Source organism: Trifolium pratense, linkage group LG6, assembly GCF_020283565.1.
Source record: "Trifolium pratense cultivar HEN17-A07 linkage group LG6, ARS_RC_1.1, whole genome shotgun sequence".
NCBI classification, from domain to species: domain Eukaryota; kingdom Viridiplantae; phylum Streptophyta; class Magnoliopsida; order Fabales; family Fabaceae; genus Trifolium; species Trifolium pratense.
Genome location: NC_060064.1, coordinates 17039703 through 17110663, shown reverse-complemented (window position 1 = coordinate 17110663; position 70961 = coordinate 17039703). Strand labels below are relative to the sequence as shown.

The 70961-nt window shown below is 34.5% G+C and overlaps 9 protein-coding genes and 1 pseudogene across 11 annotated transcripts in view; 1 reads left to right on the top strand and 9 right to left on the bottom strand.

Annotated features, from left to right (window-relative positions):
• The window catches only part of LOC123888089 (squamosa promoter-binding-like protein 9), a 3057-nt gene extending 1510 nt beyond the window's left edge, over positions 1 to 1547 (bottom strand). The window contains exon 1 of the mRNA XM_045937052.1: positions 983 to 1547. Within this exon, the coding sequence (XP_045793008.1) occupies positions 983 to 1293 (311 nt within the window). The 5' untranslated portion in view covers positions 1294 to 1547. The remainder of the gene's footprint in view (positions 1 to 982) is intronic.
• Positions 1548 to 14069: 12522 nt separating this feature from the next.
• LOC123892447 lies at positions 14070 to 15811 on the bottom strand. Its single transcript, XM_045942228.1, has 2 exons — positions 15621 to 15811; positions 14070 to 14827 (listed from the first exon to the last, which is right to left on the bottom strand). Exon 2 carries the CDS (start codon positions 14775 to 14777, stop codon positions 14382 to 14384), a length of 396 nt encoding a protein of 131 aa, XP_045798184.1. The 5' UTR covers positions 14778 to 14827; positions 15621 to 15811; the 3' UTR covers positions 14070 to 14381.
• Positions 15812 to 17827: 2016 nt separating this feature from the next.
• Positions 17828 to 19739, bottom strand: LOC123892446. The gene is made up of 2 exons (XM_045942227.1): positions 19456 to 19739; positions 17828 to 18525 (listed from the first exon to the last, which is right to left on the bottom strand). The coding sequence occupies exon 2, from the start codon at positions 18473 to 18475 to the stop codon at positions 18065 to 18067; it is 411 nt and encodes a 136-aa protein (XP_045798183.1). The 5' UTR covers positions 18476 to 18525; positions 19456 to 19739; the 3' UTR covers positions 17828 to 18064.
• An 11422-nt stretch (positions 19740 to 31161) lies between these two features.
• On the bottom strand, positions 31162 to 34010 carry LOC123891547 (transcription termination factor MTEF18, mitochondrial-like). 3 transcript variants are annotated; one of them, XR_006803153.1, is made up of 3 exons: positions 32367 to 34010; positions 31709 to 32013; positions 31162 to 31440 (listed from the first exon to the last, which is right to left on the bottom strand). XR_006803153.1 is itself a non-coding variant. In XM_045941427.1 (2 exons), exons 1-2 carry the CDS (start codon positions 33864 to 33866, stop codon positions 31987 to 31989), a joined length of 1527 nt encoding a protein of 508 aa, XP_045797383.1. In that variant the 5' UTR covers positions 33867 to 34010; the 3' UTR covers positions 31162 to 31986. The 3 variants fall into 3 exon arrangements, 1 of the variants encoding a protein (XP_045797383.1); XR_006803152.1 differs by having other exon boundaries at positions 31709 to 34010; XM_045941427.1 differs by having other exon boundaries at positions 31162 to 32013.
• Positions 34011 to 35820: 1810 nt separating this feature from the next.
• Positions 35821 to 44737, bottom strand: LOC123889995 (annotated as a pseudogene).
• Positions 44738 to 46049: 1312 nt separating this feature from the next.
• LOC123891832 (UBP1-associated protein 2C-like) lies at positions 46050 to 48129 on the bottom strand. The gene is made up of 6 exons (XM_045941715.1): positions 48005 to 48129; positions 47668 to 47788; positions 47406 to 47549; positions 46867 to 47057; positions 46701 to 46779; positions 46050 to 46377 (listed from the first exon to the last, which is right to left on the bottom strand). Exons 1-6 carry the CDS (start codon positions 48127 to 48129, stop codon positions 46180 to 46182), a joined length of 858 nt encoding a protein of 285 aa, XP_045797671.1. The 3' UTR covers positions 46050 to 46179.
• Positions 48130 to 49728: 1599 nt separating this feature from the next.
• Positions 49729 to 51950, bottom strand: LOC123891783. Its single transcript, XM_045941673.1, has 6 exons — positions 51732 to 51950; positions 51453 to 51528; positions 51281 to 51367; positions 50722 to 50912; positions 50557 to 50635; positions 49729 to 50374 (listed from the first exon to the last, which is right to left on the bottom strand). The coding sequence occupies exons 1-6, from the start codon at positions 51854 to 51856 to the stop codon at positions 49994 to 49996; spliced, it is 939 nt and encodes a 312-aa protein (XP_045797629.1). The 5' UTR covers positions 51857 to 51950; the 3' UTR covers positions 49729 to 49993.
• Positions 51951 to 57021: 5071 nt separating this feature from the next.
• Positions 57022 to 57762, top strand: LOC123892662 (transcription factor GTE5, chloroplastic-like). Its single transcript, XM_045942507.1, has one exon. The coding sequence runs from the start codon at positions 57045 to 57047 to the stop codon at positions 57759 to 57761; it is 717 nt and encodes a 238-aa protein (XP_045798463.1). The 5' UTR covers positions 57022 to 57044; the 3' UTR covers position 57762.
• A 659-nt stretch (positions 57763 to 58421) lies between these two features.
• LOC123888632 (TBCC domain-containing protein 1-like) lies at positions 58422 to 65907 on the bottom strand. Its single transcript, XM_045937726.1, has 9 exons — positions 65175 to 65907; positions 64795 to 64935; positions 64118 to 64498; positions 62240 to 62344; positions 60909 to 61049; positions 60026 to 60229; positions 59760 to 59852; positions 59568 to 59679; positions 58422 to 58806 (listed from the first exon to the last, which is right to left on the bottom strand). The coding sequence occupies exons 1-9, from the start codon at positions 65862 to 65864 to the stop codon at positions 58763 to 58765; spliced, it is 1911 nt and encodes a 636-aa protein (XP_045793682.1). The 5' UTR covers positions 65865 to 65907; the 3' UTR covers positions 58422 to 58762.
• An 818-nt stretch (positions 65908 to 66725) lies between these two features.
• LOC123890021 (probable pectinesterase 8) lies at positions 66726 to 68863 on the bottom strand. Its single transcript, XM_045939563.1, has 5 exons — positions 68440 to 68863; positions 68006 to 68177; positions 67696 to 67902; positions 67341 to 67600; positions 66726 to 67171 (listed from the first exon to the last, which is right to left on the bottom strand). The coding sequence occupies exons 1-5, from the start codon at positions 68820 to 68822 to the stop codon at positions 67024 to 67026; spliced, it is 1170 nt and encodes a 389-aa protein (XP_045795519.1). The 5' UTR covers positions 68823 to 68863; the 3' UTR covers positions 66726 to 67023.
• Positions 68864 to 70961: the final 2098 nt, after the last annotated feature.

Genomic DNA, 70961 nt, shown 5'->3' with positions numbered 1-70961 from the left:
ACTTTTCATAAGTTATCTTAGAGAGCTTATGAAAATAAGCTAAAAAGTAAAAAACAACTTATGAACATGGCATAAGTTGTTTCCATAAGTTTTCCCAAACAATCTTACTAGTGTTTATATTATAGTAGATAAACTCAAATAAGTAAATCCAAACAAATTTAAATTACTTTTGGAACAAGCACCAGAAAGCTATTGCAGCTACTCAAAAGTTCATAACATAATCCAAATTGAGAGTTGGGTCTAACGCAACCCCTACTTTATAAACATATATTGAGGTCATCTCGCAACCAATGTGAAACTTCTTAACAATCACAAAATAGCATGATGCAACCACTCTCAAACTCACCATTGTAATAACAATGCAACCGCCTTAAGAGTTAATAACATAAGTCCTCACTCACCATCCTAAACCAGAACATAAACAACACATGTAAAATTTATAGAAAAAAAATTACTCCAAGAATCAATTGAGTTATCTATTTAGTTATCTGTTTCCAAGAATCTCCCAATAAGCTTAAAAAAAAAAAAAAACTTATGATTAGTAAAATAATTATTATTAAATATACACCTAACACACCTGAAGTGCAGGAATCAATTAAATACTATAATCTAACACACCTAAAGTGCAAGAATCAATTCTCAGTTTCAAAAAAACAAATGAAAAGAATCAAATTCACTGTAAAGGAAAACACTGTTGACAAAAGCAAAAATATGATTAAAAGTTCTAAAACAACTCCAATAAGAGCATTATTAATTATTAATAAATTAATAAGCTAAATAAAAGCTACTATATATGAACCGACCAAACAGAATAACATCCATTCAAACCTACACTACTACACCTACAATAAAACTCAGAGACCAAAGGAATAAATAAATATATTAAATAAAAAAAATAGAGAAAAGGAAAAAGAGCCTAATGTCCTTAGCATACAAATTACAGAAAAAAGAAGAAGAAGAGTTAGGTTAGAAAGGTAAAGACCTGCTACACTGTTGACAAAACCTTTGTTGAAGACCAGAAACAGTGACAGTAGGAGATTTAGAATGCATGGAACAAACTTTATGTCTAGAATAATAAGCTTTAGCATCAGTCAGATCTAGCTTACATCCTTGAACTTGACACATAGGAGGTTGAGAATGTTGAACTGACACACTTCTTACTTTCTTTGAACTTGTTGAACCAGAAGAAGAAGAAGAAGCATTTGCAAGAGCCGTGTCTTCAAAATAGATTCTTTGGCCAAATTTTAAGCCATTTAGAGAAGACTCTTCTGAAGAAGAGTTGCCTGAGTCCATTGGTGATGTTTAGTGGTAGCTAGATTCTGTTCATTGTAGTTTTGATAAGAGAAGAAGTGTTGTGTGAGAAGTCATTGAGAGCTCGTTAAGCAACTTAAATAATAGTAGTAAGTTTTTCTGAAAGTCTTATAAAAATCTGTGAAGTATATTTTTGAAAATTGAAATGTTTCATTTTATAAATAAATAATTTATATATTATATGGAATGCTTAAAAATGTCTCGAAAGCACTCGCAAGATCCTTAGAAAAATGATACTCCTCGTCCCAAATTATAAGGGAAAATAAAAAAATCACACTTATTAAGAAAAAGTAAAACATGAGAATTTGAATTATGTTTTTGTGGGTTTTTCTTGGAATAAGTTGTATAGGAAGTTGTAAAAACAATTTTTATTGGTTGTTGTTTATTGAGAAAATGAAAGAGAGAAGAAATTAAATGCAATTTGCATTTAATTTTATGAAAATAAGAAAAAAAACATTCTTGAAAATGATTTTTTCTCTTATAATTTGGGACAAAAAAAAAGAGTTTTTTCCCTTATAATTTGGGACGGAGTATACTTTGTCTATAATATAGTGTGTCATTATTATAAGAAAAAAAATGTTTTTTTTAGGTTTATTGAAAAATTTAAGTATTTTGAAGTATATTATAATTAGATTAGATATATCAGTTTTCTGATGAATTTTTCTGATGAATCTAACAAAAAAAAATTTGCTTATTATAATGACAAAGTGGCATATATATGATTTTTTTTTTGTTTACAATGTTGTAAATGATGATCGAACCTAGGATCTCGTACATATTATTCAAATCTCTCACCATTAGATCAAACATAGTGATTTGCATATATGATGTTTGATATGTCTCTATCAATATTTTTAAAATATCAACCTCTTCAAAACAAATATTTTTAAAATATCAAAATTTTTATAATTTTAAAAATAAATAACTAAAAATCCTAGTCAAAATTATACATTGACATTCATGAAAAGACTTAACGGCAAATTACTCAAGAGCACTTAGATGAGATGATGTGAATCTTTTTTAACTTAACTATATTATGAGTTCAGTCTTTTTTAACTTAAAATTCATAGGAAGAGTTGTTATCTATTTTAATTTTACAAAGCTGGAGAAATTAATCTCTATAATTATCGATAGGAAATATTCAATTTACGCCAAAATAACAAAAAGGTAAGTTTGCGACAATTATTTAAGATGGGGAGAGTGAAAGACAAAAGAGGAGGTGGAAGCTAGGAACTAGGAAGAGGATGGAAAAGGAGAGACTTGACTGTGCTGGGCCATGTTGGCAGAGAGCAGTGTATGTGGTAGGCTCACTCAAAGAGACTAGTGCGTACGTGGCCTCGAACTGAGCGAGACTTCCATGGTAATATCCATTACCAAAATTTTTAAATGTTTTTAGATGTATAAATGATATTTGGACTTATTTAATATCATATTTTTACATTTATATTTCCAAAACTATATAATAATTGAGGAAATAAAAAGAATTGGAAAATGGAAATTCCATATAGTGTCACTCAGATGATTTTTGATTAATAATGCAAATAATTGAATAAAGCACCAGCAAAGAGAGAGAGACTATCTTTATATGTTGTTTGCTTTTGTTGAGGCAGCTTTCATTTGTCGTTACTAAGATGGTAGAGTATCTGAGTATCATAATCTCACATTCATTAACCATTACAGGACCAAACAAAAGTTTAACTCATGTTGTTGTGCCAACTTTTGGACCCCTACCCCAAGGTTAGAAAGAAAAGAAAAAAAAAAGGTAATTTTTGCAGGTTTGTTTTGGATCTAGTTTTATATCTCATAATTTTTTTTAATTAGGAAGGACAACTTTTTAGTCTAATTTAATTTATTTGATGTTATCATTTCGGAGAGTACATGAATAACGTTTTGGGATTTAAGAAATCAAGGAGAGAGTACATGAAAAGTGTATCTCATCATCCTTCCTCTTATACTGAAAAATAATAATTACATTGATTAGTTGTAGCCATTAGGAGTCCGATACCTGTAGCCATTAGGGTTCCTCCACTCCACCAACCAATAGTCAAAGCATCTGCATTTTGCTAATCTCATTTTCACAAAACCCAGTCAGTAAATACCAAAAGACCCAAGAGAAGAAGCCATACATTTCTTTGAGATTATGTAAGTCAGTAAATATTTCATCAATGGGTCCAATTAAGAAATTGTGGCTTAAATTCCTGCAACACAAGATAAAAAGTATGATTGCACTTGCATAGCCACTAGTAAAGAGACAAAATAATATTAACAATGTTTTATTTTCAATTGATAAAGACATTATCGAATCATTAGATGCAGTAGTTAATCCTACTAGTGAAAGAACCGATTTGGTTGTTTTATGTTGTATGTAATGGTCCCGATTATCATCTCTATCAAGCTTGGTCTAACATCAACATGTTAAGAAGTCTCACATCGGTTGTGAGGTGACCTTAACAAGTGTTTATAAGCAAGTGGCAATCCTCACCTTACAAGCCGGTTTTGTAAGGATGAGTTAGGCCTAATATCCATTTCTAAGATGGTATCAGAGTCTCTCACTGATCTGTTGGGCCACCTGTTATCAGGTTTCCGCTATCGAGTCACCCACCGTTTATATCCACGCACCAAGCCCAATAGTGCTGAGCGTGAGGGGGTGTGTTAAGAAGTCTCACATCGGAGTCTCTCCTTTATCCGTTGGGCCACCTGTTATCAGGTTTCCGCTATCGGGTCACCCACTCTTTATATCTACGCACCAATCCCAATAGTGTTGGGCGTTGACAAGATTTTATAAGCAAGTGGCAATCCTCACCTTACAAGCCGAGTTTGTAAGGATGAGTTAGGCCCAATATTCATTTCTAAGACAACACGAACATAACTAATTAACTTGTAAAGATGAGTTAGGCTCAATATCCATTTCTAAGACAACACGAACATAACTAATTAACCGGTATTATGGTCCTTAGAATTTTGTGTATAACTGTTAGGATATATAGAATATAGAGAATTAGTTGGTTGTTTGTTTAGTTAGAGGGGTATCATTTGAATATTGCAAAGTTTGTGAATAGAGTAGCAACTGTATTGTGAAGGGGAAACCCTTGGAGGAGAGAATTTCAAGCAAGGACTGAATTTATAGGTATAACATGAAATGAGTTTAAATAATTTATAGACCAAATCATGTATCTAAATTAAATCAAGGACTGAATTTCAAGTAATTTTACATTACATCTCCAAAGAATTAAGTTTGCATGTGGGATATTTTTGCTCAAGTAGTTGCAAGAAAGCAAGCTTTTTTTCTGCAATCAAATAATCACAAGAACAGAAGAATAGAAGAATAGTTGCCTTACATATGAGTGACATTGGGGGGTAAATCAAATGGTAATTTGCCCACTATGCTATTAGAACTGACATCACTACAAAAAAACAGAATATGGAAGCAAGTTATTTAATAGCATATATTAAAATTCAAATGTCCTGATACTAATGTCATACAAAATTACAAACACTCACAGCAGCTTCAAATTTCGTAGATTATAAAGCTTGCACAGACTCCCAGTGAGGTTTAAACCCTGGAATTTTTCTGCATTTTGACATAGAACATGGCTAACAATTATCAAATTCATTATGTTCTAAAAGTCTGTTTGGATTGACTAATTTGAGGATTTCTACGTGTATAATAAGCACATTTGAAACTGTTTGGCAGACCTTATGAAAACAGTTTATGACATGTTCATAAGCTATTTTCAGCTTATTTATAAGCTCTTCAGGAAACATATAACATACGAAAACAGTTTGAGTATATTTTAACTTCTATAATATAAATAATTTATACATAAACACTTATATGATAAACACTTATGCTATAATTTGGTTAAAAAAAAAAACACTTATGCTATAATAAATGCTTAATTAAGTTGATTATCTAAACAACATCGAAGTAGGAAATATGATCACTAGGTTGTACATTACAGTTGAATAACCGATGATCCACGTAACTGAGTCTGTTATGTGTGACTCAACTAACAGTTTGGTTAGTTTTGGCGCGAAACAACAACCTATTATTGTTGCTGAAACTTGTTTGGGCTTTTTTTATCAGCTTTGCGGGCCCATTTATCGAGGGTTGGGTTACTTTGTTCATATAGTATTTTAGAAAATTGATTGTTTAAAATTGACTTAGATGTTTTCTCTCCTCACCCCCCGTGATTCTTTTATACCCCCTGAATTTCCAATTTTACCCTTGCAAAAAACTTCGGTTTATAGAAACCGAAGTTTTTTTTGCCTTGAAAACCGAAATTTACTTTGAATTTGTACTAGAAAAAATTCGGTTTCTACGAACCGAAGTTTTTTGCAAGGGCAAAATCGGAATATTGGGGGGTATAAAAGAATCACGGGGGGTGGGGAGAGAAAACATCATTGACTTAATTGCTCCGTAAAAAAAAATGACTTAAATGCACTTTTTTTTACTAAAATAACGATATTCATTCATTCCAATAATCAATAGAGTACATCTGATACAAATACAAATTCAACATAGCTAAAAACAAAAAGGAAGAATCTGCGAACAAACTCACAACATCCAAGTTAATAGCATACAACGACAAAATGCCTACAAATAACATGATAAAATTAAAGTCACCGGAATGTCGATGCTTCCGGATCTGCAACGTTGAGGCACAAATCATTGATTGAATCTGCAATTGATTGAAGATGATCTTTCGATATGAACTAAACGAACACCACAACAAAGACATTAAAATCAAACACGCCGTACCAAGACGACGGCCAACACAAACACCGCACTCGTCAATCTATGTAAAAATCAATTATTTAGATTAAAAAAGCAAGAAAAAAATATGCAAAGGGGTGATTTTAGGCCAAAAATGACCTAAAACCACTCCCTTACCAGTAGAGGAAGATGAGAACTCAAAGGGAAAAAATTTAGGGTTGGCTGCTTGTTAACACGAGAGAGAGGACTTAATTGCAATTTTAATCTTCTATTTTCACCGTTTTGTAAATTGACTTAATTGCACTTTTGAACTTCTAGTTTGATGTGATATATTTGAAATGACATTGTATATATTTTTATGATGATTTTAAAATAGGAGGACCAATTTCACAAAATGATAAAAATATAAGGACTAAAAATGTAATTAAATCTTTAAAATTTACGATAATGATCCATTTATTTTATTTTATACTACTCTTGTCTGATATGGGAAAAAGCAAAATGTAACTAATTTGAATGTATTTTAATGCTATAATCTCAAAATACTCTTCTCTTTCGATAAAGCAAATTTTCATATAAAATAAAAGGCTTAAATGCAGTTTTACCCCCCTGTTTTGAAAAATGCGGAATTTTACCCCCTATTTAAAATGCGGAATTTTACCCCCTGTTTTATAATTTGTTGGATTTTGCCTCCCACCAAAATTTTGCACAAAATCTGCTTCTGAGTTCAAAGCTTCGCACAGAAGTCAATTTGGATCAATAATTCACCAAACTAGTACCGAAACGACTGCAATCGAGTTAGTTTTCCACAGAATCAAACTCCACTAAATTTGGAGTTACAGAGAGAGATTAATTACCGTTTTAGTGAAGGTCTGTTCAAATTAATTATCGTATGAAACTACTACTGGTATTTTCGTCATGCCTCTCACCCTATAGCTCATTTTTTAATACTATTTACATGTATGGAAATCTAACGAAATTACCATTGTTGGCATTTCAATTTCGTCGAATTTGGAGTTACGATGCGTTCAGTAGACGATGTTGAATTTAAAGATCACAAGTAGATTTCTGCATAATTAGTAATTGGATAGACCTTCACTAAAACGGTAATTAATCTCTCTCTGTAACTCCAAATTTAGTGGGGTTTGATTCTGTGGAAAGATAACTCGATTACGGTCGTTTCAGTATCCGTTTTGTGAATTATTGATCCAATTGAGTTATGTGTGAAGCTTTGAACTTGAGGCTCAAAAGCAGATTTTGTGCAGAATTTTGTTGGGGGGAAAAAATTCAACAAATTATAAAATAGGGGGGGTAAAATTCTGCATTTTAAAATAGGGGGAGTAAAATTCTGTATTTTTCAAAACATGGGGGGTAAAAGTAAAACTGCATTTAAGCCAAAATAAAATGAAAAGAAATACTAGTTTATTGTGAACAATATTACACTTCACTATAAATAATAATTTATAGTGTTTACCAAAAAAAAAAAATAATAATAATAATTTATAGTTGATCTAACAGAGAAAAAAAAAGAACACATCAAAAGGTAAATATGAAATTGTAGGGTATGATGAATGAGTGTTATGTGTGGAGATATACATACACCTATAAATTTTAATGTTACAACTCACAAACTCCGGTCCACACGCTCTTGTATAGGGTCTACTTCAAGTGTTTTGTTTGTTTGAGGGGTCTACTCCAGATTTAAACAACATAGTATAAGGGATTTGTAACACCAAACCAACTTAGAACAAATAACCTAATCTATAGCATATAAGGGATTTAAACAACATAGTATAAGGGATTTAAACAACATAGTATAAGGGATTTAAACACCATAAACTTGTGAGGAAAAAAGCGTTATCAAACCACTCTATTTTGATTACATGAATTTAGAGTTTATAATATTTTTTGAGATGTAGCATTTGAACTTATAATGCATAGAGATTCACATTTTCTCTCATTTTACCTCAATCATCTTAATTGAAAAAATTTAAATAATAATTAAAAAAATATTTTTATGTTATTTTTTTTATCAGTTAAGTCGACCGTTAATTTTATCAAGCGCTTCAAATTCAATATGTAGACTTATTAACTATCACATATAAGTAACAAAATGAATTTGGTTTATAGGATTTGATATTCGATTGAATTTGGTTTGTAGTGCTCAGAGGTGTTAGTGTTGGCATATGGTGCAATGAATTTTGTGTGCCTTCGGGGCCGCCATTTTGGTTGTGGATTGTTGAGAATAATTCAAAGTTAGTTAAAATTGAGTTAGTTTGGTTGTTGCAAAAGCTGTTACTTGCTTTACAAGTAAAACAGAATTAGTTAGTGTGTAGGTTAGTTAGTTGAGTTAACTGCTATGTTAATAAGTAACCATAGTTGGTTAATGCTAACTCATTGGTTTTGTGTATAAAAACCATACTACACCATTGTAAAGAGAGACCAATTGATCATTAATGAAGTTAACCCCTTTTTCTCATTCTTTCTCACAATTTGTTCATTCACATTCATCCATTCATTGTTCATAAGTTCTAACAAACTGGTATCTAGAGCCTCAAGGTTCGTGGAATTAAAGAATTGGTCAAGATTCACTGCAATTTGATCAATTAACTCAGGAAGAAGATGACAAGCCAACTAGAAACACTCAGCAACAGTTTTGGTGGGAAATTGCCAATTCTTGATGCAAGCAATTGGGATCGATGGAATAAGCAAATGAAAGTGATATTTGGGTTCCAAGAAGTACAAGATGTGGTTGAAACTGCTATCACTGAATTAGCAGCAGATGCAACAGACAATCAGAGGAATGCACATCGTGCATTGAAGAAGAAAGATTTCAAAGCAATGTTCTTCATTCATCAATGTGTTGATTTGGTGAATTTCCAGAAGATTGAGAATGCAACATCAGCTAAGGAATGTTGGGACATTCTTGAGAAAGCACACTCAGGGAATGAGAAGCTGAAGCAGGTTAGATTACAAACTTGGAAAAGGAAATTTGAACTGCTGCAGATGGAAAACAATGAAAGCATTGCAGATTACTTTAACAAGATCACAAACATCACAAATCAGGTGAAGAGTTGTGGTGATACTTGTGACAATCAAACCATTGTTGGTAAGGTTATGAGAACTTTATCTCCTAAGTTTGATTATATCACTGTTGCAATAATGGAAACCAAAGATTTGTCAACATTGACATTGGATGAATTACAATGTACACTGGAGTCTCATGAACAAAGAATCATGGAAAGAACAAAAGATAGGGCCACTGATCAAGCATTGCAAGCTCATGCAGAAAAGAAAGGCAATGACAAATGGAAGGGGAAAGATAAGTCCAAGAAGAATAATAATTCACAAGATAACTCAAAGAAAAACAATGATCAAGCTGAATCTTCATCTCAAGGCACTGCATCAAATCAAGATAAGAAAGGGAAGTTCAATTTGAAGAACATACAGTGCTATAATTGCCAGAAGTTTGGTCACTTTGCAAAAGATTGCAGAGGCAAGAAGGTTCCAATGTATGGAGGAAAGAATAAGGCTGAAGCACATATTGCTCAGGAAGATAGTGACTCAGAGGTTGATCCAACACTGTACATGGCTACCATTACAGATATTGAAGATGATCAAGAACATTGGTATCTTGACACAGGTTGCAGCAATCACATGACAAGTCATAGAGACTGGCTAATCAACTTCAACAGTTCATCAAAAACTAAAATAAGGTTTGCAGACAATAGAACAATTCCAGCTGAAGGAGTAGGTGATGTGTTGATCAAAGGCAAGAAAGGAAATCAAGCCATCATCACTGGTGTTCTATATGTACCAGACATGAAAACAAATTTACTAAGTTTGGGACAGTTACTAGAGAAGGGATTCATTATGCATATGGAGAATAACATCATGGAAGTGTATGATTCTCAGAACAACACTATTCTGAGAGCCCCTCTATCTCAGAATAGAACATTCCAAGTCACCTTGACTGCAAATCAATCCCAATGTCTGGCTACAATAAAGATCAATGACCAAGCTTGGTTATGGCATCTGAGGTATGGTCATCTCAACTTTAAAAGCTTGAGTTATCTGCAAAACAATGAACTGGTCAATGGATTACCTGCAATTAAGATCCCTAGAGATATATGTCAGCATTGCTTGATAGGCAAGCAAACAAGAAAGTCTTTTGTCAAGGATATTGCAATGAGAGCTAAGCAGGTACTCAATGTAGTATATACAGATGTATGTGGTCCATTTGACACACTATCTTTAGGAGGAAACAAGTACTTTGTATCATTCATTGATGAATTCAGCAGAATGATGTGGATTCACTTAATGAAGAGCAAAGATGAAGTGCTTCAGAATTTTAAGGCATTCAAAATGTTAGTTGAAAAGCAATCAGAAAAGAAGATTAAAACTCTAAGAAGTGATGGTGGTGGTGAATACACCTCAAATGAATTCAAGACATTTTGTTCAGAAAATGGAATTCAGCATGAAATAATAGCTCCATACACTCCTCAACACAATGGAATGGCTGAAAGGAGGAATAGAACTATCATGAACATGACCAGATGTATGTTAAGAGAAAAGAATCTACCTCACAGCTTTTGGGGTGAAGCTGTAGTTACAGCCTGCTATGTTCTGAACAGATGTCCTACAAAGCAAATGGATAAGGTACCAGAAGCAATTTGGTCAGGTCACACACCATCAGTGAAGCATCTTAAGGTATTTGGATGTCTTTGTCACAGACACATACCAGATCAAAAGAGGAAGAAACTTGATGATAAAAGTGAAATGATGATCATGATAGGATATCACACTAGAGGTGCCTATAAACTCTACAATCCAATCACAAAAAAGGTAACCAGCAGTAGAGATGTCACTTTTGAAGAAGATAAGAGCTGGGATTGGAATGGAAATACAGCACAAGATAAAATGTATGTTCCATTTCAGTTACTTGATGAAGAAGCAACTGAAGAAAACACTATGCTAACACCTCCAACAACTGCAAATGAGCCAGTTGTACTAAGAAGATCAGAAAGAGGAGGTATTCCAAACAGAAATCTGCAAGGGTATGAAACAATCCCAGATGACATGATCACACCAGATGGTGATATAGTGCATTTTGCATTATATGTAGACACTGAGCCCTTGACATATCAACAAGCAGAAAAATATGAAGAATGGAGGGGAGCAATGGAGGAAGAAATAGCCTCAATTGAAAAGAACAACACATGGAACTTGGTCCATCTGCCTGCAAACAAGAGGCCTATAGCAGTCAAATGGATATACAAATTGAAATACCTACCTGATGGCACTATAGCAAAGTACAAAGCACGATTGGTTGCCAAAGGATTCCTACAGAAACAAGGTATTGACTTTACTGAAATCTTTGCACCTGTGGCAAGGATTGAAACTGTGAGACTAGTAGTTGCTATTGCAAATCACTTTGACTGGGAATTTGTTCAATTGGATGTCAAGTCTGCATTTCTCAATGGCAAACTTGAGGAGGAAGTATATATTGAACAACCTCAGGGTTTCATAGTTAAAGGAAAGGAAGATCATGTGTTGAAGCTGAACAAAGCATTGTATGGCCTAAAACAAGCACCAAGAGCTTGGAACATGAGAATAGATGAGTTTCTCAGCAAAAATGGATACTCAAAATGCACTGTTGAACATGGAATCTATGTCAAAGGTACATCACAGAATAGACTTTGCATAGTGTGCCTATATGTTGATGACTTACTAATAACTGGCAGCAGTAAAGATGAAGTTAAGAAGCTGACAAGTCTGCTAAGCTCAGAATTTGACATGACCAATTTAGGAGGTTTGAAATATTTTCTTGGGCTGGAATTCACTAAGACAAGTAGTGGTATGCTGATACATCAGAGGAAGTATGCTTCAGATATACTAAAGAGATTCAACATGATGGATTGTAATCCAGCTAACACTCCAATGGAAACTGCATCAAATTTGAATGCTGATGATGAAGGCAAATCTGTGAATAGTACTCACTATAAACAGATGGTAGGAAGCCTTAGATATGCTTGCAATTCAAGGCCAGATATATGTCATAGTGAAGGGATTGTCAGCAGATTTATGCAATCACCTAAACTGTCACATATGCAAGCAGTGAAGAGAATCCTAAGATACCTACAGGGCACAATTGACTATGGTGTTTTGTACACCAAAACAGATGAGAACCAAAAGAAGCTTGTTGGTTATTGTGACTCTGACTGGTCAGGTGATAAAGTTGAAAGAAGAAGCACAATGGGATACATCTTCACATTGTTCAATTGTCCAATCTCATGGAGTTCAAAAAAGCAAAGTGTAGTTGCCTTATCCACATGTGAAGCAGAATACATTTCTGCCTGCAATGCTGCTTGCCAAGGAATCTAGTTGCTAGCATTACTGCAGGAAATGAAGATTGATATTGAACAGGAAGTAGAGCTAATGGTTGACAACAAATCAGCCATTAATCTGGCCAAAAACCCTATAGCTCATGGAAGAAGCAAACATATAGAAACAAAGTTTCATTTTTTGAGAGATCAAGTTACAAAGGGGAAGATCAAAATGACTTACTGCAACACAGAAAAGCAAATGGCAGATGTGCTCACTAAGCCATTGAAGATTGATAGATTCAAGGATTTAAGAAGAATGATGAATGTTCAAAGCCTTGAGACTTTGAATTAAAGGGGTGTGTTGAGAATAATTCAAAGTTAGTTAAAATTGAGTTAGTTTGGTTGTTGCAAAAGCTGTTACTTGCTTTACAAGTAAAACAGAATTAGTTAGTGTGTAGGTTAGTTAGTTGAGTTAACTGCTATGTTAATAAGTAACCATAGTTGGTTAATGCTAACTCATTGGTTTTGTGTATAAAAACCATACTACACCATTGTAAAGAGAGACCAATTGATCATTAATGAAGTTAACCCCTTTCTCTCATTCTTTCTCACAATTTGTTCATTCACATTCATCCATTCATTGTTCATAAGTTCTAACATGGATGATGTGACGTGGTTTAATGTCCGAGCAGGATTGATTGTTATTGTCGTGATGGAGATGGAGTTTGAGTTGGATGGGTGGGATTGATGACATTTGGTGTAAGGGCCTGCTATGGGCGTTAGTGAGTTTAGGTGTTGTTTAAGTTTATTTTCTTTCTTATGATGTAATCGTATGTGTTTATTTTACGCACTATGCTCATCATGCGCTCAGTTGCAATATTAATAAAATTTAGCCCTTAAAAAAAAATTGAATGACAGATAAAGGGCAGGGCAGAGAAGCTAAAAACTAGCAACAGTTTTCATACATAAAAGGATCTCAATTCTTTTCAGAGTGGTGCTATTTGTAGTGGACACGAAAATGTCATAAATGATTTGCAATCGTTAGATGTCTAGTTTATTGGAAACATGGGTAGATTGAAAAGAAACATTTTTTCTATCACCTCCGGTATCCGGTCAACTGGACCGTCTAATCTAATTTGGCGGTCAGTTCTAGCATCAAGTGATTCCAGCTCTCACCCAATTGCAGTTGCGGGGGATCGAACTGTGGTCCTCCCTATGGCCAAGTCCAACGTCAATCACCACTAAACCACCTAACGATCGGTAAAAAAAGAGTTCTTTGAAACAAAAAGATTTTCCTTCTTCTCACCACAAAACTTCTATTTTTTTTTATTATTTAACAAAACGTCATAAGGACACATTTTAGCAAAACTCTTCTTTTAAACTATGCTTCTATTCTAGTCAATTACTTGATCCATTCATATATGCCCTTCTTTTATCCCTTTCTTATTTTTTCATCTTCCTCTGTCTCTACCCTCTATGGTATGAATGCATATTGCTAAACATAACCTAATTGGTAAAAATAACACAGAAGCCATATCTAAATTTAGGCAAAAACAGTATGAAACTCTAACACCGTTTTGGAAATGAGACCCGTTACTAAGCTGCAATTGCAAGTTCTAGAGTGATAGCTATATGGATGATTGAGGCTCTATGATGGAAATCTTGAATACAAGTTTGGGGAAGACCTTGAAGGTTTTCATTGACAACAGTGGCAATTTAGGCAAGTTGTGAAAGATAGAGGAAATCAACTTATAAACTCATGATAAAAGAATATCTACAAAAAATTTCAATAGTTTTTTAGCAATAGTATCTCTATAGTAACTTAATCTACTATGAAGCCTCAAAACTAAAGTAAGTAATTTTTAGGAAAAAGCATATGAAAGTTACAATAATAGTAAGAAGCAAAAGCAACCATAAAAGCCTTATATAATCAAATAAACCCTGACTTGTGATAGCAAAGTTCCAGCAATTCCAAGGGCAATGAACAATCACCACAAAACCTTTCTCACCTGCAATCTACACCAGCTTCAGCAGCACGGCGAGGGGTGAGGCTTGCTTTTACGCCTGCTTCCATTTTGTCGGAATCCAGTAGACTTCACTGAATCACCAGAGCTAGACTTTGCTCGGATGCCATTCTCCTCTTTCATTGGTTCTATCTTTTCTTTAACATGTGAAGTCCTCTTCCTTTTCCTTTTATTCACAGTGATAACCTGCGTTTTCATGTCGTTGTTTGAAACATTAGCACTTACATTCTCCTCGTCTTTCTCTATCTTTTCAGTTACTTCAACTTCTTCGTTTTCATCTGTGACCGGCTTTAACGGTCTACCTCTTTTTCTGTGAGCTGGTACTTTATCCTCTTCATCACTTAGAAGATCATCGACACTAGCAGATTGCTTCTTCCCTTTTCCCCGGCCTCTACCCATAGTTAAAGAAGAACCTCGTTGAAAGTGTACTAAATATATCTTAAAGAAATCTGCATAAATAGAAATACAATTATATTTTAAATTCCAAAACATAGATCAAAGACTGAAAAACTAACCACAATGAAAAAATGTTAATCTTAAACCACGAGGTTTAAAAGACGGTTGTTAAAAACTGCACATCGATTTCGTGATATGCTACTTTCCAACCACTTTTCCACACTTCCCTCTCGGATGCAATATCTATAACTTGAATGCAATTACAATTTCTCTTCAGTTTGTTACTATGTTAGGATCAAAAACAAGGACTTCAATATATTGTTAAACATAAAAAGACCTAAACCAAACATCATTCAGAAAAAACATTCAGTTGTCAATGATCGAAAACAACAGGCACGAACACAGTACTTGCATCTTACTACTGCTGAAATCTTGAACAACCAAAGATTCAAGTTATCTCCATTTTATCATGGATCATCTAATCCTAAACAAAACAAATGAAACCCTTTTCACTATTTCTTAGAGATAGATTAAAGAAACCCAAAAATGCAAAAATACTCAATTTCATAGCAAAGAAACCATAGAAGCAGCATACAAAAATATATGTTTTTTATGTTTTTTTCAAAGCGCATGTTCGATCTAGTACTGTGCCAATGTCAGAAAATTTCATCAAATTCAAAGAACCTTAACAGCAACGAAAAAAAGTAACTATAAAAAAACAAAAACAAAAAAAAAAAATTGAATCAGTTACTCTTTTCATTATAAGAAACATGAAATAAACACACAGAAAACAAAAAGCAATAAAATTGAAGAGATAATAACTGAAAGTGGTGAAATAAAACTGACCCTTTTTATGTTGAATCAAATTTCTTGCATCTCAGACACAACCCATTTTAGAAAATGAGATAAAAATTGGTTTTTTATTGTGTGGTGAAGATTTTGATCCGATGATAGAGAGAAAATGATGAAAAATGAAGAACTAGGTTAGAGTTAGAGAGAGAGAGCAGTAATGAAAGAGCTGCTGCATTCATTTGAGCGGAAGGAAGAAGGATGGAAACATATACTTATCTTTCCTATATTAAAAAAATATTATTTTAAATAATTTAGATATACATAGTCTTTTTTTTTTTTTTTTTGTGAATGTAGTTACAATTTTTTACAATCCGATTATTATTACCGCCGATGATAATTATTATTACCACCATCTCTTCATGATGATATTCTTCTTTGCAATTCCCATTAACTTTTTATCTCAAAGCTACCGAATAACAATACTTCATATTTTATCAATCATCCTGATTTTATTTTATTGTGCTAAGTTTATTTGCATCAACAACTTACCTACCAAAGTTTTTACACACCTCAGTTAAATTAAAATTGTTTCCATTTTCACTTTCCACAATTCAAAATTGTCCCAACAAAGTCCCTTGATGTTCCACTTGGTACTCATGGTGCTTACTTTAATATTATTTTGATAGCCCCATGGTGGGTTTTAATTGTTGTGAATTCAAATGAAAAATCACACTAATAATACTTTGATGTGTACGTGAAGCAACAAAGTAGCAACTAAATAATAAAGTAAACAATAAACAAGATAAAGAGAACTATGGTCGGAAGCTTACAACATATCTGAACTATTGGTTGACTTGTGATTCAATCTCCGATGTCCTTCTTACAAGAGAAAAGCAAGTTGTACTTTGCAAGTACGAAGTGAACAATTTTGGATAACAAGTTACGGCTGTTAATTTCTGCCCTTCACAACTACCTTGATGAACAAGCAACAACTTCTTTGATCTAAGCCAAATTTCAGTAATTTCTGGAAAGCGTTGTGAGAACGTTCTTGCGTTTGGATAGTTTTTTGCACATTCTTTGATTACTCATATCCACATGTCTATATAAGTTTGCTTTGAAGATAACGGCCATTTTGTTGATACTGAAAATCAGCTAATTGATATTTGTATTAAAACTTTAGCTGAGGATCGTTTCAATTTTATCAAAAAAATAAATAAATTGAAAATCATCAAAAATCTCAAATAATATTGTGGAGCAAAAATCTCAAATAACGATCACCATCACCACCATCTCCTTTGTCACCCCCAAAATCTCCTAACCATGTCTCTGAAAACCCCATTTCATCTCAAAACCCAAAAAATCAACCTGAAACTCTCTGAATTTAGCTCTGAGAACATGCAAACCCAAAATGTCACTGTTGAAACTCAATCTAAAATATTCTCCGAACCCTCTCAGATTGATCCCATAAATGAACCAATCCAAGCTTTCCATGTTGAACCTACTAGGTCTGAGGATCTTCACTCCTATTCCCACCATAGTTCTTTCATCCATTCTGTTTTTGTTTTATGTTTATGCTCAAGTTTGAAAATTGAGTGTGTCAAAAAAAGAAAAGTTTGAAAATTGGTGTTCGCTAATAATGTCATTTCTTTCCAACACGGTCAATACCTAAGGTTATAAAATGTTCTTGAATCAACAACAATAAGTGACAACCACACTATGAGCATTAACATTTAAATGTCCCCTAACATGGATTATAGAAGTTTTACAAACTCATAAAGAGAAGCTTACAATCCTGTTAAACTACAAGTTTTGTCTAATTCGGCAGGACAATGAGACCATTGATGTAATCAACAATAACCTTAGTATATGAAACAACATAACATGTTGCATTTGTTGATCCTTTGCAAGTTGAAGAGACTAAAATATGTCTGTCTCCTTTTATGCAAGTTGCAACAATGATTGAATTTGAATCCAAAAGTAGCATGCCTTTGTTAGCTCGAATTTAGGCAAGATAATGTGCAGACTAATTTGAACAACTGAATGGACATTCAAGCACCTCATGCATGGTTTTTATCATTCAGATTGTATTTGAAAAAGCAAAGAACTAATTTAACTTTTTTCTACTAACAAAATTAATCCCTCAAGGGAAGGCTTAATTTTAGCAGCATACAATTAGTATGAATCTCAATAAAGGCATCACATACATACACCTGAGGAAATCAATTTGTGAAAACAAGAGGAAATCAACTTATAAACTCATGATAAAAGAATATCAACAAAATTTCAATAATTTGTTTAGCAATAGTATCTCTATAGTAACATAGTCTACAATGAAGCCTCAAAACTAAAGTAAGCAATTTTTGGCAAAAGCATATGAAAGTTACAATAATAATAAGCAAAAGCAACCATAAAAGCCTTATATAATCAATAAACCCTGACTTCTGATAGCAAAGTTCCATAAATTCCAAGGGCATTGAACTATCACCACAAAACCTTTCTCACCTGCAATCTACACCAGCTTCAGCAGCACGGCGAGGCTTGCTTTTACGCCTGCTTCCATTTTGTCGGAATCCAGTAGACTTCACTGAATCACCAGGGCTAGACTTTGCTCGGACGCCATTCTCCTCTTTCATTGGTTCTATCTTTTCTTTAACCTGTGAAGTCCTCTTCCTTTTCCTTTTATTCACAGTGATAACCTGCGTTTTCAAGTCGTTGTTTGAAACATTACCATTTACATTCTCCTCATCTTTCTCTATCTTTTCAGTTACTTCAACTTCTTCGTTTTCATCTGTGACCGGCTTTAACGGTCTTCCTCGTTTTCTGTGAGCTGGTACTTTATCCTCTTCATCACTTACAAGATCATCCACACTAACAGATTGCTTCTTCCCTTTTCCTCGGCCTCTACCCATAGTTAAAGAAGAACCTTGTTGAAGGTGTGCTAAATATATCTTCAAGAAATCTACACAGACAGAAAAACAACCATACTTTAAAGTCCCAAACAAAGATCAAAGACCAAAAAACTTAAGGACAAATGAAACAATGTTAATCTTAAACTACAAGGTTTAATAGACGGTTGTTAAAAACTGCACATCGATTTCGTGATATGCTACTTTACAACTTTTCCACATTTCCTCTCAGATGCAATAACTATAACTTGAAGTATGCAGTTACAATTTCTCTTCAGTTTATTACTATGTTAGGATCAAATAAAGAGAACATTAGTTAAAATTCTGATTAGGGCCAAAAACAAGGACACACATGCTTAATCTCAAAGAGACCTAAAGTCCTAAACTAAACATCATTCAGAAAAAACATTATTAAGTTGTCAATAATCAGAAACAACAGGGCAACAGGCACAAACACAGTACTTGCATCTTACTACTGCTGAAATCCTGAACAACCAATCAAAGGATCAAACTTATCTCCATTTTTTCACACAGTAAAAAGTACATTTCATATCATTCTTCATATCAACAAAAAAACCAAACTTTATCATGGATCATCTAATCCTAAACAAAACAAATGAAACCCTTTTCACCATTTCTTAGAAATAGATTAAAGAAACCCAAAAATGCAAAAATACTCAATTTCATAGTAAAGAAACCATAGAAGCAGCATACAAAAAGATATGTTTTTTATGTTTTTTCAAAGCGCATGTTCGATCTAGTACTATGCCAATGTCAGAAAATTTCATCAAATTCAAACAACCTTAACAGCAACGAAAAAAAAGAAACTATAATTTATAAAAAAAAAATAAAAAATTTGAATCAGTTACTGTTTTCATTATAAGAAACAAAACAGATTATGATAAGCATGAAACAAACACACAGAAAACAAAAAGCAATAAAATTGAAGAGATAATAACTGAAAATGATGAAATAAAACTGACCCTTTTTATGTTGAATCAAATTTCTTGCATCTCAGACACAACCCATTTTAGAAAATGAGATAAAAATTGGTTTTTGATTGTGTGGTGAAGATTTTGATCTGATGATAGAGAGAAAATGATGAAAAATGAAGAACTAGGTTAGAGTTAGAAAGAGAAGAGTAATGAAAGAGCTGGTGCATTCATTGGAGAGGAAGGAAGAAGGATGGAAATGTACAAAATGGAAGATAGCTGGAGTTATTATTCTCTCTTCTTATACACACTCACACACTTTCAACAACTGTTATAAACTTCAACATATACTTATCTTTCATATATTAAAAAAATATTATTTTAAAAAATTTAGATATTCAAAGACATTTTTTTTAAACGTAGTTACAACTTTCGACCGTATAATTTAGCTAAATTAATAGATGAAATAGGTTAATTGGGTAAAACTATAGACGAGATAAGTTAACCGTGTGAAATCGCGTAAAACCGTCTAATTTATTTTTAAAATTTTGTAATCGCGTAAAACCGTGTTACTCCATAAAAAAATTGTGTTACTCGTGACTTATATGATTAGACCTTTTAGAATGGGCGGGACTACCGGACCTGCCTATTGACGATGTATTTTAACATGGTCATGCCTCAAAAAAACATAGAAAAAGACCATAATTTTTTGGGCCAGTCTGGGCTGGCCCGTCGGCCTTACAGGTTGACCCACTACAAAACTAAAAAAAAAAAATATAGAAAAATAGATTGCATCATAAGTGGTTCTAAATGGCAAATTCAAAATTTTCCTAATTTTTAAGGATACAATTGGTTTTTCGTATGGGATAACCCCTTTTTCACTATTATTCCTTGTTGAAAGAACCATAACTTTCATCAAAGCTTTGTATCTCAAGCAGTCAAGGTTCAATGTCAGATGATTTTGATCAAACTTTAAAAGTTATTGACAAAGAGTCGGAGGATGCCGATGATGATTGAATAATGTTAGAATTTCCTCTAGTTGCTAATGCGGAAAATGTTAATGATGGAGACCTTGGTGAAAAAAATACTAAGAAAGAAAGAATAAATACACATGTTATGAAATCATGACACTCACTTATTTGATGAATAATAATTTATGTGATATGCAGTTCTATTGTTCATTTGCTTCATTTGTTTAAAATAAAAAATAATAATATCAAAAGTAGTCAGACCGACACATCGAGCCACATAGCCCATTACTAATTGGGCCAACTCAGTTTAACGTGCCATGAAGCAAACATGTTGACCCACTAAAGCCATTTTTATATGTGTTGGTCCATTGAACCGAGGTGGACTGGACCATACCGACCTACTTAACAGCTCTCTATATGATTATTTCTCTTATCATTTACTACCCTAGATAATCTTGTTCAATGATTTAATATTCGACATATTTGTTATAGTTTTTTTTACAACATATCATAGGTTAAGAGCAAACCACTAAATTGACCTATGATTTTGACAAATTTTATTCATATTAGTCCTTGTAAAATTATGCTAGGGACTAAATTAATAGTAAGTGAATAAAGTTAGTGACCAAATTGACAATAAGTTATTAAAATATAAAGATTTGATTGATAGTAAATGACTAAATATAAAAACTAACATGACAGATTAATAAAATTATAGGCCTTTTTAAAATATTTACAAAAGTCAATGACCTATTTAACAATATCTTAAAAAGTCGAGCTAAATTGATGGTTCATTCGAAAGTTTATATTGTAGTAACCGGTAAATATATATTGAGTCTTGCTAATGTAAGTTCAAGTGTTAAGGAATTAAAAAGAAGAACTATTGCATTGAAAAACACAATCATTTATATAAGAATATTTATTTTAATTGTTGATGGGTTACTTTTGTATTCTACAAATATATCATTTTAAACGAGGTAAATATTAACACTTGGTGTCTTGCTAAAAAGACAAACAAACTAGTGTGAACCGTGGATAGATTCTTGTGTTATGGTTTTATTATTCATTAATTAATATTAGAAAATAAACAATATTTCGGAGAATTGATATTAACTAACAAAAAATGCGATGAGAGAGAGAGGTAGAGAGAGAGTGAGAGGCGATGCATCTAGGGCTTCCTTAGAGCCGCCGTATCGGTCACCGCCTTCACCGGAAGCAAGGCACAAACGGGGGGGAGAATCAGCAGATAGTCGAGGTTGGACTGAGGTGAGTTATCGACGTCGGAAAGGGCTGCGAGAGGTGGATAGAAGGAACGGCAGAGATGTGCAGAACCATCGATATCATAGCAGAACCAATTCTATCCTTGATTTTCATTCCTTTCATGATGAACGATCATGGCCTCATCAACACGAACTCGATCACGACTCAGATAGGAGGGTGCAGACGCGTTACAACAAGGAGTGGCGCCGCGACGGCAGGCGATCACGATATCTCCATCGGCGGCGATCTGTTTCAACGTTTTCCTCTCAGAACCGACATATGGCAGCGGGAGATCGATCTGGACGGCGGCAAGGCAAGGAAGGTAGGAGGCGGTGGGAGAATGATGATCGACGGGAATTTCATGGAAGTGGGAAGCAGAGAAACGATTGTTACGGTGATGATGCGAAGGTGTATGGTGAGGAAGGGCAATATGCGCAGCGCCATAACAAGAACCTGCAGCAGTTTATTCATGGTGATGAGCATGCCAACGTGCGTAACAGGGTAGTTGGGAAGGAGATAGATTCTTATGGACGTGACGGAGGGTTGGTGAATCATGGGAAAGAGGGTTTTGATGTGCTCGGGACGGAATTAAAACGGTATGTCACGTTTTATTTCACTAATTTTCCGCACCAATTATCAAAATTTCTTCTTTGTAAGGGCTTTGAAGTCTGTGGCATGCTGGAAGATGTTTTTGTTCCCAGGAAGAGAAATAAGCGCGGTGAACCGTTCGGTTTTGCCAAATTCTCAAATGTGAGAAATGTCTCTAAGTTGTTAAGTGCCCTGAATAATGTTTATTTTGGACATTATCGCGTTCGAGCTAGAATAGCCAGCTTCAACCGTAACGATAGGATGGAAGAGGCAAGCCCAGAGAAGGGGAGGCATGTCATGACGAAGGATAATGGCAAGCTAGCTAAGAAAGAGGGTGACGTCGTCGTTTCGCAATCTCTGGACCTGAAACGAAACGGTCTTCGTAAGGACTCTAAGATGGTGCAGGCTAGTAGGGGAGACGTAAATGTTGTTGAGCCTGTCAAGGGAGACAACGGAGAACTGGAAGCTGTGCGGGTGGGAGATGTCGAGATTTCATTAGGGGAGGGGAAGGATAAGGTGAGGCGCCATAATGTCAAGTTGCATGAGGGAGGGTCTAAGCCTGTGATTACGGCTATGCCAAACGTAGCCGTTAAGGAAAATGACCATCAAGTTCTTATAAGAAGCTACAGGGCTGAGTCCGTTGACGTGTCATGGGCGCAAAATGGTTTAGTGGCGACGGTTTTTAATGGTGAGGCGGTTTCAGTAATGCAGAGAAGAATAATGGACGCAGGCTTTATCGATTTGGATCTTATTCCGATGGGGGCTGATAAGGTCTTTGTCCGAAGCCTGGCAGGAGACGACGCTATGGCAGTAGTCAACAATGCCAGGGAGTTCTTTCAACTTATTTTCTCGAGTTGGGCACGTTGGGATAGTCTTGTGCAGCCTTACAGGCGAGGCACTTGGGTCCGTTTGTATGGTATTCCGTTGCAAGCGTGGAATATGAATTTTTTCAAGTTATGCGTTTTCGAGTGCGGCAGGTTTTTGCGTGTGGATAGTTGTACAGCGGACAAGGATCGACTTGATTACGCCAGAGTTCTGATTGCCACAACTGACTTGGATTTTGTCAATAAAGTGGAGACTGTTTTGGTAGACGGATTCCAGATTGAGGTGAAAATAGTGGAGGAACGATGTTTCACCCTCGGGGAGGATTCTTGTCTTTTCGAGGAAGGGAGCGACACAGAGTCGTACCATTCTGATAATAATGGTGGCCAGGGAGACCCGGAAGTTCGACGCCAGATTGATTCTATGGTTGAAAACTTAGCGAAAGGTGTGGAGGAAGCTGGGGTTATTGGGTCTGAGGAGAATTTTCCACTCTCTAAGAATCGTGGTGTTGTGGACGGCATGAACGAGAAAGAGGCGTTAGAGATGCCTGGCCTTGATAGAGTTCTTTCTTCAACTCAATCCGCTATGGGAGATTCTCCTCTTTCGGGGGGAAGACAGGAGAGTAATTCTTGTTGCTCGCCGTTTGTTGATGCTTGTGGGAGTCCTAGTGTTGTTGGAGGGCAGGGCGTGGCTAACCCTATACCGAACCGAAGCAAACGTGCACTTTCTTGTCCACCCGGTGCGATGAACTCTGCGTTATCGGGACCTTGGAGTTTGGAGTGGTTGCAGGACAGGAATCAAGGGGATGCTGGGGTTCTCTTCTCAGCTAATAAATGGTTGTGTAAAGGAAAACGCAATGGTGACCGTCAGGAGAGGATTGTTCAGGAGGATCCGAAAAGGAGGAAAGGTGGTGGGGTGTTCCGGCATACTATTTCCAGCATAAAAAAGGTAGCCAGAATGCCTAGTCCGGAGAGAGGTGAGGTTTTAAAAGTTCTCAAAAAGAAGGAGCGACGCCGCAGAGTAGGACCCGGGGCGCCAAGACCAGGCAGCGTGAGTCTTCAAGAGTCGTCTACCGTTTCGTCCTCGTCAGTCTCTGCTAATAATGACTGGCAACATTGGGTGGTCATGAAAGGTAATGAGAAAGTGGTAGCCGACGATGTCAGAGAGGTAGGTAAAGCTATTGGAGTGGAGTATAATGGCGTCAATGAGAACATGTTTAGTGTGCTCGCTCGGAAGGGCATAGCGAAGAAGTCGGCGTCGGGTCAGACGCAGGGAGGAGGGAATTCTCGATGAAGATTATTTCCTGGAATATTAGGGGTTTGGGGGGTTTAGCAAAAAGACAGAAGGTCCGTAAGTTGGTGGGTACCCAACATCCCTATCTGTTGTGCCTCCAAGAAACTAAGTTGCAGTCTTGTGATGATTTTATTTGTTCGACTCTTTGGGGTATCTCGTCTCATGCGTTTTCCTACCGTCCCTCGAATGGGGCTTCTGGGGGCTTACTAACCCTTTGGGACACTGCGGAGGTGGAGGTGTGGTCGTCGGAGAGTCTTGAAGGTGTTTTGTGGTGTCATGGTCGGTTTGTTAGGTCGGATGAGGAGTTTTATGTGGCAAATGTTTATGCTCCGTGTGATGATGGGGCGAAGCAACTGTTGTGGGACTCGCTTTCCGCGAAAATCCAAGCGTTGGGGAGATCTCGGATATGTGTGTGCGGGGATTTCAATGCTGTTAGGAGCGTAGATGAACGTCACTCGGTTAGGGTCGGGTATCGCTCCTCAGATCACATCTCTTTTAATCGTTTTATAGATGATAACACCCTGGTGGATCTTCCGCTGTGTGGTCGTAAGTACACCTGGTTTAAAGGGGATGGGCTGTCGATGAGCCGTTTGGATAGATTTTTGCTCTCTGGGGAGTGGTGTTTAACTTGGCCCAACTGTACTCAGGTCGCTCGGATGAGAGGGTTATCTGACCATTGCCCTTTGGTTCTGGCAGCGGATGAGGAGGATTGGGGACCTCGTCCTTTAAGGATGCTTAAATGCTGGAAAGATGTTCCTGGGTATAAGTTGTTTGTGCGAGAGAAATGGACTTCTTATCAGATTGATGGTTGGGGTGGTTATGTGCTCAAAGAGAAATTTAAAAGGATTAAGCTGGCCTTGAAAGATTGGCATCAAATGCACACCCAAAATTTGCCTAGTCGGATTGAGTCTTTGAAAGATAGACTGGCGGTGCTTGATGCGAAGGGGGAAGAGGATGATCTATCTGAATTTGAGCTAGCGGAACTTCGTGGGGTCTCGTCAGATATTCATTCGCTTTCCCGGTTGAACGCAAGTATTTGCTGGCAGCAATCTCGTTCGCGTTGGCTCAAGGAAGGGGACGCCAACACCAAGTATTTCCATTCAGTCCTAGCCAACCGACGGAGAGAAAATACTATTTCGTCCTTACAGGTGGACAATACCAGAGTGGAGGGTGTGGTCCCTATCAGAAATGCGGTTGTTTCTCATTTTGCTGCTCATTTTAAGGCTGTTACTATGGAGAGGCCTGGGGTGGATAATCTAGCTTTTAAACGGTTGCAGGTGGCGGAAGTCAGTAGCTTAATCAAGCCTTTCTCGATGGAGGAGATAAAGGTAGCTGTCTGGGACTGCGACAGTTATAAAAGTCCGGGCCCTGATGGGATTAATTTTGGCTTTGTTAAGGATTTTTGGGCAGAGATTCAAGGTGACGTCATGCGTTTTTGTTCAGAGTTTCACCGTAATGGTAGATTGGCCAAGGGCTTAAATGCTACCTTTATTGCTTTGATCCCCAAAGTGGATAGTCCTCAAAGGTTGAATGATTTCCGGCCTATCTCTCTTGTGGGCAGTCTTTATAAAATTCTGGCTAAGGTGTTAGCAAACCGGTTGCGCAATGTGATGGGCAGCGTGATTTCTGAGTCTCAAACTGCTTTTGTTCAGGGTCGGCAAATCCTCGACGGAATTCTTATTGCAAACGAGGTGGTGGATGAGGCACGTAGGGCTAAGAAGGAGTTGATGCTCTTTAAGGTCGATTTTGAGAAGGCTTATGATTCTGTAGACTGGGGTTACCTCGATGCTGTTATGGGGAGGATGGGTTTTCCAACCCTATGGAGGAAGTGGATTAAGGAATGTGTGTGCACGGCTACAGCTTCGGTTTTAGTCAATGGTAGTCCGACTGATGAGTTTCCTCTTGAGAGAGGCTTAAGACAAGGGGATCCGTTATCCCCTTTTCTCTTCCTGTTGGCTGCTGAGGGTTTACATGTCTTGATGGAGGCCATGGTGGAGCGTAACCTTTTTACGGGGTATAATGTTGGAGATATAAATCCGGTGTCGGTGTCACACCTTCAGTTCGCTGATGATACGTTGTTGTTGGGGTCCAAAAGTTGGGCAAATGTTCGTGCCTTGCGGGCCGTCCTTGTGTTGTTCGAGTCTATGTCGGGTCTGCGGGTTAACTTTAACAAAAGCATGCTGGTAGGGGTTAATATTCCTGATTCTTGGCTTGGTGAGGCAGCGTCAGCTTTGTGTTGTAAAGTGGGAAAAATCCCTTTCCTTTATCTGGGCCTACCTATCGGGGGTGATCCGAGGCGTTTAGGTTTTTGGGAACCGGTCGTGAATCGTTTAAAGAATCGTCTATCAGGATGGAGGAGTCGTTTTCTTTCCTTTGGTGGTCGTTTGGTTCTGCTAAAATCTGTGTTGACCTCTCTGCCTGTCTATTCCCTTTCTTTCTTCAAAGCTCCCTCAGGTACTATCTCTGCTATTGAATCTATTTTGATTAAATTTTTTTGGGGGGGTTGTGAGGATCTTAGGAAAACATCGTGGATTAATTGGAAAACTATTTGTTTGCGTAAGGAGTATGGGGGTTTGGGGGTTAGGCAGTTGAAGGAATTTAATTTGGCCCTGTTAGGTAAGTGGTGTTGGAGGATGTTAGTGGATAGAGAGGGATTATGGTTTCGAGTGCTAGCTGGTCGTTACGGGGTGGAGAGAGGCAGGTTGTGTGTGGGAGGGACGAGAGGGTCTACGTGGTGGAGGGAGTTGGCGAGTATACGAGATGGTGGTGGCGCGTTAGGCGGAGGCTGGTTTGGAGGGCATATTTCAAGAAAGGTGGGAGATGGGTCTGACACTTTTTTTTGGACTGACCCTTGGGTGGATGGGACCACGTTGAGGGAGAGGTTTGGGCGGTTGTTTGACCTGGCAGAAAACAAATCGGCCTCTGTGGCTGAGATGTTTATGCGGGGGTGGGGGGTTGGAGGGGAGGCGTGGGTATGGCGGCGTCAGTTGAGGGCGTGGGAGGAGGAGCTGGTGGGGGAGTGTCAGTCGTTACTTATGACCATTTCCTTGCAGGATTATGTTTCAGATAGGTGGCAGTGGCAGCCTGACCCGGACGATGGTTATACAGTGCGTGGTGCATATCAGCTGTTGACAGCACAGGATACAGTTACTTTGGATACAGCGGCAGGGCTTATTTGGCATCCTCAGGTTCCCTTGAAGGTTTCTATCTTTGCATGGCGACTCTTGCGAGACAGGTTACCTACCAAAGCAAACCTGGTTTCTCGAGCTATTTTATCTTCGGAGGATCATCTATGTGTTTCTGGTTGCGAGGAGGTTGAGTCAGCTCAGCACTTGTTTCTCTCCTGCAGTACTTTTGGCGCTCTCTGGTCTCTTGTTAGCTCTTGGATTGGCTCGTCTTTGGTGACTGCTCAGACGCTTTCAGATCATTTCGTTCAGTTTACTGGTTCAGCGGGTGGTCTTCGAGCACGACATTCTTTTATGCAACTCATATGGCTTGCTTGTGTGTGGGTTGTGTGGACCGAAAGAAACCATCGATTGTTTAGAGGCTCGGCGAATTCTTTACTTTATATGTTGGACAAGATCAAGACTTTTTCATTTAGGTGGTTGAAAGCAACGAGTAGTACTTTAGCTTTAAACTGCCATAGTTGGTGGTCTAGTCCTATGCTTTGTTTGGGCCTTGTATAATTTCTTTTGGTTTTCTTTTGATTTTGGTTGTAACTTACTTTAGTCTTTCTTGGTACGTCTTGTGCTGAGAAGACTTTTTGGTATATATATATATCTCATTTTGGTCTTTTCAAAAAAAAAATTAATATTAGAAAATTTAACTGCACTATATTGATTTAAATAGTAGTAAAAAAAATTGATCATCAAAGAAAGTGGTCAGAGAATTTGATTTTTAACTCTTATTACTTACTAAAAAATACAGTTAAAAGGAGAAAATTCACCTTATCTCAAGTGCAAAAATTTTGTACCTATAATGTATCAATAACATGTAAAGTTAAAATACAATTACCCCCAAGATATTCCCACATGTGAGACTTATCCTGCGGCATCAAGTTCTTCCATCCATTTTGTTTTTGTTTTTGTTTTATGCTCAAGTTTGAAAATTGAATTTGTCAAAAAAAGAAAAGTTTGAAAATTGGTGTTCTCTAATAATGTCATTTCTTTCCAACACTGTCAATCATTATTGGGACTTAAGGTTATTTTGTAGTATAGCATAAGTGACAATCAAATTATGAGCATCAACATTTAAATGTCCCTTAACATGGGTTATAGAAATTATTACAAACTCATAAAAAGAAGCTTAATTACAATCATGTTAAGACCATTAATGTCATTAACAATAACATGAAACAAATGTAACATGTTGCATTTGTTTTTTTTGACTAAATAAAAGATATTCATTCATTCAAATTGATAAGAGTACATCGATGCAATACAAATCAAAATCGCTAAAAACAAAAAGCATGAATCTGCGAACAAACTCACAGCATCCGTGTTAATAGCATCAAACGGCATATTGCAAAAGCCTACATATTTGACTATATTGAAGTTTCCGGAACATTCATGTCGCCGGATCTGTAGCGTTGATGGTACAAAAGTCATTGATTGGATCTGCACTGGATCAACCTTAATCTTCAAACCTGAAACAAATGAACATCGCACAAAGACGGGACAACAATACTCCGCACTAAGACGGGACAACAATACTCCGCACTAAGACGGGACAACAATACTGAAAATCAAAACAAAGGATAAAATCGCAAAGATGAAAAGAAAACTATAAGACTTAAACTATGTGAAAATCACTTATTTGTATTAAAAAACAAGAAGAAAAAAATGTAAAGGGGTGATTTTAGGCCAAAAATTGACCTAAAACCACCCCTCTATGGGTGAGAGAAGAAGAAGAAAATCAAAAAGAGTTTTAGGGCCGGCGGTGGTTCTAAACTATTGTATTTTTTAATAATGCTTCTTTTTTAAAAAGTAACATGTTGCATTTGTTAATCCTTTGCAAGTTGGAAAGACTAACATGTCTGTCCCCTTTTATGCAAGTTACAATAATGATTGAATTTTTTTTTGTAGTAAATCGGGTATCCTCTGCGCACAACTGCATAGACTAATTCCTCGAGCCTTGTGGGACCCAAATGGATGACAAACTCTCCATAAGAGTTTTAACACTGCTGCATGTCCAAGCCAAGAATCGAACCCAGAACTTTGGTTAAACTAGAAGGGACTCGCGCCATCTCATCTAAGTGTTTTTGGATAACAATGATTGAATTTGAATCATATCTATCATAAATAATTATACTCAAACCAACCAGTAATTCCTTCAAGGAAGCAACCTGCATCAACTTTAATATTGTACCACATTAGGAACAACACACAAGGTTAGGCATGCTGTTGTCTGCAACCTCAATAGGGTTAAAATGTTTGTGGCTAAAAACCATCTTGTTCCTAGTAAAGCAAATCTTCAATAAAATTGTACATAAAAATTGTGATCTCTCAGAATCTTTGCAGGATAGTACTACTTTGATAAGCCAATAATTCGAATCTAGAAACATCAATTGAAAATAAGACTTTTAATTATTATAAAAAATAAAACAAAACATTTAAAGTTATTGAATGTTTTTTTTGACAAAAAGTTCTATATTGAATGTTGAAATTTCAATTTTATAACCATTTCTCTTAAGGCAGTGTTTTATGGGATCTTTTTAAAATTTTCTAAATTGTTTGTTGAACTTTTCTCTTTTTCATATATCTTTCAAATCATATTGACATTAGGCATATGAGTGCACATTCATAGTAAGATAACAGTAAAATCTTTACACTACAATTAATAAAAAATTAAACTCACAGTAATTTTTAACTAAACTTAAGCTTGTTACTGATTGGTGATAATGATATTAAAACAAGTATCATGGACTTAAACAAATTAACATAAAAATTAAATATTCATTATACAAAAAATACAATAAGAAAGAAATAATACTATACAAAATAATTTTTTTAAATCAAATAAGTACTAGTAGTAATAGTACATGCTTCTTAACACCTACCCAATAGAGTAATATCCAAAATGATAAACACAGCTTAACAATTGGACCCGCCATAAAGCCATTGTTCAGTTGCAATGATGTCAGTTTAACAAGTGATGTTTTCTCTTTAGGCTCCACGGTTCTTTTTCGACCTCTGGATTTTACTTTTTTGTCTTTCAATAAAAACTTCGGTTCGCTTCCTGTTAACCGAATTTTTCCTAAATTTGAACTAGAAAAAACTTCGGTTTCTACAAACCGAAGTTTTTATCAAGGGCAAAATTGAAATATTTGGGGTATAAAAGATACATGGGAGGCCTAAAGAGAAAGCATCTTAACAAATTCCAAGTAGAGTCAAATATTTAATCATCTAATGAAAGGCCAAATCATATTAACTCTATCTTTGCTTAGAAAACTTTAAAGATTTGAAATTATGAATTCAATAGGCAATTGAAGTGAGCCACCTAATCTAAATCTAGACTTTTAAAGTTAGGATATGAATGCTAGTTAGTTACAATTAAATTCGTTGCTTTAAAGTTTGAATTTGATGATTCCAAAAACAAACACAAAAGGTTTGCATTTGAATATTGAACTTTTGCCCCCAACAAGAAAAGTAGCAATTCTAACTAATCTTCTGGAGGAATCATAAGCCACTAATAGCTCAACACCATAAATTTTCTTAATTTCAGTAAAATGCCTTGGTAAAATCATTGTCATGAAAAAAAATGTTAGATATGATCAATTACTTGAACTTACAGTATATCAGAAAGTTGAATTTATATCATAAAATTTTCACAATCTCCACCTGTTAGATGCAACATTTTGATATTACCACAATCTCCACTTCTACCAATAATACAAACACAGTATTGTCCAAAAATATCAAGTGTCAAATAATTAAATCTATGTTCAACTTGTGGATTCAAGCCAAATTGCATCTATGTTCAACCTGTGGATTCAAGCCAAATTGCAGACAGGTAGGTGTATGCCGGATGCAGATTCTATGTGTGCAAATCTCATCTGTTTCTGTTCTCTCCAGTTGTGAGTTCTAGAAGTTGCAAATTTCAGCTGTTATATGAAAATCAAACAACCAATTTTTTCAACCATTAAATTGGACTGAATTTATAATACAACTCAAAACATGGATCATTCTATCTTTATCAACGGCAAAAATTGTAATCACAATTGGTGACGGCAGAGAATCAGAACCTAGTTATATCGTTTGCAATTATTAAAAAATATGGTTTCTCATACATGTACAACAGAATTAGCATCAAAACTAAAGCCACTTGGACAGTAATCTCCAAAGTAACAAGGCAAGTGAGGGCATACATACATTGAAGATGGCGTATCAAGCTAACATTCCCCATCTACAAGTTGTGTCAGAAACATTTGCAACCAACAATCACCTATGATGCTTGCTCATGAAAGCTGCTGTCCTTTAGTTGTCCCCGTTTGTCTAATATCAGCATGATGATTGCTATAGATAGATGGTTTTATATCCCGATGTCTTTGCAAACTTTGTTGTTGCAGAGAATTGTGCTCCAAGTGCACCTGATGCGGCTTCAATTGCAGTCGCGTTGTGGGGGAAAAGAGATAAAAAAAACTTTGATATCACAACCCAAATCGCGGCCGCGGACCCTGAATAATGTTACAAAATATCTACAAATCAACTTGAAGTGATTTGTCTCAATACCAATGGCAGTTCAATTGGTAAAAAAAAAAATTCAGATTAAACAATCATTAGGCACGCCAGAACTGATTACTATTCATCAATTTTCAGAAAGAATTTCTTTCTGCAAATTTTCCCAAACTTGAAAACCAGATGGATGTTTATTTACATAACTTTGTAAGAATATTCTATCTGTGGACGCAACTAAGGTGCTCAAAGCAAGCCCGGGCTCTGCGGCCCCATGGTCTATGAGCCACTTATACATTGACAACCTAAGCTTAACTCTTTGAGATTTATAAGAAAGATAAGATGGGAAACTCACTAAATCTGATACAGAATATCCTTGTTTTTCAAGGTACTCAATCTTCGTCTTGACCGTATCTGTGTTCTGATTGAGAATCTGAGGGGAAACTCTAATCATTCTACAAACTTCGTCGCGTGTCAAGCCAGCTTTAACAATAAAATCAAATCTTTCTTGAAGCTCAGCTCCCTTACCTCTGTATATCTTAAATGCCGAATTCATTTGTTTCGTATTTTCCACATATCCTAAGCGCAACAAGAACTCTGTCTTCCCCGCCTTCGATTTCTCCTCTTCTGCCTCCCTTATGCTAACCAAAGGCTTAACTCTCTTTCCCAGAACCCAATTCTTCATTACAAAAGGATCATCCTGCACAATGCTACAGAGACGTTTCTTGCCAACATTCAAGCAGCCAAGCAAACTCTTTGTAGTCTTGAGAGTGGAGGAACCCACAAATAATGTGTGAGACTGGAAAATCTTTCCAATCTCTGCAGCTTCCATCTCAATTTCAGTCAAAAGCTGAAAACACATCCTCAAGTTAGCAAAAAACTTGACCATCCGAATCTGCGGAAACTCCAGAAACACAGGCACAATCTGGTTCACAGACAATCCAAATTTGGTCAAAAAGCCAATCATAGAGAGTGTCTTACCTCCTGATTCCTCGAAAACAACACAAGGACTACGACGAATAATCTCAGCCAACTGTTCCTCACTGAAACCAGCATCAGAAAGCCAGCACAAGAGCTCGAGCATTAAACCCCACTTACAAGAAGCCTCATCCAAAAAATGCCACTGAATCAAACCACTATCAACATCACCATCACCACCCTTAGCAACAATACTCTTCAAAATCTCCACAACCTTAACAAATTCAAAATTAACATCACCAACCAAAAGACATGGACTCACAGCAACAGCATTCACTAAAATGGAAGGTGAAATACCCAAATTTTCATAAGCCTTAAGCTTCAAATTCAAAACCCCATTTTCAAAGCTTAAAACCTGAGGCGCTAATTTGAAAATTTTCCCCATTTTGGATCGAGGAACCCCATAGTTACACAAAGTATGATAATTCTCCATCAAAAGAGGATCATCATTGAGAAAAATCAAACCCCGAGGAAGCAATGGTGCATATTCAGAAGGCTTCAAACCCAAACTCTCGAAAAAGGGTTCAAATTCGTTAATGGGATGGTAACGTAAGTAACGAGAAATTAACCTTTTTGTGTTAATCGTATTCTCGTTTTTTAGGGATTTTTCGACGAGATTTTGAAGGAAAAAAGGTGAGTTTTTGCACATGTTATCTGCGTCTAAGAATTGCAAGCTTCTCGTGGAATGAAGATATTCAAGCAATGCAGATTGAGCTTCTTTGATCGCTGATTTTGAGCGAAGTTTAGGTTTTACATCTAATTGAAGGGAATTTTGTGTGCTAAAAAATCTAGGGTTTAGTGAGGGTTTAAGAATGGTGCGATTTTGGGTGAAATTGAAAACTGTGAATGTTAATCTGAGTTTTCTAAAATCGATCATGGCGGGTTTTAGAAGAGGAATAGGGTTTGTGGAGAATGAGAAAAGAGAAAGATGAGTTTGGATACGGTGCCGTTTTGGTGCTCTTACAAGGTGGTGGTGGTGGGGACAGTGTCAAACAAAGACACTCTCCAGTATCCAATAGGTCAGGGATAGCCACGGGCCCACGGCAATATAATCCAAACCCACGGATATCCATCCGCCCCGTCCTTATTTTGACCCAAAAAAATCGAATTGAATATGTTTAGATTTAGGTTTGGGTTTTTTCCGATTTTAAATAAAGTTGTTTTTTCTATTTATATTCTTTGTTTAAAAAAATCATATTATCGAAACAAAATAGTTTTCAACTTTTACCCATTTTTAATAAAAAATTATAAAAAACTCAACTAAGTTCATATGGAAGTGAGGCGGAATGACGATACCTGAACACCGTTGGATTTGGATTTGAGATTCTACTTTTCATACATGTTGAGAATGAGACGGGTTGAGGAAATCCGAACTTTATGAGTTTGAGTTTTAGTTTGGGAGAGGCAAAATCCGTTCCCGATCCGCCCCGTTGACGATTGGGTTTGGAAGAGGCAAAATCCGTCCCATAGTTAGGAAGCCCTCTCTTTCATTTTTGGGTTAATACTCCCTCCGATCTTTAATATAAGAGTATCTTTATTATTTAGATTCATTGAAAATCTAATGTATTTAGCCCTATAATATGGACCAGATACATTAGATTCACAATGAATCTAAAAAGTAAGGTCACTGACCAGAGGGAGTATCATTTTTGCACTTTGCCATTTGACGATTTTTGGGGTTAAATTTTTTTTTTATGATTTTCTTTTTATAATTTGGAAATTCCTTATTTTTATTCCTCGTGATATTTAGTAGGTGAGACATACTCTACTCTTGATAATTTGAGAGCATTTATCCAACAATCAATAAGAATAAGTCACATAAGTAGATTTGCATGTGGTACCCACAATTAACTTGTTAACAATTTTTATTTCACATGCATATCACTTGTTCTTATTGGTGAATGGATATATATCCCAAATAATCAAGGATAAATTAAAAAAAAAACTATTTCTATTTGGTGGCATCTTATCTTATTGTATTGAATAGATGATGTGGCATTTGCCTAATAATTAAGGGTAACTTAAAAAAAACCTATTTCTATTTGGTAGCATTTGCCCAAGAGAAATATGACATGAAAAAAATCTCACACCCATTAAATTTTAATGTAAGATACATTTATAAGAGTAGTATGTACTCGTTAGCATTTTCATAAATTTTATTGTAAGATTTGATAAGTGTAACAATCACCAACCAAAGACCATAAAAATGCTGGTCCATAATTCTGCCATTGTTATAGAACAAGTGCCAAGATTGAAGTAATAGCCTACCAAAAATATCATCATTATTATCCTAAAACACTCTACCACAAGCAACCATAGAGTACAAATCAACTTTATACTATCATTCCATATGATTAAATTCAAAATACACTTACAAGAATGTGATGACATGATAATATAGTGGAATTTCCTTCAATATCAGTGTAAATGTATGTAATTTAAACTCAATTTTTTTAAGTGGCGAGCTGAGAAATATGGGGCATAAATAGGGGGAAAAAACATAATTTCCTTATAAGAATTCCATATAAGAATCAGAATAGGGGATAAGTTCCTTTAGTTTAAGGATCAGAATAGAGGATAAGTTCCTTTAGTTTAAGGCATATTTCCTTTTCATTAAATATTTATGGACCACAATTGTTCCCCTTGTCACCAACCAGACATTGTGGCCTTTTAATATCTTGTCTTGTCTAAAGTTTCAAAATCACACTATGCAAGGGAAGAGTATGCATCACATTGTGGCCTTTTACATGTGAGTTGTTAACAGGTCACTAGATACATACATACATTATACATACAGGCTTAAATATTGCATTCAACAAACTCAGAACAAATAGCCAATAAAATGAAGGTAAATGACATACTATTAGCATTTTTAGTTACAAAATATTATCCCATCTAAAGTAAGTATATTCAGAAAAAAATATATGAAAATTTTCTACATAAGGGATAGCACTGAAAAAATTGGACAGGAATTAGGGACTAATAAGAATTGAACATGAAAATAAAGAAAGAACTGGCAATATTTATATCATAGTGTTTAGTAAAATACATTCATGGGATGGGATAGTATAAGAATACTGAGGATAGTAATATGCAGCATATGGTGCATCAGTTTGGGGGTATGGATAAGGATATGCAGCATATGGATAGTAATATGCAACATATATATCCTGGAGGCACTCTTGCAGGAACAGACGACTGACGGGAATCAGCATATCTTTACCATCATTTTTTCCCCTGCAAAATCACAAACTCTAAAGAAGTCAATTTACCATGCAACAAATAACATGTAGTCTACGAAGCACTCAAACTGACACATGACACATCGACAATGTTAATTATTTGAGAAAATGACATAATTGAATGTAATAACTATTGCCTTCGATCAAAAGTATTGGTGCTACAAAGCTTGTAGGAATTGACAACTTGAAAACCAGACACAACTTCAATTGAACACTTGAAAACAAGTGCATTTTCTTACCTCAAGAGTGGTTTGATCTAGGTCTTTTATGGCATTCTTTGCAGCCTCTACTGTCTTGTATGTAACGAAGCCATATCCACTACAGTTTAAAATAAAATAGTTGAGCTGGTACAAAAATTAAAAAAATAACTATTGCATCCAATTAAAGCATGTTACTACTTTTACCGTGATACATCTGAATCCTCGTAATATATAACTGAACATTGCTCAATATCACCATGCCCCGCAAAATAGTCGTGCAGCATTCCACTTGTTACTTGTGGTGATAAGCTTCGAATAAAAGCTTTCTCCCGGAAGTATCACTAGTTTTGTTTATGACCTTATCACGAGCTAACATACATAGAGTCAATCTTCCCTGAAAGCAAAAATTCATAAAATAAACTAACGAAATAGAGCAAAGATCGCTGCATACATTCATAGCTGATCATAGAAAATAGCGGTTTGTTCAACTTACACTACGCAACATAGCCCGCTATTTGACCATATTTTGTAGAGTAAATAGCGTATAGCTGATCATAGAAAATAGCGATTTGTTCATTCATCACATTTTGTACAGTAAATAGGCACTATTTAACAACACCGGATGTTTCCTAAGTGAAACACATCAAATGAATCATGAGTAGTCTCATTCAAAGGCAATAAAAAGAGCTAAAGCTTAGATCAATTAAATTGCTACATTTTACTCGATGCATTTTGAGCTGATTTCATATGTTTGTAAATGATATATCCATATCTACATGATTTTCGAGTGTGTTTATCAAAAATCACTTTCCCTTCCTCAATTTTTCCATACTCTTTAAATTCCTGAAAAAGAAAATACAAGATTAAAGAAGCAATCTACAAACAAAGTGTTGGATATTCCGCCTTCATTGCGGTCCGCCCCCATCTGCCTAATTGCGGCAGATGAGTTGCCTTCATTGCAGCCTCCAACACCTTCATTGTGTTGGGTGTGAAGGGGTGGATTTAGTCCCACATTGCTAAGAGATATGGCCTGTGTAGCGTTTATATAGCTTAGGCAACCCTCACCTTACAAGCCGGTTTTGTAAGGTTGAGTTAGGCCCAATATAAAATCTGACACAAAGGAAGACATTATATTTTTATGAATCTTGATTCTTGATGACACACTAAACTGACATGACACAAAGATTGTGAAGTGGTATTGAAGGACAAGTCACGAACAAAAAGCTTTCTACGCGTTTGATCAGCATTTGCAATAGTTTCTATTTCTTCTGCAATTGAAGGATCTTTGGAACCTCTTTATACCTCAACATGCAAACAAACACACGATCAATATACAAGTATGAGAAATAATTCAATGCTTCTTCATATTCATATTTTGAAAAAGATTCTATCTTTTCAATTTATTTGATTGTTCTTGGAAGAAAAAAGATGGAACAGTACTAATGAGTGAAAGTTATATATGTATAATAAAAGGAAAAAGAAAATGAAATAGAGACTCACAGTTTATAAAGAAGATCAACGAGTAGTTTATAAAGTACAGGTTTGTCAAGAGATTCAATGAGAAGTTTAAGTTCTTCCTTGGAAACCAATTCACTGCTTCCTGCCTCATCCATTTTCTTCAAATCCTTCATTTCTTTCTTCATACTCTTCTTCAGTTATTATTTTCTCTTCACAAAATTGCAATATTCTTCTCCAAATTCAGTACTCAATTCAATGTATAAGGTTTGTAACTGGGCTTTTCTTCTTACACAATGTGAAAGCCCGAATTTTTAAAGTGGTGACCTGAGAAATATGGCGCATAAGTGAGGTATATATGTGGATTCCATCTAAGAATCTGAACGAAGGATAAGTTCCATTAGTTTAATTTATAATATTGGCCAGACTTTGTCCTTATTAAGACCCACCTGCAGTATGGTTTGTTTTTCCACATAAGAATTCATGTGTGTAATGCAATCTGTAGTAAGTAGTAACTAGCAACTTAGCAAGAAATCAAGTGATTTTGGGGCTCTTGAATGAGTACAGACTGTAGAGTAATAAATAGGCTTTCTTTTTCTCCATAAAGTATTAGCAAAAATATACAACAAAATTAAGTTTCAAAATTACCGCGATATTGCACGTGGTGAGAAATAAAAAACAAGATGGTTTTGTGAATGATGTAATGTTATATCTGCAAGCTGATGCTACTTTTGTTCCAGGTAAATAATGTTTCTAATGTCTCTAATGTATGATCACCAATAATCTCCACAAGTACATTTTCCATCCTCAAATCGATGAACCGATTATTGTCCCTCACAATGATAACCCTTCCAGTACATTTACTAATAAACTTGATAGCGGTATGACAATCGCCACAAACACGCAAATTCTTCATCACTCTAATCGGTTGTCCCTGAGGGAATGTAATAAGTCCAAATGCAATAGCTAATCTCTCACTATGATACTTAATACTTCTATTCTTCTCTTCACCATCCACTTCTCTTAACACAAAAGACGTATCAGCAACATAACCAGCTATCTCCATTTCTTCTCCCAATTCCTCTAACTTATCATAAATTTCCAGTGTCTTCGCATGAGACCTATCTCCAGCAGCAAATGTATGAACTCTATTCCCTTCCTCCACCCAACTCAACCCAGTTTCCTTCTTTATTCCTTTGTCCCTCAGTGTTTTCCTCGCTTTCGCTGCTTCCTCCCATCTCCCAGCAGCAGCATAAGCATTAGAAAGCAGAACTTGAAGTCCAGAACTGACAGAACCCAACTCAGAAACTCTATCAGCTACATAAGATGCCAATTCAGTATTCCCATGTATTCTACACCCAGTTAACAAAGCTCCCAAAACAGATTCAGTAGGTTCCATAGGCATTTCCTCAATCACCTTAACTGCTTCGTTCAACTTGCCAGCACGACCAAGCAAATCCACCAAGGTTGAATAATGTTGTGTTCCAGGTTCAATACCATAATCCTTCATCAACTCAAAGTAATACTTACCCTTCTCTACCAACCCTGCATGGCTGCACGCATAAAGCACACACAAAAATGTAATAAAATTAGCTTTCACACCACCAACACTCTTCATCTTATCAAACAACTCAAAAGTTTTATTCGTGTGAGCATGCTGAGCACAGGCAATTAACATAGCATTCCACATCCCAAGGTTCCTAACAGTAACTTCCTCAAAAACATCATAAGCTTCCTCAACAACCCCACATTTAGAATACAACGAAATCAAAGAACTCGCAACAAAACAAGACGAATCAAAACTGGTCTTAAAACTCAACCCATGTATTTGTTTACCCATCTGTAGCAAAGTAGAACCACCACAAACCCTTAAAACACTGGACAAAGTAAAATCATTAACACCCTCGTTTTCTTCTTCAACAAGAAACCTTTTAAAAAGCCTCAAAGCTTCATCATCCTCACCCAATTGAACATACCCATAAATCAAACCACTCCAAGAAACAACATTTCTATACGGCATTTCATCGAACACATTACGTGCTTTATTAATATCACCACATTTACCATACATATCAACAATAGAACTTCCCACAAAAAGATCAACATGGTAAGCAGTCTTATAAGCAAAACAATGAAGCGATTGCGCCACAGGTAACGAAGCTAGAATACCACATGATTTAGTAGCACTGGGGAAAATGTGGTCATCAGGAGGGAGGCCATGACGGATCATGAGCCGGAAAAAGTGTAGAGAAAGTAAAGGGAGGTCATTTTGGGTAAATGAAGAGATACACTACAAGAATCCTCTACATTACCTACAAAAAATTTCGTGGGAATAGTGCCCATTTTCGTAGGAAATGTAACATTTCCGACGACATTTCCTACCAAGAGCTTTGTAGGCAAAAACCTGACTATTCCTACAACATTTCCGACGAACTTTGTAGGAAACGCATTTGTGTCAGTGGTCAGCATGAGTCAGTACATTACCTACGAAATTTTCGTAGGAAACGTATTTGTGTCAGCTGCCACTTTAGTCAGCATGTGTCAGCACATTACCTACGAAATTTTCGTAGGAACTGTATTTAATATTTAAAAAAAATAAAAATAGCTATTTTCAGCAAAATTAAAATAAAATATTTTAATTGAAAATGAAAAAATTAAATTAAATTGAAAATAAAATAAAATATGTAAAATTATGTAATGGATTTTATCGTAATATTCAAGATATAATTCAAAAAAAATAAATTAATATTTAAATTGTAGTTTGAAATAAGATGGGCTTTACAAATATTATCACTAAAATATTTACACAAAAATAAAATGCAAGTGTCCCGTGAAAGGTTGTTCCTCCTTCTTATCAAAGCTTGTTGAAGTAGCTCTTGCACATTGTTATAGTTGATCTGTTTGCATCTCCCTCTGAACAATTTCAAAATCATATATTAGTCACCACACACATTATATAATTCTATGTAATATAACTATCGATAAGCTCCTAATTTTAGTAGAATTCAACAAGCTTTATTGCCTAATTAAATTTTGCTTTCATATTATATTTCTAAGATGCATGATGCATAGAGTCCTAGACACTTGGTTAAATAGATCCAAATCTTGTTTCCCAGCGACATGAGCAAACTTAAAAATATAAAATATATATGATATAATATTTATGTGGTATTAGCCTCACCCATGAAGCCATACAACACCAACCAAGCCAGATTCAATGATATATCTATTATGTATTAATTATACATATCTCTCTACATATAGATTGTCCTATCAAATACTAATAATATCTAAATTTCAAGAACAACAACAACAATAACTTGGATTTTTCATACCTGAAAACAAACTTTTAACTTGATTTCATTTCTGCAATCGAAAAAAATAAATCAGAAAGAACATAAGTGACTAAGACAGTGCCAAATTAAACAAATGAGAAGAAAGATAAGAGAAAACAAGAGAGGGAAATAACCCACTTCACTACATCGCTGGTAAATCATCACCATTGAGTTTCTTTTCCGCGACCCACACTGAAAACACGAAGCCATATTTCAAAATCTCAATCATTTTGCGATTTTCCGGTGTGGTGGTTGTGTTTTCCGGCGCGGCTGTCACTGGCGAAGGTGTTCCAATCTTGATTTTTTTCTTTGTGGGTTTTGTAGAGGAGAAGGAGTAGAGTATTTATATGGTGTTGGTTTTTTAAAAGACAGTCTTTCGTGATCTAGATCTAACCATGAAGATGACGGTTGAGAAATTTCAAAATATCTCCGATCTAAAACTAAACTTGACGGGAAATATATGAGAAGGAGAAAAGAAAGATGGTGAAGGTTGAACAGAAATAGACGAGATTGTGAGAGTTGTGGTGGTGGTAGCGGCGGCGGCTAGGTTTGTTGAGAGGATGAGATATAGCTTCTCAAATCTTCTTTGGTAAAGAGAGAGAAAGAAAATAAAAACTGAATTATTTTGTTAAAAAAATTTACAAATAGACCCCTTGTTGGGTCTGTAAACGAGAGAGAGGAACTGATATTGTGTTTTTTTGTTGTATTTTTTTTACTCTTTCATTCTCTCAATCAAATTACTCCTACATGACATATAAAAAATTCTACTGTCAAAATGTTTTGTATCATATGTTTTGATTTTTTAGACAGTCGCTTCTAATTTATTAATTCTATTTTGAAAATGCTGTCTAGCAAATTTTGATTTTTTAGACCGGTTTTAATTTATTCGATGCTTTTAAATAATAATAGTCCTTTTTAATTTATCCAATATAATTTTATTTTTCATGATTTTACTTGATATTATCGATTACTATTACTATTACAAGTTATTACTGATAAAAATTTACTACCGATTTTGACAGGAGATTTTGAATTTTATCAATCTGACCGTTCAATATCACCTAATTGGACAAACAAACAAATTAAAAAAATAATTTTGATCATCGGACTCCGGATGTATAGACAGATCGTAATAACAGTCTCATTGAAAAACTAGTTTTAATGAAAGAGTTTTGAAGTTTGACTAAAACTACCGATTTTGACTGAAGATTTCGAATTTTATCAATCAGATCGTTCAATATAACCTAATTGGACTAACAAACAAATGAGAAAAAGAATTTTGATCATCGGATTCCGGATGTATAGACAGATCGTAATAACAGTCTCACTGAAAAGCTAGTTTTAATGAAAGAGTCATGAAGTTTGACTAAAACTACCGATTTTGACTGGAGATTTCGAATTTTATTAATCAGACCGTTCAATATAACCTAATTGGACTAACAAACAAATGAGAAAAAGAATTTTGATCATCGGATTCCGGATGTATAGACAAATCGTAATAACAATCTCATTGAAAAACAAGTTTTAATGAAAGAGTAATGAAGTTTGACTAAAACTACCGATTTTGACTGGAGATTTCGAATTTTATCAATCAGACCGTTCAATATAACCTAATTGGACTAACAAACAAATTAGAAAAAGAATTTTGATCATCGGACTCCGGATGTATAGACGATCGTAATAACAGTCTCATTGAAAAGCTAGTTTTAATGAAAGAGTCATGAAGTTTGACTAAAACTACCGATTTTGACTGGAGATTTTGAATTTTATCAATTTGACCGTTCAATATCACCTAATTGGACAAACAAACAAATTAAAAAAATAATTTTGATTATCGGACTCCGGATGTATAGACAGATCGTAATAACAGTCTCATTGGAAAACTAGTTTTAATGAAAGAGTCTTGAAGTTTGACTAAAACTACCGATTTTGACTGGAGATTTCGAATTTTATCAATCAGACCGTTCAATATAACCTAATTGGACTAACAAACAAATGAGAAAAAGAATTTTGATCATCGGATTCCGGATGTATAGACAGATCGTAATAACAGTCTCACTGAAAAGCTAGTTTTAATGAAAGAGTCATGAAGTTTGACTAAAACTACCGATTTTGACTGTAGATTTCGAATTTTATTAATCAGACCGTTCAATATAACCTAATTGGACTAACAAACAAATGAGAAAAAGAATTTTGATCATCGGATTCCGGATGTATAGACAGATCGTAATAACAGTCTCATTGAAAAGCTAGTTTTAATGAAAGAGTCATGAAGTTTGACTAAAACTACCGATTTTGACTGGAGATTTCGAATCTTATCAATCCGACCGTTCAATATCACCTAATTGGATTAACAAACAAATGAGAATTCTTTTTTTGATAATCGGACTCTGAATATATAGACAGATCGTAATAATATTCTAATGGGAAACTTAGTTTTAACTTATTGATAGTAATTAATGTTATTATTATATTAGAAGTAGATAGAAGTAGATCAAATATTTTTTTTGTTTTCACCACCAGTTTAATCTGGTTCTGGCATCAAGTGGTACCAACCCCTTTCGAATAGATTAAGTATTATATTTTCTTTATAAGATGATGTAAAAAAAAAAGTTGAAATATGGAAATAAAACAATTTTTTGCGTTACCAATTTTTATTTTTTTAAAATAAAACAATTCCGACGAAGCATTGGTAGGTAATGTTTCTAGGAATCCGTGTGTCATATAAACAATTTTTATTTTTTTAAAATAAAACAATTCCGACGAAGCATTGGTAGGTAATGTTTCTAGGAATCTGTGTGTCATATAAACAATTCTTTCTTTTTCTGTTAAAAAGCACGTGACTGTTACAATATATTTTTATTTTTTTAAATAAAACAATTCCGACGAAATTATTCGTAGGAAACGTTTCTTGGAAATAACAATACTCATAAAGTACATTTCCTACGAAAAACTTGTAGGAAATGTTCCTTGAAAGCCGCACCCATCAAAAAAATGCTCATAAATGGTACTGTTCACCTACAAATTCAATTTTGGTAGGAAATGTTCGTCGGAATCGCAAGGAATTCTTGTAGTGATAATTGAGCTCCAAGTAGTGGGAGATTTGTGAGATGAATCGTTGAAGATTTGAAGAGAGGAATAAGGGAGATGGGTTTTGGAGTAGAAATTGATGAGATGATGGGAGAGAAGAGGGATTGATTGTAAACCTAATTTGATAATGTGAGCATGTAATTGAAGACCTTTGGAGAGTGAACGAGAGTATGTTAGAGACAGAAGTGTGTTGCATATGTTTCTGTACAAAGGTTGTTGTTGATTCATGTGAAGTTGAGAATCCACCATTAGTTTGTATGGGATTTGATGACGTTAGTTGGTTCGAAAACAACGTTTTTAGTTCTTTTCTTTCATCTTACTCTTCTTCGGTTATTATTTTATCTTAACCAAAATGAAATATTCTTCTCCAAATTCACTACTCAACTCAATGTATAAGGTTTGTAATTGGGCTTTTCTTCTCGTTTTCTCACACGATGTTTTCTCACCTCCCATGGTTCTTTTTCTCCCCTGGATTTTACTTTTTTTCCTTCGAATAAAAACCTCGGTTTCTACTAACCGAATTTTTTTTACCTTGAAAAAATTTCTTTCCTGAATTTGAACTAGAAAAAACTTAGGTTTCTGCGAACCGATGTTTTTATCAACGACAAAATTGGATTTTTTGGATATAAAAGATACGTGGGGATAAAGAGAAAACATCTTCTCACACAATATGAAGCCCAAAATTCTTGTGCAGATTTTCTACTTGTGAAGACTTTTTAATGGTTACTTGTGACTAAAGTAAATGAGGTACCTTACCTGTGTGTATGTATGTACGTACATCATATTGAGTTGTTTTCATAAATTAAATATGAAATATTTTTCTTGTGCTTTCTTATATATATATAAATCAAGTACTTGGAGTTGGAGCTTGGAACCATAAAAAAACAGAATTTTTGTAGATAACATCGAGTTGAAATATTATGCAGGGAAAATAAATAGACAAATTTTCCTGATGTGTTTTGCTGTGAAGAAACACTTTTGTCTTGATAGAAATACACTTTAAGAGTGAAGATAAACACAATTGTCTTCTTGCAGTAATGTATATGGTTCACCTTTGTTTGAAAGCCCTAGTGCATTTGAATCACGACATTTTGTATAAAGAATATCAACCGTCCTTGTCAAGTAATGATGTTGGATCTTATCAAGCTTCATTCTTGGGAGAAGCCTCAGTCACATGATGGATTTGGAAAATAGAGTAGCTTAAAATAATTGACCTGTTACAGTACGATAGTTGGCAAGTTCATGGACTAGGCGACTAGCGGTACCCACCGTTTCTTTTTTGGGATCATTGTTATCAAGATTTTCTTTGGTTGGTTGTTTTTGTTTGTTTGCAGTAAGGTTAAATTCAACCTTAGAGTACAAATCAGTTTTACATTAACAACCTTAGAGTACAAATCAATTTTACATTAACAGCGAAAAAAAACTTACTGCATTATCATTTCATAAGATTAAATTAAAAATTAGTCTCATGACATGATACAATAGTATACTTTCCTTCAATGTTGGTGTAAATGTGAATTGCATTTAAGAATCTGAATGAAGGATAGTTCCATTACTTTAAGGCCTTTCCTTTTCATTAAATATTTATGGACCCCAATTGTGCCCTTGTCATCAACCAGACATTTGGCCTTTGAATATCTTGTCTTGTCTAAAGTTAATAGATGCATTGAACAAAACTGAGAACCAATATAGTCACTAAAATAAAGGTAAATGACTTATATATTCAGGAAAAGTATATGAAAAATTTCTAGTCACAAAGAATGTAAACTTTTTAACACATGGGCTAGCACTGAAAATATTGGACAGGAATTACGGGCTAACAAGAATTGAACATGAAAGCAATATCACAGTGTTTAGTAAAAATACATTCATTGGTTTTGGTTGTAATGCCGAGGATAAGGACCCTGTCCATAACCATGTGTTTGATAAGTAGAAGTAGAAGGTCCAGGGGGGACACTATTATAATATGGTGCAGGCACAGGTAAGGCTGCCGTTGGAGGAACAGACGACTGACCACCTCCACCCTTGTAGGGATTAGTAGCATAGTTCACAATTATATTTCTTCCCTGCAATCAAACAAGAATAATTTGTAATAACTTCAATGGCTTGAAAGAATCCTACAAGGATATGATAAAAAATTCATCTAACAAAATCACAAACTCTAAAGCAGTCAATTTACCATGCAACACATAACATGTACTCTATGAAACACCGACACAAACACTGTTAATTATTTGAGAAAATGACATAATTGAATGTAATGACACGTGTTGGACATTGAACACGCCTTTTAGTATGAATGACATTACACATCATCTAGGAATTTACAACTTCAATTGAACACTTGAAAGTAGATTTTTCAGTTTTCACCATAAGTGCATGTGCTTACCTTAAATGTACTGCGATGTAGGTCAGCTATAGCTTCCTTTGCAGCCTCTACTGTCTTGTATGTAACGAAGCCATATCCACTACAGTTAAAAATAAAATAGTTGAGCTGGTACAAAAATAAAAAACACTAACTATTGAATCCAATTAAAGTATGTTGCTACTTTTACCGTGATACATATGAATCCTTTTGATATACAATGTTACATTCCTCAATATCACCAAGGCTTCCAACATAGTCGTGCAGCATTCCATCTGTTACTTCTGGTGATAAGTTTCCAATATAAAGCCTTCTCAGTGAAGTATCACTAGTTTTGCTTTTGCCCTCATCACGAGCTAACATACACAGAGTCTGTCTTCCCTGAAAGCAAAAATCCATAACATAAACTAACGTAATAGAGAAAATATCGCTACATACATTCATAACAAGCAGATGAAAGATGTTATTCCAGAAGACAGTAAATGTTTCCAGTAGCTGATCGTAGAAAATAACAGTTTGTTCATATTCCACTACGCAACACTGCTCGCTATTTGACAATATTTTGTAGGGTAAATAGCGTATAGCAAAAAATAAATAGCGATTTGTTCATACATCACATTTTGTAGAATAAATAACCGCTACCGGATGTTTCCTAAGTGAAACAGATTCATGCATGAAACAAATCATACGCAGTCTCATTAGAAGGCAATAAAATGTGCTAAAGCTTACATCGATTAACTTGCTAGGTACACTCAATGCTTTCTGAGCCGATTTCACATCTTTGTAAAGGATATATCCAAATCCTCGTGATTTTTGAGTGTTTTCATAAACAATCACATTCCCATCCTCAATTTCTCCATACACTTTAAATGCCTGAAAAAGTAAAATGCAATATTAAAGAATAAATCTACAAACATTTAATTTTTTAGAATCTTGATTCTTAAGATCAGAGACATGAAACAATGGCATGATGAAGACACACTAAACTCACATTACACAAAGATTGTGAAGTGGTATTCAAGGACAAGTCATGAACAAAAAGCTTTCTATGGACATGATCAGCATATGCAATAGTTTCTATCATTGCTGCAATTGAAGGGTCATTGGAACCTCTTTATACAGCAGCATGCAAACAAACACACATGCGCACAATCAATCACACATCATTTATACAATACAAGTATGAGAAATAGTACTTTTATGGTTCTTCATATTCTTTTTTTGAAAAAGATTCTATCTTTTCAATTTATTTGACGGTTCTTGGAAGAAAAAAGTTGGAACAGTAATGAGTGCAAGTAAAGGAACTAGAAAATGAAATAGAGACACACAGTTTATAGAGAAGATCAATGAGTACAGGTTTGGCAAGAGGTTCCATGAGAAGTCTAAGTTCTCCTTCACTGTTGTTTCTTGTCTCATCTATTTTTCTCTTCTTCAAATCCTTCTTTTCTTTCATCTTACTCTTCTTCAGTTATAATTTTCTCTTCACAAAAATGCAATATTCTTCTCCAAATTCACTACTCAACCCAATGTATAAGGTTTGTAAATGGGCTTTTCTTCTGGTTTTCTCACACAATATGAAGGCCCAAATTCTTCTGCAAACTTTTTTTTTTTTTGAAGGAAACAATTATTTTATTCAAACAAGACAAGGAGATACATTGCCTTTATCTTTTTGGATAATAGGCCTAATACAATAGGGTATGTCAGTAGTCCAATCTTTGTTGGGTTCAATTTCGGCCCATTTTGCCATTTCATGGGCAGCCTGGTTTGCTTTTCTTTGCACCCAGCCAATGTTAGAACTAGGGTTCTCCTTTAGGTCTGCAGACTTTTTAATGGTTACTTGTGACAAAAGTAAATTAGGTACCTTACCTGTGTGTATATATGTACATCATATTGAGTTGTTTTCATAAATTAAATATAAAATATTTTTCTTGTGTTTTCTTATATATAAACCAAGTACTTGGATTTGGAGCTTGGAACCATAAAAAAACAGAATTTGTAATATTATGCAGGAAAAAAAGACAATTTTTCCTGATGTGTTTTGCTGTGAAGAAACACTTGTTGTCTTGATATAGAAATTCGCTTAAAAACAATACCAAATAAAGATATACACTTTACAAAAAGTCAAACTGCAGATATTTGCGAATGTCCATAATTAGGTTAAAATTGCAGCTAAATAATACTAATGGAAGTATCAGGCGAGGAGACATTTATTTTACCAGCAAAAAGTAGGTAATATCGGACTATATACTCGTGTCTTCCTGATTGAGTTGACACTCCTATTGCCAACTGACATGTAAAGTTCACATTGGCCTTATAATTTCAAGTAATGATGTTGGATCTTGTAATCCAATATGAAGAACAAGCTCCATTCTTGGGAGAAGCCTCTGTCACATGATAGATTTGGGAAAATAGAGTAGCTCTAAAAAATTGATCTGTTATTTCGGAACTGTCATTTCTCGTTGTGTCCAATATTTTCTTTGGTTGTTTTATGTTTTGTTTTGTTTGCAATTTGCATTAGGGTTAAATTCAACCTTAGAGTACAGATCCAGTTTACATTAACAACCTTAGAGTACAAGTCAACTTTACATTAACAACCAATAAAACTTACTAAATTATCATTTCATAAGATTAAATTCAAAATACCTCACAATAGTCTCATGACATGATACAATATCAGTGTAAATGTATGTCCTTTAAACTCAATTTTTTTAAGTGCTGGTGTGAGAAATATGGCGCATAAGTAGGCAAAAAGAACATAAATGAGTGAGTTATATATGTGGATTCCATTTAAGAATCTGATTGAAGGATAAGTTCCATTAGTTTAAGGCATTTCCTTTCCATTAAATATTTATGGACCCCAATTGTGCCCTTTAATATTTTGTCTAAATGTTTCAAAATCACACTAAACAAGTGAGAAGGTCACTAGATAAAGGTTTAAATAATGCATTGAACAAGGGATTATTTTCTAGTCACAATTGACATAGAATTACATCTAAAAATAATGTAAAAAATTCTACACAAGGGAATAGCACTGAAAAAATTGGACTGGAATTAGGAGCTAATAAGAATTGAACATGAAAGTACAGAAAGAAGTAGCAATGTCAGTGTTTAGCAAAATAGTACATTCATGAGTTGGGATAGTAATAATACTGAGGAGAAGGTGCAGTGAGAAGAGTTCGATAAGGAGATGCAGCATATGGTGCAGCAGTTTGGAGGTATGGATAAGGTGGTGCAGCAGTTCGGGGGTATGAATAAGGCAGTGCAGCAGTTCAGGGGTATGGATAAGGCGGTGCAGCATGTGATGCATCAGTTTGGGGTCATGGATAACGAGACGCGGCATATGATGGTGCATCGGTTTGGGGGTATGGATAAGGAGGTAAAGCAAATCTTGCAGCAGTTCGCGGGTATGGATAAGGTGGTGCACCATGTGGTGCATCAGTTCGGGGGTATGGATAAGGAGACACGGCATATGGTGGATCAGTTCGGGGGTATGGATAAGGAGACGCAGCAAATGGTGCACCTGTTTGGGGGTATGGATAACGTGGTGCGGCATATGGTGCACCAGGTCGGGGGTATGTGTAACCCTCAACATATTCTGGAGACATATGTAAGGCTTCCATTGGAGCTATTCTTGCAGGAACAGACGGCTGACCACCTCCATATAATGTATCATAATATTTTACAGTTATAGTTCTTCCCTGCAATGAAACGAGTACGATATGTAATAAGAAATTAAGCTAACAAAATCACAAACTCAAAAGCAGTCACAATTTTTACCACGCAAAAAATAACATGTAGTATGAAATATGAATTACATTATAGCACAACATCATCTAGGAATTGACAAATGTATGAAAATGTCAAACATTTGCTTAATTACCCCAAGAGTCGTTTGATCTAGGTCATCTATCGCTTTCTTTGCTGCCTCTGCTGTCTTGTATGTAACGATGCCAGAATAACTACAGTTAAAAATAAACAATTGAGCTGGTAGAAAAATTAAAAACAATAACTATTTTATCCAATTAAAGCATGTTACTACTTTTACCTTGATACCTTTGAACCCGCGCGACGTTGACATACAAGTAAACATTCCTCTATATCACCATGCCTCTCAAAATAGTCGAGCAGCATTTCCCTTGTTACTTGTGCTGATAAGTTTTCAATAAAAAGATTTCTCTCGGAAAGATCAGGAGCACTTCTGATTCTTCTGGTCTCATCATCTAACATACATACTCCCTGAAATCATAAATCCATAAAATATAATAACGAAACAGAAAATCGCTACATACATTTGTACACTTCATAGACTCAATAAAAGTGAACTTATTCGAAGCAAGCAAACAAAAGATGTCAATCCATAATTCAGACAGTAAGATGATGTTTCGAATAGATGATCATAGAAAATGACAGCTTGTTCAAATTCCACTACGCAACACTGCCTGCTATTTGACATTATTTTGTACTAGTAGATATCGTATAGCAATAGCATAAAATTAGCGATTTGTTCATATAGCCACTATTTAACAACACTAGATTTTTCCTAAATGAAACAGAAGATTCATTTATCAAATAAATCATGTGAGTAGTCTCATTCAGAAGCTTACACGAACAAACTTGTTTGGTGCACTCGATGCACTCTGAGTCGATTTTCTTGGTGCACTCTGAGTCGATTTTCCATGCACTTGAAATGCCTGAAAAATAAAAATACAATATTAAAAGAAACTTTTATTTTCAGAATTAATCTTGATTCCATATTCCAATGATGAATGCACTCACATTAAGGTTTCGACGAGCACGATCAACATTTGCAAAACTTTCTATTTCTTGTGCAATTGAAGGATATTTGGACCCTCTTTATGTACATGCAAACAAACACACATTCACGTGACATCAGAAGATTCGTTTTTTGAAAAAGATTCAATCTTTCTAATTTATTTGATTGTTCTTGATGAAATTATTGAAAGAAAACAAAGTTGGAATATATTATATAGTAATGAATGAATGAAAGTGTGAGATATTAGTTAAAAGGAACAAGAAAATGAAATAGAGACATACAGTTGAGAGAGAAGATCAACGAGTTGAGGTTTGGTAAGAGATTCAATGAAAATTCTAATTTCTTCATTGGAAACAAAGTCACCATTGTTGTTTTCCAAATCCTCCATTTCTTTCTTCTTACTCATCTGCAGTTATTATTCTCAAATATTCTTCTCCAAATTCAGTAATCAATTCAATGTATAAGTATAAGGTTTGTAATTGGGCTTTTTTTCTTACTCAATATCAAGCCCCAAATCTTGTGCAGATTTTACGATGGCTCAATTGATAGAGATTTTCTTTTGCCACCCTATCGGTTTTCGCGTCTTATGAAATTACTAAAATATTCTCATCCGCTACTTAGGTAGCCGATTCAATCCGTTACTTAACTAATGGATGGGTAAAAAAATTCAGATTCTCCGAGGTTTAAGACTTAACCCCCATAGACACCCTACCAGGAATTTTTTATTATCTTTTTCATCCGCTACTTAAGTAACATAACCTTTTTTGCACAGTTGCAATATTCTGCGACTTAAGTGGCAGACGATATATATAGTCAATGCCATTCGGTCACAAACATTGAGGTTTTGACCAAAAAATCGGCCGAAATAACAAAAATTGGCCAAAACACTGAAAACACCAAAAAATTGATTTTTGGGGTTTTGGCCGATTTTTGATATTTCGGGTGATTTTAGGGTTTATAGTTGTTTTTGGTATTTCAGCCGATTTTTAGGTTTTTCAACCGATTTTAGGGTATATAGTCGATATTTGTGTTTTTGGCCGATTTTTTGGGTTTTTGGCCGATTTTAGGGTTTATAGTCAATTTTTGGGGTTTTGACCAATTTTTGGTATTTCGACCGATTTTTTTATTTTATGGTCGATTTTAGGGGTTATAGTCGATTTTTGGTATTTCGCCCGTTTTTTTGGTTTTTCAACCGATTTTGGGGTTTATAGTTGATTTTAGGGTTTTCGGCCGATTTTTTGGGTTTTCGACCGAGTTTAGGTTTTCGACCAGTTTTAAGGTTCAGGCCGGGTTTGGGGTCGAATTTAGTGTCTTCGGCCAATCTAGGTGTTTTAGTCGATTTTAAGTTTTTCGGCCGATTTTTTGGGTTATCGGCTGATTTTAGGTTTTTGACCGGTTTTAAGGTTCAGGACGGGTTTAGGGTCAATTTTTGTGTTTTAGGTCGATTTTAGATTTTTCTACCGATTTTTGGGTTCAGGTCGAGTTTAGTGTCGATTTTAGGATTTCTTGCTGATTTTAAAATTTTTGACCAATTTCGGAGCTAGGACGTTGATTGTGGTGGTCCGGCGTTGATTTTTTTTTAATACAGTGTTTGTGTTTTTTTTTTTATTAAATCATTTAAAAATTCACTTTTTTTCAAATATTAATATATTCTATTTAAATCAAATTAGAAACTCAAGAGAATCGATAATACTCTAATTACGTGTCATTTTAAAATTTCCCATTTTTGGAAGGAACAAATCATTTTCAAAATTCTTGGAATTTCACAAATCCTTTAAATTATTATCCAAACAATGAATTTTAACTCAAATCATTTTAATTCCCTCAAATCATTATTTTCCCTCATTAAAATCCCTCATGGAAACACACTCTAGAATTAATATTAAAGATTTAATTTTTGGATAGAAAAATCAAATCTTTTAAAAGATTTGTACTTGATTCCCAAGTCTCTACTAATCTCCATATATAAAGAAGCAAACTGTTTCTTTTACAAACAAAAAAAGTTGCATTGTTTTGTTTTACAATCACAAACATTGTAAGTTGTTAGGGCTACTTTATTTCTTAAACAAGTTCATGGCATCCTCTGATCAACAACCTCGTAAAAGACTCATAAATATACTTTCTTATCCACATCATGCTTCTGATAAAAAAGATGATGATTCTCAAGGTAACAAGAAGAGAAGGATGGAGAAGCCAATAGTTTCTTGCTAATGGGTTAATGCAAACCAACCTCTACAAAAGAATCAACTTTCTGCAACTAATGGTGTTCAACACACAAAAGAAGGTTAGTATTAACAAAATTTAAAATAACAAAAAATAGGTTAATGCAATATATATATATATATGGTCAGGATCAAATGACACCAACTAGTTTGACATCAAATGTTACACCTCTCAATAACATTTTAACCGATATAAATTTTATAAAATTCACCGTTGAATTGAAAATTTATAACTTTATATCATATAGATCATATGTGTAAAATTTCATGCAAATCCAAAATCATTTGATATACTATTGCGCCACATAAAGATTAACGACATATAAAAAAGGACGCAAACTGTTAATTTTGATGTATCTCAATAACATATCAAATGATTTTGGATTTGCCTGAAGTTTTACATAAATAATCTATATGATATAAACTTTCAATCCAACGGTGGGTTTGCAATTTTTATTTGAATTAGTTTGGATTTGAGTAGCCCTAAACATGAACAACCGTCCCATACTTAAAAGTCACCAATTTTTTTAATTTTTTTTATAGTAATTTATATAATATATAAATATTTATAGAAACCCTTAATTCTTTTATTATACGCTAAATTACACACTTAGTCTTTAAGTTAATTATATGTTTCAATTTGATCTTTTAAAGTTTTTTTGTTTTATTTTGGTTCTTTAAATTAAAAATTTAATTAGATAATTTGGTGTTTTAAGTTTTTTTTTTGTTTCACTTTTGTCACTTAAGTTATAAATGTTGAACACTTTAATCTTTTAAGTTATAAAATTTAGACAATTTAGTGTAAAGACATATATCAAGAATATTCTAGCTTCTATAGGTCCCAATTATGCTGCTTGGTTTTTAGGACTTTACCAGAAGAAAAATACTTGTTGGAAATAATTCTTAGTCTTGCTTGGACAATTAAATACTTATAGCATAAGCGCTTATCATATACGTGCGTATGTAATTCTATAACAGTTGTAGTATTAAGCTTCTCGGTTATGTTGTCCACAAGAATTTCCGAGTTTTCCAGGCCTATAAACTGGATGGCCTAAATGACTGTGAAGAATATATGGAGATAGAGCACATCCTACACCATGACTCACATCAATCAACTGTCCTATAATGCAGTGATTTGATGCCGGCTTGAGTTATAGAATGGTACCACGGAGGGATACATTGGTTGACCTTAGTTAATGTTATAATGCTGGTAGCAATAATATATTGGACTGGTAAATCTCTTCTGAACAAAGTGTTCTGTATAAATCTGTAAGAATATTAGAGTTCATCTTAGCAAATAAGTTGAATTTTCACAACAAGCATAAAATTCTATGAATTGTACTTGCCTTGAGATTTATTAGTATTCCTATGTCTTAATCTTAGAATTGGAGATTTAAATTTTCCTTCTTTGAGGTCTGAGTATTGAGCTACCTTACTCATAAAAACGTGTGATGTGAATGAGGTGCCTTATTAAAGTGTTAATGTCATAATGGTTATTGTCGAGGGTGCCGCATCGGATCAGAGATGATCTAAACACGAGTTTATAAGGAGAGGCAATCATCATTTTACATGTCGGTTTTGTTGGGTTGAGTTAGTAATCGGTAGTAAAATAATTTGTATTCAACTTTTCAAATTAGGCTCAAAAGTGATTAATGAGTTCCCATAGTTCGGGAGAATCCGAGTTCGATTTCTGAGGACTTACTATCAGTCTATGACTCATTCCTCTGAAAATCAGAGAGTTAAAAGAAAAAAAAAGTTTAAAATTTTTTCTTTTGAATATTTTGTAAAAAAAAAAATTCTTTCTTTTGAACACAAAATTTAGATGCATTTTGGTCCTCACAAATATCTTATGGGACAATTCAATTCTAACAAAAAATCAAACTTAATTAGGTTCATGGATCGGAGATGATCTAAACATGAGTTTAAAAGTAGAGCTAATCATCACTTTACATGTTAGTTTTGTTTGGTTGAGTTAATAATCGGTAGTAAAATAATTTGTATTCAACTTCTTTTTTTTGTCAAGTAGTCTAATGACTATAGAAATTCTACATTTAAGATTGATAAGTGGGATGACAAACCCTTTGCATATATAATGCAATATCCTTGGAAACTGAGCTAAGTTCACGGGACTGAATTCAACTTTTTAAGTTAGGCTCAGAAGTGATTAATGAGTTCCCACGAATAGTTCGGGAGAATCCAGGTTTGATTCCTGAGAAATTACTATGATTCATTCCACTGCAAATCAGAGAGTTAACACCAAAAAAAAGTAAAATTATTTCTTTTCAACATAAAATTTAGATGCATTTTACCAAATGTTAGTTGGTTCAGTGATGATTGGCGCTGTACTTGGTACGGAGGACCACAGTTCGATCCCCGTAACTGTATTTGGGAGGGGACTAGAACCACTTGATGCCAGAAATTGCCTGAACTCTGGACTATTAGCACTACCTTTCCCTAGAAACCAGAAGGTGAAACCAAAAAAAATAAAATAAAATAAAATTTAGATGAATTTTAGTTGCTTACAAATAAATAACTGAGGAGACAATTCAATCCTAACAAAAATTTAATTTAATTATTCCCTCACATTTTTATAGTAAGGACAAATTAGTCTATTTATTATAACGAATCAGGGGACTAATTTGTCTCTAATACAAAAATTAATTTGAATTTTATTTTTGTTATAGACTAAATTGACATGTCAAAAATTTCTAAGATTAAAATAAGGGTCTTGCTAACGAGTGCCCCCTGGGCACTCTTTAAACATTCCATTAAAAGAAACTTTTTATTCAAAAAATTAAACACTCCAATTTTCAATGCGTTGACTTTACGCATTTCCATAAAAATTCTATAAAAAACTTACTATTTAAGGGCTTAAAGAGTGTCCCGGTGGCACTATTTAGCATTTGCCTTAAAATAAATGTTCACTTATCCTTCAAAAAAAAAAAATGTTCACTTAAAATTTATCTTTTCTTTTTTTATTAATTAATTCTTTAATAAGGAAATTTAAGTTACTGATTTGATAAAAAAAAAAAAAATGAATAAAGAAAACGTTAATGAAGCATAACGGTTATATGTTTGACGCATTAAATGTTGATTGCCAATCATATCGTTCTTTCAAGAAAATTAAATCTTTGTAAAGATTTTTGTTCGGGTGCAAGTAGATAATAAGAATGAAAAAAAGAAAGAAAAAGGATTAGATAAGTTTTAAAAGATTTAATTTTTATCAAAAATCAAATCTTTTTAAAAGATTTGATTATAAAAGATTAAACTTGACTGCCAAGATTACTAATACTCTATATAAAGAACACTATTGTATTTCGTTTTACATCAATCTTCCTAGAATACTATTCTTGCTTTGTTAATTAATTCATCATGGCTTCATTTGATCATCAACAAACTAGGAAAAGGCTCATAATAAAATTATCTTATCCACATGGTTCTCAAGAAGATGATTCTCAAGCTCAAGGAAGCAACAAGAAAAGAAGAATGGAAAAGCCAATAGTTTCTTGCTATTGGCTTGATGCAAACCAACCACTACAAAAGAAGGATAACAAGAAGATCGACTCAAAGTTTCATGCAATAGATCACTCAAAGGATAAACCCTCTTGTTGCCTAAAGAAGAAGAATGATTGCAATGGTGGAACTGAGTTGATGGTTAAGGAAGAGAAGAAAAAGAAGCCAATGGAACATTACAAAAGAATGCAATGTTGGGTTATTGTGAAGAGGATGGTAGAAGGAAGAGATGGTTGGGCTTTGAAAGCACCTCTTGATATCAAGTTTTTGAAGGGTTGCTTAGAGAACAAGTCAAAAGTGAAGAAGGCAATTGGTTTGAAAGATATTGAGGGCAAATTGAAATCATATTCATCGCCTGATGAATTTGCTGATGACATGAGGTTTGTATTCAATCATGGAATGTGTTACCCTCGAAGAGATGATGTTTTCAGAATTGCAGCAAGACTTAGTGACACTTTTGAGTACAAGTGGAAGGTTTTGAAGAAAGAGTGGGCACTTGAGGAGAAAAGATTGATGAAGGACAGGAATCATAAGAGGAAGAGGGAATCACAATCACTGTGTCCAATGATTAGATAAAAAAAGAACATCTTCAATGTGTTGCTTCATTTGTTTATATATGCATTGATACTTATAATGCTTAGTTTATGTAGTTTTCTAGAGTATTTTTGTTGTTGCTTCCTCTGACTATTTGAAGAGCTTTTTACAAAGAATGTTTCTGCTTAGTTTCAGATTTATTCATTACATTGTAAGCTCTTTTCGACTCAATTGTTATTAAAGATGAAGCATTTTACTAAATAATTTCAAAGTCATTGATTGTTATTTTTGTCATTGTTCTGTATTTTTTTAGGTTTTGTTTATCTTTATTTTCAATTGAAACGATTCTTATTATGTGAACAACTCATCAACACAAAACTCAAATTAACATGGTGCCAGTAGCATCTCACTATTACGCAATTCTTACCACCATTTCCATCTCCACCTCGACATTAATGAAAGACAAATACTTTAGTTTCTATGAGCATAAAATGACTCGGTATAAATTGCAGAAGAAAAAACCATCAACATCATCAAAAAAGAAGAATAAAAAAATACAGAGAATAGCAATATATTGTCCTAAAGCTATCTCTACAACCCATACGGCCTGTAAACAAATCATGTTAATGCTACACAGTGAATTTACATAGCTAGAGGACACGACAGAAATTCCGGGAAGGTTTAATTGAATTGAGAGACTCGAAGTTGGAAGACATTCAATATGCTTGGCCATTAATTAAATATGGAATTATTTTTCACAACGGCCATTAATTTAGGCTAACAAAATATTACAGTAATTATTTTCACAAAACAAAAACAAAAAAATATTACAATCAGATTAGCAACTGTATTTCCATTCTGTGCACCGGTGATCTCACGGCATAAATAGGTGGGCATTCTAATTTATGTCGTCTGATCTCGGATATACCTAGGGAGCCAACAGAATTGGCAAGAGAAAATGAAGAGGAGATTCAAAAAAGGAAATCAGAAACATTGGTGCTGTACCATCTTTAACTGTGCCAAATGCTTCTGTCAGTCAAATATCAATCTCCTTGTAGATAGTAAAGCTGACGAATGTTACCAGAAGCTGTCACAATAGAAAACAAATTCTTAGCATTATCTGTTAGCTTTGAAGAAAAAAAAGAAAACTGTAAACTGTAACATATCTGAAATTTATGCTATCCTATGAAATAAACATGGAGAACTTGATTAAGGGAACATAGAAAGGTAACTCCCAATCAATCTGCACAACCGGATGCAGGGGTTCCTTACGTACCAAAAATTTAAATCCATTAAAAGCCATAGGTTACTGGATACTAATGAAAAAACGACCATTGAATCTTGTTTAAAGACATGGCTAATTAAATATGTCATATCATAAAAGATAGAAAATAAAAAGGGTCGTTTGATTAAGAAGAGATCACGAATCATGAGTTATGTGAGATGTTAAACAATTTCATCCAAAAGTTGAATGCAATATCAATTAAAAAAGAAAGAAAAGATTACTCCATGCTACCCCTATTAAATTGTAATAATATATTAACAGTTGTGTGATTGTTGAGTGAAACTCAATGATTGATCTGTAGTAGGAGGTTCCACATGACATGTACCAAAGAATTTGCTAGAGAAACAGGTACCACGATGGTCAACATTGTAGGAGGTTCCACATCAGGTACCAAAGAAATTGTCACAACTTTTGCAAGAGAAACAGAATGGTTGGTACAGAACAAGTCCAAGTTTCAAGGACATACAAAGTGCTAACATGCAAAGATAGAGTAGTATTCCTTGTAGATTTAAAAGTCAATATGTTAGAATTAAAGGCAACTACGAAAGCAAGAAAAGTGTTACCATATAACCAGTCCTTAAAATACACATGAAGTGCAGACGACAATTCTCGTTTACGACTTTCTTCTAAAGGTGCTTCTCGTAACAGTTGCCTTATCTCCCCTAGATTCTTTTCCTGTGAGACGATACAATTTCATTCAAAATAAAGTATAAATCCAATTGCCGATGTATTTATCAATTGAAACTGTAACATACATTTCTTTGCTGAGATGCCATATAAGCCTCTGGTAATGTGAATGGGTTGTCTTTTGTAGAACCGGTGGACTCTCCTCCAAGCCAGTTTGGAATCTGCACAACAATATGGACAGAGTATGTGACTAGAGTAGACATATAAGAAAGAAATATGGACCTCAAACATTCTTCATCCCCATAGTGATCATACTGAAATCCATTAAATGTGACTTTATCTAAAAAAATCTTCACTTGCCGCATAAGTCAGTATAAAAGAATGACATTCATACCACAAAATTAGTGAACTGATCAGGGTCCACCCTAGTAGCAGACTCAGTTTGAACATCGGAGACACCTGCTGGATGAGATAGTGAATCATGGGGATCAACTATTCCCAATGCTATAGGTTCATCCCAACGATTCACTGTGGGCAGAACTCCAACTTCATTCATATGTTCCTCCAACTGGGAGTAAAAGGTATTAAAGGGAGCCACCTGTAAATATTAAGAGAGGAAATTTTCCAAACAGTGAATACATTTGAGAAGAGTGAGACTTAACAGAAAAATATACACATATTATAAGCTAGTACTATAAACAAAATACTAGAAGCTCAGGCACATTTCATATGCCTACAAGTAAGATCCACAAACAAGACCAGAGTACACCAATATACAGTAAGATCCACAAACAAGACCAGAGTACACCAATATACAATTCAATTATTTTATTTCAAGTGTCACTGTCGTGTGATTTGATTGTACTAGCGATTTCATAAAATACTTGAATAGTATTGGCAGTAAACAATAAATTTGTAATGAGTAACAGCGGATGACATCCAAATGATAAAAAGATGTTACGACATTGAAATCATGACATCTGAAATATATTCTTGACATCAAGTCAGCGTCAACACAAGAAAAGGTTAGATTTCCGAAAACAGTCAAAACATTAAGTTATAGTCTCTATAACCAAGAAAAAGTAGCAATAATAAACACCTCTGCAGTGTTATGTTATATCAGATAGGCCACATAGATACATCACAAAGTAATCATGTCATTTTCAATAGGGTCATCACATGAACCCTAAACATAATTCCGAAATTCAATGGTTACAATCTCATAAAAAATGGCTAGAAACTTCATATATCAAGCAACAGTAAATTATGAAGCTCACCTGCAACTTATGGTTATCACCGACAATAAGGGGTTGCTGGTTCACTCCCAAAAAGAATACACATTCACGGCAGTTAGCAATACAAATTCGTTTTGCTGCTACAATCACATGAACTCGTTCACAGTGTTCTACTCTCACAGCCTGTGAAAGAAAAATTGGAGTCAACTTCTTTCCTTCCAAATTAGCACAAGCTATTCTAACACTTGTGGTTGTCAAAAGATCAGTAAAATGCCTCCTAGTTACCAAATCTCACCCAACATTGCGAACACCATATGCGGATTATATAAAATGGTTTTTAATATGATAAGCAAGTAATATATCTTTTGAATTAGAATGTTAAGTAATTTTATATCATCTATAAACTGTCTGCAGATGAGCTCTAGAACTGACATCAACCAGATATCAGTATAGTCAGTCACTGACATGTACAGATTCACGAAAAGGGAAATATGTACACTTTGAGAGAAGAGAGAAATACTGTACATAAGCATTAAGCAATATTTTTGTGAGTGTGTGCTTAAAAAAGGTACCTGACCTAATAAAAAGTTGAAAACTGAATACTAATGCCAACCTTGTGTGCAAAAACAATCAGAGTTTCTGTCACTTCCTATGGGATTCACACACGCATGACAAAGCGAAGGTTATATCTTCAAGAAAAATAATAAGATGCACATATACGTTAAGAAGAATTAGAATGAAGAAATATTTATATTGCTCAAATCTTAATGTTTATTTCCTTAAACGCATGGGAATCTTCTTACTAACCTATCAGAAGTGCATGAATAAATGGAAAGAGAAGAAACAATCAGTCAAATCAAGCCATCATACAATGGACGCTATAATTACCTTAAGTATGTGTTGGCTATAGTATTCCACAAGAATTAATGATAACCCATGTTACATTGATAAGACAGTATCTAATAGAAAGACATAGGGAACATGTTTCATTTGAAGCCCACTGAAAAATTATCATATCAAAACCAAGAAATTGAACTAAAATAGGAAAAATTAAAACAATAATAGTGTATTACAAAAATTGAACAAGAGATGGGAATGGAATTCCCCCAAGAGGTCACCCTTTACTCACAATACCAAATGTACTGAATGACTATTATTACTTATTCTGTTTACACAAATTACTCCCTCTAATTCCTAACTGCTCCTGGATTATAACACTACCATATTCCTTGTATATTATCTTACCATAAATATGACTATTGCATTTTATTTTACTCGTTTTGATAGGAAGACAGGTTCCATTTTGTTGTTTGTATATGTATAGACTCATTATGCTGCTTTTAGAAACAAGAGACAAGGTTACTAGTTGTCACCTTTCCAACTGCTCCAATAAATATTGTCGCATCTGAACATCCGTAGATGGTGGCGTATCTCAAAGGTGCTAGGATGTAAATGGCAGACTCGTGGCAATTTAGAACCTGCAATGACCAAATACCATTTTTATTAGCAAATGTATATTGACAATAATTTCAAGAAAAGAAAACACACAAGATAAGATGCATAAGGTGCAAATTGATAGACAAACAACAATTATCGGTTCCATGCTAAGTCACTCAAAAAAAACTTCAAATATTATCTAGCAAGATATCTCTCTTCATGCATGGAACTTGAGCTGTTAGTAAGGGATGCTCAAATACCTATCTTATCATGAATAAACAAACTACCACAATACAAACTGATGGATTATATATGCCTATCTTGTGAATAGTACTATAGCGGAGTGGAAAGTCCCACGACACAGCGGTAACACTAGCTGTCTGCACTTTGCCGTAGTTGCCGCTAATTACGGAGAAATAGCCTTTTAGCAGCCGCTAAATGGTTATGGTTTGTAATGCTCCTTTTTAACCTCCGATGTATCCAATTTCAAAAAATTTAAGGGATGTTTGGTCATTTCCCAATTTAAGATTAAGTTTCCCTACATCTCGCCTTTGTCTCTAGGCTCTCAACCCTGCTTTTTGACATTTGCAAATCTACTAAGTGTGAAGACCAACCTGCACCCTACACAATAGACACACTCTGATTGTGATTCTATTTAAACAAATCGCTTGAAATTTTGAATACTTTTAGAACATGAATTAGTGGTTAAGATATATTGGATTTTCTATTTTGTGTCCTTTTCTATTTTCTAGTATATATGTAAACTATTGAGAAATATGTTTAGCCTGTAAAATATCTCAGGCCTTCAAAACAATGAAGCTTTTTCTACCATAGCCAGCCCTCATGCTGGTCTAAGTCTACCCCTGCTAGCTGATACTAGTGGGACTTGGTTCTCTAGATAATTTCCTTTTTCTTTGTTTCTTTTCCTCCTCTGTACCAAAAAAAAATTATAAAGGTTAACTATGATTATTAAATATGACTACCCCTTCAATTTTGTGTCTTTTTCTATTTTCTAGTATATATGTAAACTATTGAGAAATATGTTTAGCCTGTTTATTATCTTGGGCCTTCACAATAGAGGTCATCCTGCAATCCTCTATACCATTTTAGCGGTTTTGGGGTCAGGTGCTCCACGCCGCTATCTGAGATTTAACAATATAGATATAAGCATTCTGCCTTAATTCATCCTTTGAACTTTAATTGTACAACATCTCTCTTCAAAGCTTTCAGGCATGGATATATTTGACCGAAAATCTGCTTAAAATATCTAAGTTTAAAAGGATGTTGAAATTTTCCTTTAAAGGGTGATCTGATGCTATAAAACAACTGGCATGGCAAGGTCGAAGTTAGGGTCAAACCCAACGCAATGTACAAGTCATGCATATTAATGACAACTAGATCAGTGCAGGATACCGGCTACAGCAAAATTTTATGTCCAATACTGATTGGTCATACATTGAGCAGTCTGGGTAATATTCACACCATTAACATAAATCAGCATGCACATAACTTGTTAGGAAATAAAGCAGACAAACTCTAGCAGATCCAAATTTCAAAGTTCTCAAAAGAAAACTGCATGTTAACAATATTCAAAAGCAAACATCCGTATTAAATAGTAATAGCTACTCATTTACAATTATAAGCAGATGCCTACATGTAATATAAAAGCACCTATTAGTGGCATTAAAGAAAAATAATATCAAGGGTAAATAGCCCACTTCGTATCAATTGTTTCGCATTCGATGATAAATTAAGATAGTCTAAAACTTTAGCAATACTATACTAGAGAAACAGACAAATATAAAAAAACGTACCTTAACGGAGGAACCTTTAATGTCAGATGCATGCTTCGCATATGATGATTTAGAAATCCCTTCAATGAAACTTGCACCCCTAGCACTTGTTGAGACCTTAACTGAGACAGTGGATGCATCAGTCATAGCAACATCCTGATCAGAGGCGCTAACTGGGCCATTTTCTTTGGAAGATGTCCGTTCAGCAATATACTCCAAAGCAGAAGCTATGTTCTCCAGAAGCCAATCATGAACTTGAGAAGCGGGTACGGGAACGGCAGGCATGTCAGGATCCGAGTTTGCAAAAAATGGAGAAGATTGACTCAAAGAATTTCCTTCAGAGCCTTTATCACCATATTGAATAAGAAGACCAAGGTGCTCGAATCTATCCATAGTTAAAACCTATTATATAATCAAAATAATAAAAGGACTAAGAACTAAAACAAAAATAGAAAGAAAACTGCACAAAACATAACATGTCTAAAAGTTCCTTATAATTTCCTTCCTCTAACAAACTACATGATTTTAGGATATACAATTGGATTCACTAACTAACAGTAACACAGGAGAAAATTCATAATTCCGGAATACAAAGATTCAATTTTTATCTACTTATTGATTAATGATAATACGAAAAAACATAAAGTAATGCAGCCAAAATGAGCAACTCATGAGAAGCACACAGTAAACTAACAAACCAGAGATTCTTCACTTTCCCCTTCCACAGGCTCTGCTAGAAGAGACACAATGTTAGCCATATGCTTTTGCAGATAAGACAACTGATGTGATTCTTCATCAGCCTGTGATGGCGTAAACCGCTTACTGTTGCTCCTCACTAGCTGCAATATATCAAACCATTCAAAACCAAAATCAACACTTTCAGATCACCAAATCAACAAAATTGTGAGAATCTCAATCCAGAAATTAAATAGCATCATTAGAACAACTCAAATGCAGCTAAAAAAAACCTAATCCAATTTGATTATCCTAATCACAAGAAATTAAGCAATGCATTATTCCATAACGGTAAACGAAAATGTATGGAAACGATTGAAGAACATGAAATTGAAGAATTGACCTGAAGCGGTGAGAGAGCGGACAAGTAACCATCAAAGGCGGAAGTAGAAGGCCAAACATCAGCAACAGCGGCGGAATCCTTATGCGTTCTGGGAAGAAGCCTCTTATAAGATTGAATATATAAAAACAAAACGAGATCATGAACATCAACGGTATCATCAGATTCAGACTCATAAGGTAAAATCGAAGCGATAGTATCAAGAACAAGCTTCGCTTGTTCAACCGAGATCTGAAGAGACTCAGAAACCGCAACCGAGTCAACTCGATTATTAGAAGATAATTCAATAAGCTTATGTTTGAATGAAATTAGGGTTTGTGTGGGGTCGGAGAAGATGAGTTTTGGAATTGGTAATAAACCGTGTTCAAATGGTTCACGACGTGGATGAATAACGGTGGTTGATGGTGGTGATGGTGGTGGTGGTAATGGTGGTTCGGTTGATTGTGGTGATGGTGGTTCTGTCATGGTGAGAAAAGAGAAGAAAACAACATGTGAGAAATGAATGGAGAAGAGAGTGTTGCAGATCTTTGGAATCGAACGAAAACTAGTATTGGTGGGAGAGAAAGGAAAGAGAGAGAGTGTTCTGGTGGGGTGAACTGCATGGGGAGTATGGTTACGTGGCGAGTTTTTATTCGTTGGTTTTGAATAGTTATTGGTGGTACTTGGATCTAATGAAGTTGTACGTACTTTCATGTAGTTGATTGGGGTTTCACTGTGACACGGAATTTGTTGTCCGTAAAATGTTTCTTTTGATTCTTCTCGTACTCTATCATATGTCCAATCCAACATTCATTTACAAAATAATAATTAACCAATAGTAAGAAAAGAGTTTGATAGTTTCTACAGTCGGTGTAAAGATTATTTACACATGCATCCAATGATATCTTGCCACATCATTTAATAAACATGACACATTATGTATTTTTAAATATCATACATGATATGTTAATATATTATTAGACGCATGTGTAAAATAATTTACACTGACGGTGCATATAAATTAAATTCATAAGGTTTCAAATCCATTTATTTTGGATCATAATTTTCTGTTGTAAAAAAGCATGCAAAATTATGCTATTTTAAAATTTTGAGTGTTGATTTATAATCGGATGGTTCAAATTACGTATTAATAAAATTAAAGGTTATTTGGATCCTATAATTCAAAGATTCCCTGATTTTAACTTTGACCATACATGTTGGCACATTACTGTATATTTCGATAATGTGGCATACTTACTTATCATTTTTTTTTTGTTTTTTATTTACTTATCCACCTAACTTTTTAATAAAACAAAGAAAAAAATTTAAAATCACATGAAGAAAATGAAATTTAAAAAGTCATGAATCCTCTTGTACATTTTTTTTCTTTATTAAAGAGTTATAAACAGGGAATTTAAAAGTAAATAAAACAAGAGAGTAAAAATAAAAAAAATAAAAAAAATGTACAGTTATATGCCAACATGTGTGGTTAGAGATTAAAAATAGATAATTTTTTAATTATAGGGGTAAACCAATTGTTTTTTATTTGGATTCTCTAAAATGATAAAATTAAGGTTTGTGGTTGTAACAATCCCATAATTTATTTATTTTCTTTTGAAACACAATCCCATAATTTGTTATGATGAATATATAATATCTATCTTTGATCTATTAATTAACGGTTAATATTACTCACTTTACACTCTAAACTAAGCCGAATCCATTTTTTTGACAGGAGTAAAGCAAATTACCCAAACTCCTGTTAATAATGAATAATGTGTAACATTTACAGAGTAAAAAATGGACATGGAAAATGAGTTAACAACATTCAAGGAGCATAGCATGTGATGTGGTTAGCTTAACAATTTTATTCCTAAGTTTCCAACCATAGATCACCATCAATAAAACTTGTGTTAAGAAATTGAAAAGCTTGTGTATCATTCAATCTTTGTACATAAGGGGCCCTCATATTTACACTAGCCCCTGGTCCAGAACAATTGTACTCTCCATAAAATATAGTCCTGCATGCATTCATCAAACATATGAATAATATGTCACATTGTCACATTGTTCTCTTAAACATAGTTCAATTGATAGGTACATTGCAAATTATTGCAGGGACCGGAGTTTAACCGTGGTACTCCCACTAATTTTATTATATTTTAGAGAATGAAAAAATTGTGAACTTACTGGTCTCTTGTAGGGTCATTGAAATCATTCCAACCTTCAGGGGCAATGATATCTGACATAGTTGTGAATGCAAAAATAACACGAGAATAGGGTCTCCATGCTCGACCTAACCATATTCTACCATTGCCTCCTATTGTGCTGTTAACAAATACATATCCTGTGTTTTCATCCATTGAAACTCTACCATGAGCTGTAATTGCACCGTTTATGTTCTTTTGTCCCGGTGGTACTGGATTTGCTATAGAAACTAATTGACAATTCTGTACATAACAAAAGTGACATAATTTTTTTATTAACTCTCTGGTTCAGATAATCCAAAGTTCAACCACGCGAAATGAGACATATATTTATTTACCTCATAAAGTGACCTTGCATTGCCAAATATGAAATCAATGGATCCTTGAATATAGCAATCTTTGAAGTAATGACGACCCTTGTCATCATGAAGGGTATCTTGTGCTCCAAAAAATCCACAACCCCTAAATTCAGCTTGATCTCCTGATATCCTCATTGCTACTGCTTGTGCTCCTTCAGCCCCAGGAGATGGCATTGGTGCTAAATTCTTTTTCAAAAATAGTTAATTAATAAAATTATTATTAGTGTTAATAATGTTATATTAATCTAGACATATATAAATTTTTTTTAAAAAAAAAACTCTTGATTACCATGAAACTTATGTTCTTAGCAATGAAGTTGGAAGCAAAAACTTGTACGGAGCCACTATAAAATGTGCCATTAGCAGATTTTGCTGTATCATTCCATGCAATTGCTGTTGAAGTATAGCTTTGTCCTTGAAATGTAATGTTGGGTTTGGTTTTGGGAACCAAAACTTTCTCACTAAAAAATAAATACAAAACAGAACATAAATATGATTGATACGTGCAAGTAAATATTAGTACAAATGAAACAAACCAAAACGGTGCAAGATGCGTGAAAACGACTTTTATTAAGAGTTTGACTTTATAACTTCAACCGACACAATTCAAATTTTATCTTGGACAATAGTAAAATGATCATAATCATTAAATTTTTTACTCTCTTATGTTTAATTTTTGTTAGTAATTAAACTTTTTTTAATGATGATGACCAATTGACTTACTAGTAGATGCCACTGTTAATCCAAATTATGGTTCTTTTTAAGCTAAAATCTGGAACAGCATTAACAGCTTGTTGAACAGTTGTGAAATTACAACACCCTTTTCGATCAACACAAAGATAAGAAGTTGTATTGGTATTTGGAGGTGGAATTCCTGGTGGAAAATCATCACAAACAGAACCATCACTTCCAGTGTCAGGATGTTTTTTATGTGGTCTATGATGATGGTCTCTGCCTAAGTATATAAATGATGGTGACAAAGTTGTGAAACTGAAATATTTGAGGTTGTTTAGGAATTGTGGATTTGGATTTATGAGATAAAATGATGCAAAAATTGCAGCTATTGGAACTAAAAGAGATAGGAAGTTTTTGGTTTGGAGATTCATTTGATGAATTTTAGGATGTAATAGGAAGGGATGAAATATTGGGTTATAAGAATAAGAATATATATGAATAAAAATTGTTAAAGTTGGACTTGAAGGGAAAGGTTTAGTGACATGTCTTGCAAACTACCCTCTCTAGTTTTAGGGGAATTTTGAGACCTTCACCAAACTTCAAAGTTTCCTGGGATATTGATTATAAACTTTTTCAAGCTAACTAGGGGTTGCATTGCATACCCCATTGCATCAAAATCAAGCAAATGTTTAATTTGATCCAAATACTCGGGGACGGATCCAGACATAAAATTCTGGTGTGACCAAAATCTTAAAGAAACAATGAATTGCATTATACTAAAATAAAATATAATATTGTTAAATGTAATACATCTACGATGAAAACCGTCTATTATTCATTTCTTGAAAATGAGTTAAAATAATATCATTATCAATTGTTCCAAAAACAATACGGTTATTTAACCGCTCATCACTCATTTTGTTATCTATATATATAATTCCTAAATAGTTCTCCTAACCCTAATCCACTTAGACCAATCAAATTATTTCATTTAGCCACATCATCCATTTAAATCCAAATAAATCACTCTACAATGCCACATCATTTCTACTTATATTATTATTATTATTATTATTATTATTATTATTATTTATTATTATTTTATTATTTCATCTCTATACTTTTCATATTCTACATGTATAAACTTATGACTTTTTAATATACACTCAATCTATATATATAAATCCTAGATAGTTGTGGAATTGTCTATCTAAACCCTAATCCACAAACCAATGAAAACTTTTCATTTAGCCATATCATCCACTTACATTCATTTAATGTGGGGTACTAATTATAATTATTATTATTATTATTATTATTATTATTATTATTTTGGGTTATTATTCATTTACATTTGTTTGTTCATTTTATTATTTTTTGTATTTTATTGTTTTTTTTTCAAAAAGGTTAATGTTTTTGCTAATAATTTTTTGTCCAATCTTTGTAAATATAAGGAGTTGGTCAATTGTCAGGACTACTTTCTAATGTTAGTAAAAAAAATAGATAAAATAAAGTTTACTAATGGTTGTTATGTCCTGTATGATTTTTATCAGTGTTTTAAAAACCGGACCGGATCGGCCGGTCGAACCGGTCGGACCGTGAACCGGAGGGGTTACCGAGTTGGTTCGCTAATGGACCGACCATGCAAATAAACCGGTCAAAACCGGTCAAACTTGGAAAAACCATAGGCGGTTTTTTGGAAAACCGACCGGTCTAATACATTTAAAAAAAAAAAAAAATCTGGAAACAGATCTGCCAAAAAAAAAACGTAAACAGTAGAAACAGATAAGGGAAGATTTAGAGAAATTAACAGAGAAGAAAAGATTTATTGAAATTAATTATAAACAAAGAGGTGAAGATTGGAACTATAACATAAATTTAATCTTGTAATTGTTAAAATTCTCTATTTCATGTTCATGTTATTACTTCTCATAAGTTTTAATGATGTATTCTTGTGGGAATAGAAATAGCAGCAACATAGAAGGGAGTAGAAGGGAGAAGTGAAGAATAAATTTTGGAGAAGTAGAAGAAGAGGAGGAGGCAGCAGCTGACAAGTGACAACAAACAATAGATAATTAGGGTTGTTTCAATTTGTAGTCTTATTTTAAGAGATGGGTATTAGGTTGTTACTTGTTTAAGCCCATTTTTTTTAAGCAAAGCCCATATATAACTAGGTAGTTTTATTATAAAGACCGGTTTATTCCACCGGTTTAATCCGATTTAATCCGGTTTATCATGCAGTTCGACCAGTGACCCAGTGGTTCGACCAATGAACCAGTGACCCGATACCCTCTCAGGTTCAATGACCGGTCCGGTTTTTAAAACACTGATTTTTATCATATTCGATATTTGAGTATGAGTTAAGTTGGTTTATTTTTGCTCCAATAAGTTTCAAATTAATATCTATATATATAAATCCTAGATAGTTGTCCAACTATCTATCTAAACCCTAATCCATAAACCAATGAGAACCTTTCATTTAGCCATATCATCCACTTACATCCATTTAATGTATAGTACTAATTGTAATTATTATTATTATTATTATTATTATTATTATTATTATTATT

Bases quoted from the DNA above. Each gene is read 5' to 3' on its own strand.
- LOC123892446 (XM_045942227.1), bottom strand. From the start codon at position 18,475: ATGGGTAGAGGCCGAGGAAAAGGGAAGAAGCAATCTGTTAGTGTGGAT.
- LOC123891547 (XM_045941427.1), bottom strand. From the start codon at position 33,866: ATGATCGATTTTAGAAAACTCAGATTAACATTCACAGTTTTCAATTTC. The intron at 32,014-32,366 runs GTGAGTTTCCCA...AACATTATTCAG, and splicing joins GATATTCTGTATCAGATTTA to GGTCCGCGGCCGCGATTTGG.
- LOC123890021 (XM_045939563.1), bottom strand. From the start codon at position 68,822: ATGAATCTCCAAACCAAAAACTTCCTATCTCTTTTAGTTCCAATAGCT. The intron at 67,903-68,005 runs GTAATCAAGAGT...TTTTTGAAAAAG, and splicing joins CTAAGAACATAAGTTTCATG to AATTTAGCACCAATGCCATC. The intron at 67,601-67,695 runs GTAAATAAATAT...TGTTATGTACAG, and splicing joins ATGCAAGGTCACTTTATGAG to AATTGTCAATTAGTTTCTAT.
- LOC123891832 (XM_045941715.1), bottom strand. From the start codon at position 48,129: ATGAAAGAAAAGAAGGATTTGAAGAAGAGAAAAATAGATGAGACAAGA. The intron at 47,058-47,405 runs GTAAGCTTTAGC...TTTTGCTTTCAG, and splicing joins TACCTAGCAAGTTAATCGAT to GGAAGACAGACTCTGTGTAT. The intron at 46,780-46,866 runs GTAAAAGTAGCA...TTTTAACTGTAG, and splicing joins AAGGATTCATATGTATCACG to TGGATATGGCTTCGTTACAT.
- LOC123888632 (XM_045937726.1), bottom strand. From the start codon at position 65,864: ATGAAAGTACGTACAACTTCATTAGATCCAAGTACCACCAATAACTAT. The intron at 61,050-62,239 runs GTGACAACTAGT...TTTCTTTCACAG, and splicing joins TTATTGGAGCAGTTGGAAAG to GCTGTGAGAGTAGAACACTG. The intron at 59,680-59,759 runs GTATGTTACAGT...ATCGTCTCACAG, and splicing joins TGGCATCTCAGCAAAGAAAT to GAAAAGAATCTAGGGGAGAT.
- LOC123892662 (XM_045942507.1), top strand. From the start codon at position 57,045: ATGGCTTCATTTGATCATCAACAAACTAGGAAAAGGCTCATAATAAAA.
- LOC123891783 (XM_045941673.1), bottom strand. From the start codon at position 51,856: ATGAGTAAGAAGAAAGAAATGGAGGATTTGGAAAACAACAATGGTGAC. The intron at 51,529-51,731 runs GTATGTCTCTAT...ATGTACATAAAG, and splicing joins GTTGATCTTCTCTCTCAACT to AGGGTCCAAATATCCTTCAA. The intron at 50,375-50,556 runs GTAATTAAGCAA...GTTTCATTGCAG, and splicing joins TAGATCAAACGACTCTTGGG to GGAAGAACTATAACTGTAAA.
- LOC123892447 (XM_045942228.1), bottom strand. From the start codon at position 14,777: ATGGGTAGAGGCCGGGGAAAAGGGAAGAAGCAATCTGCTAGTGTCGAT.